The 72,089-nt window shown below is 41.0% G+C and overlaps 1 protein-coding gene and 1 pseudogene across 1 annotated transcript; one reads left to right on the top strand and one right to left on the bottom strand.

Moving 5' to 3' along the window:
- The first annotated feature begins 33,008 nt into the window (after window positions 1-33,008).
- On the top strand, window positions 33,009-51,740 carry Gabre (gamma-aminobutyric acid type A receptor subunit epsilon). The gene is made up of 10 exons (XM_051178243.1): window positions 33,009-33,222; window positions 36,780-37,493; window positions 37,536-38,314; window positions 38,687-38,754; window positions 43,168-43,388; window positions 44,085-44,167; window positions 45,424-45,561; window positions 49,257-49,409; window positions 49,555-49,754; window positions 50,009-51,740. Exons 1-10 carry the CDS (start codon window positions 33,167-33,169, stop codon window positions 50,402-50,404), a joined length of 2,808 nt encoding a protein of 935 aa, XP_051034200.1. The 5' UTR covers window positions 33,009-33,166; the 3' UTR covers window positions 50,405-51,740.
- An 18,521-nt stretch (window positions 51,741-70,261) lies between these two features.
- On the bottom strand, window positions 70,262-71,893 carry LOC127217374 (heat shock transcription factor, X-linked member 3-like; annotated as a pseudogene).
- Between the last annotated feature and the right edge of the window lie 196 nt (window positions 71,894-72,089).

Raw genomic sequence — 72,089 nt, 5'->3', positions numbered from 1 at the left:
GTTCATGTGAGGACCTAGGTCAAATCCCCAGCACTATACCCTTGGAAAGTGAAACTATGTCCTTAGAAAAGATTGTTTTCCCTGTCTCAGTAGCCATTAATTGCTGTGGCTCTTCGTCTATGGATGGAGCCTTCTGGGAGTCTCCTCACTCACATTGGCATTATTAAGGGCTTGTTTAGATATCCGTACTAATGATACCAAGTAGCCAACTCTAAATGCAGATACATTTGAGCAAAACTAAATGGATTAATCTCTGTGTGTGTGTGTTCTCGTGCATTTGTGGATGCATGTGTGTTTGTGTATAAAACAGTAATAAGGTAAAAACAAGAGGTCATAATCTGAGAGGGAGTGGAAGTGCACCGCAGAATTCCAGGGGGAAAGAACCCTAAAGCAATGTAAACACAGTACTTATGTATGAAACTCTGAAAAAATAAAAAGGTAAAACTGCATAGTGTATGAATTTTACTTGATGTTTATGAGCAAACAAAATTATAAATCTGGAGAAGCATCAGAGCATTATCGTAAGAATACATATAGCTTACTTAGGTTTGGCAGTTGTTAACACTCAAAGGATATATCTTTTGTATTTGTACAATTCATATTATGGATGTTTTAATTCCAAATAAATACTGAATTCTAGTTAATGAAATACCCAATGAAGTATTTATGACAGAAAAAAACCTGGCCTCTAAATTGCTTTGAAATACACAAAAAATAAAACACACTAATGGATTGGCAGAAGAATGGACAGATTTAAAATATTAAATGTAATAAAAGCAGTGGTAGAGTTCAGATAGTCATATACAAGTACTTGTTTTGTACTTTGTTTCAATATTTTCATACTATGTTGGAGAATAAAGTGTTATGGTACAAAGATACCATGAAGAAAATAAAGAGAGTCATGTATGGCATGGCAGTTTACACCTATAAACCCACTATGTGGCAGAGGAAGTCAGCAGGATCAAGAGTTGATGGTCATCCTTGGTTACATAGTGAGTTTAAGGTCTGCTTGGACCACAAAAAAAAAAAAAAAAAAAAAAACCTGCCCAAAATCCAAAAACAAAAGTAAGCAAAGAAGGAGTAAATGAAAATATTTTTATTATATAAATCTGATTAAGAACTTATGTTTACAATATACAATGAAAGTTTTCAGCTGTAAAAGTAATAAAAAGTACCACAAGTTTAGAAATGTACAAAAGCCTGAGTACATATTTCACAGAGTACATATTTCACAAAATATAATGTGTAGAGATAATGCCTAGAGATATAGCTTAGTGGTAGAAAACATGGCCAAACTATGTGAGGCTGGTGAGTTTGGTTCCTATTCACACACACACACACACACACACACACACACACACACACACACACACGCGCGCGCGCGCACACACGTACACACATGCACTCGCACACACACGTGTGCACATGCACACATATGGATACTTATGAATGACCAATAAATTTTTTTCGTCATTAAATTTCAAACTGCAACTACAATGAAATACTAATATACATTATATGGATGACTAAAATTGATACTAAAAAGCTTGACTATACCAAGTCCTAGCAAACAGAGAGCAACTAAATTGCTCCTATACTACTGAGAGGGAGGTAAATTTATTCAAGCAGTTTGTAAAGCAGTTTATCAGTACTTTATAAATAAGATACCTGCACGTAATCAGGCCACTGTACTCCAAGGTATTCACAAAAGGTAAATAAAACTAAGTGTCTACATCATGATTTGTGCAACTGTAGTGAAATTAAACTGGGCCCATTTAATTGTATGTAAAATTAATTCAAAGAAGTAGATTAAAAAAAACACACACACACTTCACTAGGTCATGATACTGCCTGTGAGAAAAATGGCTTCCTGTTTCCTCTCATAAAAAGTTAAAATCCTTCCAATGACCTAAATATTCCTGATGATCAATCTTTTGTCTTTTTGTGCAGTAACACTCCTGACCTTGATTTTTGATACTCTTGACCTACCTCACTCCACTATGGTCACATTTTTTCTTAGCTTTTCCTGAAACACTCTAAGCAAGCAGTTATTTTAGGGATTTGACACCAACGTTCCCCTTAGTTGGGAATGCTAGTTTTCACATAGTTACTACATAGCTCATGTTTTTATTTTTGGTGTATAAAAATGTTAGTTTCTAAATGAGACCCTGGTAAAAGTTGTGTATGTGAACACACACACACACACACACACACACACACACACACACACACACACCAGCTCTTCCATTCACAGTAAATGTCTTTTTGATTTGATGTTCTTCCCTTTGTGTACAGTGAATTTTTATTTTAATAATTGATTTATTTATCTTATATCCAGGCTGCAATTTCCCCTCCCCCATCTCCTCCCATTCTCTACCCTCCACTTTTCCTCTGTCCTCCCCCATCCAGTCCTCCTCCTTTTCTATACAGAAAAGGGCAGGCCTCCCATGGATATCAACAAAACATGATATCAAGTTACAGTAAGAAAAGGCAACTCAATATGAGGAATATACTCTCAAAAGTTTGTAAGGATCAGAGATAATCCCTGCTTGCACTCTTATGTGTCCCATAAGAGGACCAAGCTACACAACTGTGACATATATTCAGAGTGCCTAGCTCAGTTCCATGAAGGCTTCCTGGTTGCTGGTTCTGTTTATGAGCCCCTATGAGCCCAGGTTAGTTGATTCTGTGAGTTTTTCTATAGTGTCCTTGACCCTTCTGGCAAGAAACTAGATACCAACAAACAAAACAATACAATTAAAAATGGAATATAGATCTAAAGAGAGAATTCTCAACAGAAGAATCTCAAATGGTAGAGAAACACTTAAAGAATGGTTCAACATCCTTCGCCATCAGGGAAATTCAAATCAAAACTACTTTGAGATTCCTTCTTAGCACCTATAAGAATGGATAAGATCAAAAACACAAGTGACAGCTCTTGCTGGAGAGGATGTAGAGAAAGAGGAACACACACTCCTCCATTGCTGGTGAGAGCACAAACTTTTACAGCCACTTTAGAAATCATGGCAGTTCCTCAGAAAATTGGAGATTGATCTACCTCAAGACCCAGCTGTATTGCTCTTGAGCATATACCCAAAAGACACTCCATCCTACCACAAGGACACTTGCTCAACTATGTTAATAGAGGCTTTATTCATAATAGCCAGAAACTGGAAACAACCTAGATGTCCCCCAAATGAAGACTGGATAAAGAAAATGTAATACTTTAACACAATGGAATATTACTAAGCAATCAAGAAATGACATCATGAAATTTGAAGGCAAATGGTTATAACTAGAAAAAGAATCATCCTGATTGAGATCACACAGACTGAGAAAGACAAACACAGCATGTGCTCACTCATACATAGATATTGGCTATAAAAGGAAGAATAAAAATGCTACAATCCACAGATGCAGAGAGACTAGGTAACAAACAGAGTTCATGAAGGAATGACAGAATCTCTCTGGGAAGGGAAAATAGATTTCATGAGTTGTTTGAGGACGGTTGGGGATGGGAATATGAGAGATCAGGTTGCAGAGGATCATAGGGAGAGAGTACTGGAAGAAACTACTGGAAAGAGGATGGGAGCATTTTGGGGTCACACACACACACACACACACACATACACACACACACACACACACACACACACACACACACACACAAAATCTGGTGCAAGGGAATCTCCCAGGAATCAACAAGGATAGCCCCAGCTAATATGCCTAGCAATAATGGATAAGTAGCCTGAACTGGCCATCCCCTGTGACCAGATTTGTGCCTAGCCCAATTGTCATCAGAGAGGCTTCATCCAGCATCTGATTAAAACAGATGCAGAGATCCACAGCCAAACATTAGACAAAGGGGAGAAGAAGGATTATAGTGCATTCTTCATGTAGCATCTATATGCCAGTCATTTGTGTTATTCCTTTGAGAATGCCATACTCATAATGTCATTCATTTTTGTGTTTGCTTCGGTGTTATGTTTGTAAAGCTCACTAAAGTGATTGGATTTCAGTTGTGCCAAGAATGTTGTTGGAGTAACCAACCACTTTCTGATTGGAATTAAGGCTCACACCACAAGAAGAAACTTGTACCAGACACCATAATTGGGACAAGAACCTATGGTTAAACAAGTCATAGACTATAGGACAGGACCTACTACTACTGTTTTACTAAATAGACATGCCATTAAATCAACACCTAATGACTAGTCATTATACCCACAGATTAGCTTGTCTCTTAACCCTCATTAGAAAAGCTTCAATTTGTAGTAGATTGTGATTAACACCTAAATGTGACATCTATATCTCATCCTTTCTTCTCAAGGCTTAGGGATCGTTGTGGAAGAGGGAATAGAAAGTGTGTAATAGCCAGAGGCAGTGTATAACTACAAGGAAACAATGTCCCCTGGATACAGCAGGGGACCTACACAAATAAAGTGACAATGGTGGTGACAGCACGAACAAGACATGTGCTAGCTGAATCCAGAGCAAATCTCAGCATGGGGAGGGGAATTAGGCATGAAATTCCACCTTTAACCAAGGAGCCACAGGCAATTGTTAGGTGATTTTAGGGGAAGGGGCAGGTTTTTTTTTTTTTTTTTTTTTTTTCTAAGAAGCATAGTCCTTGATAAGCCATCCATAGTCCAGTGGAAGGTCATGCATTCAAGAATATTTGGGAAGAAAAATTGGTCTTGATGGTGGAATAAAGAAGGAAGGATACAACATTGGATGGGAAGTGGAGTCAGAATAGGGCAAATTAAGGGAAAGAGAGCAAATGTTATCAAAATGTACAAAATTTTTTGAAGAAACTAAAAAATTTACAAAAGAAATAACACTCAGGTTGAGAAGAGCATCCTTTTCAATGGGTGATATGTTAAAGGTGACAACTAATAAACTGTTCTCACTGATCTGTTATGTGTGACAATGCTTGGGCTTCTTTAAAAAGTGTTATCCAAGCAAACTCCAAAGCTTGTCACCATATGCAAACTGAACATTGTTCATGAGTTTGGATAGGAGAGCCTTTCATGTCCTGAAGATAGAAGAAGGGACTTGGAGGACTGGCTGCAACTGTGTATATATGCTCAAGAACAGTACTTGAAAACAGAGTTGCATACAAATTCAGAATAGTTGTCATTCACTATTTCCGAGTCTAGGAGACAGGGTAAAAGCCTTCCCAAAGAACAAGTATGGACTTAAAACAAACCTCATCATTTATTTGTTCAGGGAAGGCAATTCAGGCTTATAAAGAAAGATGACAGAGCACAGAATTGAGTCCTGGGTAATGGAAGAGGAACTCAAAGACTATTGGCAAAGGACTACTCTCCTGAAAATTGGCATTGACTCAGAACATATCAAAACTATAACTTTTCATTGATCCTCGAATACATATGGAACTTGAATACATGGTGAAGCACCACAAATACCTTAAGTAGATAAATACAACAAGACGACATCGTATATACTTACTCATATATATGGATTTTAGACGTAGGGCAAAGGATCAGCAGCCTCTAGTTCAGACCACCAGAGAAACTAGGATACAAGGAGAAACCTAAGAGATTCATACAAGGTCCCTCACAGAAGGGGAAAGGAACAAGATCTCCTGAGAATATTGGGAGTGGGTGGGGGGCAGTGGGTGGAGAAGGAATTAGGAGAAAGAGAAGGGGAAGAGAGAATATGTGGGACCAGGAAGATTGAACAGGGGACAAATAGAAGAGAGTGAAAAAAAAAGAGATACCCTAATAGAGGGAGCCATTATAGGTTTGAGGAAAAAACTGACACTAGAGAAATGTCCAGAGACCTACAAGGATGACCACAACTAACAATCTAAACAATAGTGGAAAAGATACCTTAAATGCCCTTCCCTGATAATGAGATTGATCCTAGCTAGATCCCTCATCCAGTGGCTGATGGAAGCAGAAGCAGACACCCACAACTAAACACTGAGACGAATTCCTGGAATCCAGTTGCAGAGAGGAAGGAGTGATAAGAAAATGGGTCAAGACCAGGCTACAGAAACCCACAGAGACAGCTGACCTGAACAAGGAGGAGCTAATGGGCCCCCAGACTGATAGCTGGGAAACCAGCATTGGACTGACTCAGACTCCCTGAACATGGGTCTCAGTTAGAAGGCCTGGGACCTCTGACAGTGGAACCAGGATGTATCCCTGGTGCACAAAAGGACTTTGGGAGCACATTCCCCATGGAGCCTTACTCCCTCAGCCTAGAGGCAGGGGGAAGGGCACGTTCTGCATAGATGGATTCTTGTGGAAAGGCTCTCCCTCCCTGGGGAGTGGATGCGGAGTAGGACTCAGGGGTGTGTGAGTAGGAGGGCATTGGAGGATGGGAGAGGGAACTGGGATCGATATGTAAAATAGATGAAAAATAAATTTAAAACAATTAATAATAAAAAACCTCAAGTTCCATGTCTCTGAGTTGAGTGACCAGGATATTCTGTGACTAGAATTGAGCAATTAGGCTTGGAAATGTAACATTGTATCCCTGGCTTCAAAACTTAGATAAATTGCTTTCCTTTCCTGAGGTTAAACTCCCTCCTCCGTAAAATGGAATGTTTGAGTAAGCTAGCCATCCATGAGCAAAAGTAGTTTCTGTCCATACCTACTCTATCAAATGCCTATGGCAGGGCCCAAGAATCTGCATGTTTAACAAGTCTCTCATATTGCTCTGATGACTATAAGAATTTAAAGACTGCTTCAGCTGCTTGTGAACTTGTGGAATTTCCTTTGCTTGTGGTTCTTTACCATCTACTTCTTCAGTCATGCAGTACTTTACTTCCTTCACTAAAGATAATACTCCAAATGATTTGACAGATTTAGATGACCCCTCCTGGATGGCAGGGTGGGAGGGAAGGGGTCAGGGGGCATGTAAGGGTGGGAGGGAGGGAGGGAGAGGGAACTGGGATCGATAAGTAAAATAAAAATAAAAACTAAATAAAAATAGATAATGTGCACTTGTGTAAGATGTTGAGGATCATCATGATGTACTATTAATCATAGACTGATTGCAGCTGAACGTAGAAGTATTTACAACTGCTTATCATCATTGCTGAGTCACATGCATGATCTTTGTCATATATCTTGAAAAATTCCCAGGGGGTGAGAATGTCCAGCTTTTCCAATTTGCTAAATTCCTATTTGGGGTGATCAGAGACAAACAAAGAGATGCTCTCTGACTTTCAAACATTGTGCCAGCTCACACATCCCACATGAACAATTTCAATGCTTATGGGACTGAGGGAATAGGAGGGGGAAGGTGACAGGTTCTAATATTTTCTCATACTTATTCTGATGGAAGGCAGTCAGTTTCAGTTCATAGGATTAGTGGAATGATGCCAAATCCCTTCTGGCTCAGGTTCTATGGCTATAACAAAAGTGGTATACAAACAGGTTTTAGTTGGCTGGAAAGGAAAAGCACTCATCCTCTATCTTAGAGCAATGGCCCAGATAAGAAGTTACATGTTTGCTTACAATTTTATTACAATGAAATTATAGGAATTTTGTAGAAAATTAACAATCTCAATATAACTTATTTTCCTGCCCATCTTAGTATTTGAGTGTACACTTCCATGCACACAAAATGTGTAATCTCTACCAGAAAAACTACATACAGGTTTATTGAATTACTGTGTACACCTGATGAATAAATGAATCTGCTGTTGGCTTTTTACCTGACTCTCAGTGTTTGTGCTGTTGATACTTCACTTTCTCACCCTCTCTCCTGAGCGAGCTGTTAGGATTCAGCAACATCTGGCTCCTGAACAGGTTCTAGTCATCTCCTTCTCCTCACTTGTGGTGCTCATAAGTACCCACGAGATGGTGTGTTTAGGTGAGAACGTTCTTCAATGTTGTGTATTTTTGTTCCCTTCAGTAGGTAAGCATTGGGACCTCCTTTCTTTCCTTCTTCGTTGTTGTCTGTCATGTTTGTCTGCCTGTCCAATTAGAAAGGCACAATTTTTCTTTTGTGGTTCGCCTGGTTGATGCCCCGAGAGTTGGAACCAAGGCTTGGATTCTAAACACTGTCTCTTGTCAGGAGACACTGTTTGGACATACGGCCATGGCCTAAAATACCACGGAAGTTCCCCAGTAAGCCTAAAACATGAAGCCATCTTCTCTGTGACAGTTGCTTCTAATGTCTTCGTCTATAAAATAGGTCACATCTCCTTCACCCACACCCATTCCATCTGTGACACATCTACAGCATCTGATGATGAAGAGACAGACAGTTCAAGCCCAGTGGAACCTGCTTAGGAGAGCATGGCTATAGTTAAGACCACATGTGCCAGTGCCACTTCCCTATCAACTCCACTGCCACCACTGGAGTCTATACCTCTGCCTTGGTACTCTTGGAGTGAAGTGCCTCAATGTTCACCTGTCCTTGAAGGCAGAAACTCCCTTGTTCTGCAGTAAGACTCAAAGCTGCAGTAACCACCCCCACCACCCCCACCCACCCCCACCATGTCAGCCCTCAAAGCCTGGTTTGGAAGCCTTTCTGGTTAACCTGGGACAAAATGCCATTCAAAGCTATACTGGAGCCAGCCACCTTTCTTAGCTGAAAAGCGGCTTACGATGATTAAGCAGAAGGTCAAGCACAAATGAAACTCTTAATTAATGTTCCAGTGACCCTTGACATGCTCACCTTTGTCCATTCTGTCTATCAGGCACAGATTGGCCATCAAGCCTACTACCAAAAGCTTTCTGACCTGGCCTTCAAGGCTCTAAAGGCATGCACCCTGGAGGACCTTTGAACTTACTTCTGCAATCTTATTCAACAGCCAGAGGAACTTTTTACTGATTTTGTTGTTCATGTCAATGAGGCAGTTGAGAGAAGAGTATACTCAGGCCCCACTAGGGAAATATTAATCAATTTGTTTGGAAAGGGCTTAATGCCCCAACCCAAAATGTGGTCACTGTGGTCCACAATGAGGACATTCATAAGTGGGCACTGCCCACAAGACATCTTGACCCCAGTGGCAGTCCCATTGCTGCCCTCACCACTTCCCTGGATGCCCTTCTTGCAGACAGGTAGTGTGCAAATGACTTTCTGGGGTCCTGGAAGATTTCTTATACCACTGGCATTCCCCAGAATTCCCAATGGCAAGCTACTATGGACAGGACTAGAACACGACAAGCTAAGAGATATTCTCATCTGGCCTTAACAAATGTCCTTTTCCATATGACTTTTCCAGTTTTGATGACAACAGCCTCAGCCTAGACTATAAGCTCTAGGCATCTCAGTCAAGGAAGACACCTCTGCCCCTGGTGAGATGTAGAGTTCCCATCTCCCTCCAATGGTAGCCCCATTGGTAACCCATGGGAGAGGATATACTTGTGTTTTTCCTCAGACTGTCACAATGTCATTATTGGTCCCAGTAAGATATGTGTGCCCAGCCGGGGATCAGCATCCTTCCACCAAGGTGGGAATAACCCAGGATCCATAATATATATATATATATATATATATATATATATATATATATATATTATTCCCTTTCTTGCTGTCATTGTCCTCCACCAAACAAATTGAATTATTATTAGTGGAAGAAATTGCCACTTTAAATACCTTGATGAAACTCACTTGTGACCCTCACTTTTCCTCGTTTTGCATGATGCATTTTGAGATGAGGAATATTAGATTAGCACACTGGGAGCTGGCTAAATATATTAAGGGCCCATGATCAATTAAGTTTCTATATTATACATTACTGCTAACACATGAACTTTTTTTTTTCCAATTAGATCAGATAAGGTCAGAGGTTAAGGTTTTTTTACTTCACTTTTTTAAAGGTTTGGCATATAATATAAATTGGCTATTTAATACCTACCTGGATGCTCACATATGTATTAATTGGCGGGGTGGTATTGTTAATGCTTATTGTCCTTAAATATCTCCTTCAGCGTGTTCGACAACAGATCAGCAACTGAGACAACTCTTCAGGTGTTAATGGCTCTTAGCCATACCTGTAGCAGTCCTGTGAAGGAGGTTATGCATGCCTCATTATCTGAAATTCAAAAGGCTTCCACCTAGTTCCCCCATCCTGGAAGCTTTCCAGGAAGAGATGCTCTTCCAGGGCTGGTAGCTTGTTTGACAGGTCAACCTAAGACAGGCACAGTCCAGTTCCTGAGCTTTCCTAAGGCACGGTCAACAAGGCCTGAGCAAAGAACTCTGGCTCCCACTGAGCACCCATCTAATAAATAAAAAGGGTATATATGTAGGGAGATAAGACCTATAGGATTGAGACATGAGACAACATGGGTCTGCCTGAGGGCCTAGCAATAAGCACTGCCAGTGGTCCTGATCATGCCTAGCCAATAAGAGGCAACCATGCAATGTCAAGGATAAGACTACAGCCTAGGGCTAGGATGAGAGTATATAAGGTTTTCCCTATTGCTGAATATAAATGAGTCTGCTGTTTGCCTTTTACCTGACTCCCAGTGTCTGTGCTATTGTTGGCCATGCCTTCTCACACACTCCCACAAAGGGAACCTTTAGAACATAACAGCATACACTCATTCTCAAAAATTTCAGTTGACACAATATTGGAGAATGTACCACTTTTAAGTTCTTATTCTGTTTGTAAACTGGGTAGAGCAGGATTATGATTTACATGTGGAACAGATTTAGTAAGATATATTCTCTATACTTGTCACTCAGCAACTTAAACTTCATAATCCAAAAATTTCACATGTTCCAAGTAGTAAAACCACTTTTATAAGCTTAAAACATTTTTTAACCTCAAAGAAATTTATATCATTTAAATATCATCCACCTCTACTCCTGCTTTATGCAGTCACTATCCCAGTCCCCAGTCCTTACCATCCTCCCACAACCTCCAACAACCCCCACATCCCATCTCCCACTCATTCCCCAGGGAGGGTAAGGTCTTCAAGAAGGGATCATCAAAATCTGTTAAGTTATTTGGGGTAGGGCCTAGACCCTCCCTCATGTCTCTAGGCTAAGGGACTAGCCCCCCATGGAGAATGTGCTCCCAAAGTCCTTTTGTGCACCTGGGATACTGTCTGAGGTCCCTTAGCCTGTCCAGGCCTTCTAGCTGAGACCCATATTCAGGGGTTCTGAGTCAGTCCCATGCTGGATTCCCATCTATCAGTCTGGTGGCCTGTTAGCTCCTCCTTGTTCAAGTTAGCTGTCTCTGTGTTTCTGCATCCTGGTCTTGACCCCTTTGCTCATCATTACTCCCTCTCTGCAACTGGATTCCAGGAGTTCAGCTCAGTGTTTAGCTGTGGGTGTCTGCTTCTGCTTCCATCAGCAACTAGATGAGGGCTCTATGACGGTGGATAAGTTAGATATCTAGGATTGCATATAACACAGTCATCAATCTCATTGTAGGGGAAGGGCATTAAAGGTAGCCTCTCCACTATTGCTCAGATTGTTAGTTGGGGTCATCCTTGTAGATATCTTGACATTTCCCTAGTGCCAGATTTCGCTTTAAACCTATAAAGGCTCCCTCTATTGATGTGTCTCTTTTCTTGTTTGCCTCTATTCCTCCCCGACTCAATCTTCCTACTGCCTCATGTTCTCCTCTCCCCTCCTCTTCTCCTCTTCTCTTTATCTTAACTCCCTCTCCAATCACTGTGCCACCCTGCTCCCAATTTGCTCAGGAGAGCTTGACCCTTTTCCCTTCACTGGGGGACAATGTGTTTCATTCTTGGAGTCTACCTTGTATTCTAGTTTCTCTGAGAGTGTGAATTGTAGGCTTGGTGATTCTTTGTTCTATGTCTAAAATCCATATATGAGTGAGTACATACCATGTCCCTCTTTTTGTGACTGTGTTACCTCACTCAGGATGGTTAATTCTAGGTCCATCCATTTGCCTGTGAATTTCAAGTGGAGAAAAATCCATTGTGTAAATGTATCACGTTTTCTGTATCCATTCTTCAGTTGAGGGGCATCTAGGTTGCTTCCAGGTTCTCACTATTACAAATAGTGCTGCTATGAACATAGTTGAAGAGATGTCTTTTTTCAGGGATGTGGATCCTTTGGGTATAAGACTAAGAGTGGAATTGCCGGGTCCAGTGGTAGACTGATTCCCATTTTCCCATGGAACCGCCATACTGATTTCCAACGTGGCTGTACAAGTTTGCACTCCCACCAGCAGCATAGGAATGTTACCCTTTCTCTACATCCTCTTCAGCATAAGCTGTCATTGCTGTTTCTAAATTTAGCCATTCTGGCAGGAGTAAGATGGTATCTCAGAGCTGTTTTTTATTTGCATTTCTCTGATGGCTAGGGATGTTGAGCCCTTTCTGAAGTGTCTTTCAGCAATTTTGGATTCCTCTATTTAAAATTCTCTATTTAGTACTGCACCCCACTGTTAAGAGCAGTTTTCCTACCACTCGGGTCCCAGTGCCAGGTTAGCCCCAAATAACACACAGATACACTGTATTAGATATAAAGATGTTGGTCTATTAGTAGAGTTTCTTATTGGCACCTATGTCTTAAATATTAACCCATTTCTATTAATCTAAGTATTTCCATGTGGTCTCCTCTTACAAAAGAGAGGGCCTGGACCTTCTTCCCTTAAGTCTCCACATCTTGAATCTCTACTCCATCTCCCAGAATCCTCCTTGTCTATCTTGCTTTCCTATTGGGCAACAGTGCTTTATCCATTAACCAATTAAGAGAAGCATATTTACAGAATGACATCTCCCATCATCTCCTCTTTTCTATCCAAATAAAAAGGTTTTTAGCCTTAACATAGAAAAATATATAACAAAACAGTTATCAAATAAGAACCACAATTAACAATATTTAGTCCATTAACATTTAGCAAGATTTAAAGAAAATATTCCATCATCTATCCTCTCTTTGTGAGTCTAAAGTCCTATATGTAACTTATCTTTAATCCTAACTAAGGAAAAATATAATGATAACTATCTGTCTTCAACTCCTTCAAAGACCACAGAAGGATAATATATAAACTCTAGAAATGACAGAGATAACTCAACTGGTCACTCACCCGAAGTTATTCTGTAATGTTCCATCTTCAGTGTATAGGCCACAGTATGTCTGGCAGACTCCTCAGCAAAGTAGGAAACTTTAAACTGTCCACCTGTATTGACAGTTTGTCAGTCACTTTTCTCTTTTTCTCTGTGTCCTGCAGACTGTGTGGCAGACCCTTCCATGAAGCAGGAACTCTGTAGCAATGCCCATCTTGTATCAGCAGTCACTTTTCTGTGGGTCCTGCATGTCCAGTTTATACAGCATAAAGTCAAACAATCCAGACAAGAGCAGTATCTTTCCCAAATGGCTAGTCTTGCACTATTGAAAGCAAACTCCATAACACATTTCTTCAATGTCCAACTTCATCTTCCTTTCTGACGCAGGTGGTGTTGCCAGGAGTGGTTGTGTCTCACTGTTAAGAAAAACCCTAAACCATTCTGAATGCCATATTCTGTAGGTCTTTGAAAGGTTTGAAGAATGCCTATTCATCTCAAATACATCTCTATATATCTAGAAATACTAGCTAACTTAACTCTACGTTTTGATTATCATAGTTAACTATCTATAATTTGTACTAAATCATACATTACATTTTCAAATGTGTTATATAAACATGATACTTAAACAAGAGGAGAAATATACATATCACAAAATTGACCTTAAGTTTGTATCAATAAATGAAAATCCATTCCAAAAAAGTATTCATATCTGTAACATAATCCCCTTTTTAACTTTACAGAGATTAGTTGTGGTCATTAACCATTTATAACCAACTCCATTTAAATAAAAACAAACATTTATAGACAATATTTGGGAATTTTGACATTGTTGTTTCCAAGCTGCTTCCTACTGGTAGAAGGGGTGCTCTCTCAGGGATCCTAAGAAGACACAGAAATGCTGGCTGTAGTGGTCTGCAAGGCTGCCTTGTCCCATCTGTTCTGAATGTTGGATCACCTGAGACTCTTTCAGGGGGTCTGGCTTGATCAAACCATATTAGTCTAGAAGGAATCCACAAAATTTCATTTTCTGAGGAAACAAAAATAAGAATCCTTTTCCCCAGTAACTTGTCCTTGAACTTAAATTTCTTCTATATTTTATCTAGTAAACTTTCCCTTATACTATTTTAAACAGAAATCTTGATATTTTTGTGTCCATTTCTAGTTGAAAATTCTAGTTATAGACAATGCTCTTAAGCTGATTCTAACCTTTGAAAAAAACTATTTAGACAAGAACAGAAAGAGAGAGAGAGAGAGAGAGAGAGAGAGAGAGAGAGAGAGAGAGAGACCATAATAGAGGAAGCCATTATAGGTATGAAGAGAAAACTGACTCTAGAGAAATGTTCAGAGACCTACAAGGATGACCCCAACTAATAATCTGAGCAGTAGTGGAAAGGCCCTTCCTTGATAATGAGATTGATGACTAACTTATATACCATCATAGAGCCTCATGTACCTGATGGAAACAGAAGAAAACACCCACAACTAAACACTGAGCCGAACTGGAATCAGAGAGGGAGGACAAGACCAGGCTAGAGAAACCCACAGAGACAGCTGACCTGAACAAGGAGGAGCTCATGGACTCCCAGACTGATAGCTGGGAAACCAGCATTGGACTGACTCAGACCCCCTGAACATGGGTCTCAGTTAGAAGGCCTGGGCAGTCTAAGGGACAGTGAAATCAGGATGTATTCCTTGTACAAGAAAGGACTTTGGGAGCACATTCCCCATGGAGCCTTACTCCCTCAGCCTAGAGGCAGGGGGAAGGGCCTAGAGTCTGTTTCAAATGACTTGACAGATTTTGATGATCCCTCCTAGAAGACATCACCTTCCCTGTGGAGTGGAGGGTGGATGGGATGGGAAGGGGGGTCGGGGAGCATGGGAGGGATGGAGGGAGAGGGAACTGGGATCAATATGTAAAATAAGAAAAAAATTATATATATATATATATGAGAAACCACTTAATTGACTAATTATACTATAATAACTTTGAGAACACCAAAGCTGTAATCTTTAAGTTGTCATATTACTAGTCATTAGACAATTCCATCTTCATTTGAGTGACAGTGCTTTGCTGTGGCATGAAAATAATTACCAGTTTTCAAGTTTATAATGGTAATATCTTTGTTACAGCCACATAGTAGTTAATAATTTCCTACAATAGCACATTCACTGCTTTTAAGTTAGAATTCCATTTTAGTTAGGGTAAAAACCAATCTGTTATAAAAGATATCCACCAGTAGCCTGGCTGAAATAACAAGTTGTTTCGTTTCTTTCACACCCAGTAGACTTGATCTGAGAAGCATTCTTGAAAAGTGCTTCTGCATTGTTGCAGTCATTTAGGAATCCACATTACTTCCAAGTTGTTACTTGAATATTCATTATGACACTTAAATTGTGTAGTTCAGTGTGAGTGTCCACCACAAAATAATTCCCACTGGTAGGAAGGGAGATTATAAAAAAAATGCATTGTGACCTTACTATTCAGTTTTTGCAATGACACACATCATTTTTCCTTATACTCCATTAATGGTAATGTATATATCAGCATAAAATATTCCTGGACTTGTGGGTTAGGTGGGCAGTCACTTGCTCAGTCATGATTTTAACAGCATTAAAGGAAAGGAAATAAGATTTAAGTGCACAGTTTGCATTTTGGGCCACATAATTCCACCTTTCTTCTGCCACACACATGAAGCTAGTCTGAAATTTTTGCTATCATTTATAAATAAAGATATTGCTACAGCTTACCTTAGCAAACATGTCTTTGGTCCTTATCACACTTAATCCCCCAACATTACTGTGAGGTGCAAATTTGGAGCTTTAGTGGAAATAGAAATGAAGCTGAACGTAAACTAAATATGTGGCAAACTTGAGTTTAGCAACTAAATCTTTTCATTTCAAACATCTGATTTTTTCATCATCCTAAATTCTGTATGTTCTTCCTTCTAAAAATCAATTGCTGTATATTTCTTAGCTTCCCTCTCTTTGTTTGTTTGCTATTGTCCATATGATTCCTATGTTATACCAAAACCCCACATGAATTAGATTTTTCTTTATCTTTAAAGTGTGATGTGCTTCTGAGGAGGTGTAGGTATAGGCAAGCCAAACTCCTAGGTAGGTGTAGGCAACCAAACTGTATTCTACTTTGAATCACGGCATTCCTGGCATATGTTCCTTCTGTTCTTTACTAGCAATGTTCTGGGTCTAGCCCATACTTTTATATAGAATTCATGCTGCTCCCTCAAATTCATATCCACAGGGTATATAAACTATCTGCTACCCAAGTAGTTCTTTTTAAAATGTCATCAAGAGGGCAAGTTTTAAAGTTAAACCTAATTATGTCATTTGTATTGGTTCGCTAGGGCTGCCTTAACCAAATATCACAAACTATGTGACTTGGCTAGTACATGGTCATGTTTTCCCTGAATGTTCATGTGGCCATTTCCTTCTGTGCTGATCTGTGTCTTAATCCCATCTTTTCAAAAAGACACTAGTCATATGGGATTACATGACTTCAAAGGTGCCAAATGACTTTCCAAGTATAACTATATATTTAAAAAAACTCTTTTTTAAAATTAATCAAATTCTATGTCTTTGGGTAAGGAGTTTGACATAGTAACTTGGGAGCACACAATCCAGTTCATAATAATACTGTACCTCTCAAACCTATTCAATGTTTTCCTCCATTCATAATGTAAACTAATATCCTCCTCCTACCTCTGAAAGCACTTTATGATCTTGTCCCTTTTACTCTCCTTTTTGCCCATTCTACTTAGGCACAGTGACAACCTCTTGAGGTCATCCATGCTTCCTAGAGTGTTTCCCCTCGTGTGTGTGTGTGTGTGTGTGTGTGTGTGTGTGTGTGTGTGTGTGTGTAAGATTCCTTTTATCTAGTTCTCTTTTTAACAACATCCTGAGCAAACTGGGGAAATATCTCCATCACCAAAGTGCTTATTCTCCAGATCCCCAGAACCTCTGCTTAAAAGAAAAAATGAAAAAATAGAGCTGGTGTAGCAGTGCACACACTTGGGGTTCCAGCACTATGAAGATACAGACAAGTTTATCCCTGTGGCTCATTGGTCATCATAAGCTAGTTTATTTGGTAACCCCCAGGAAAAATTAGAGGCCCTGTCTTACTCAAGGAACAACTCTAAATGGACTCAAAATTGTGTGTGTGCGGGGGTTGGCTGTGGGTGGCTGTGGGTGTGTGGGTGTGTGCGCGAAAATATTTGTGTATGTAGTAGCAATAACTAAAAAAGACTTCATGAAATTGAGAGGGAATGGAGGCGATACAGGATGAATTGAAGGGCAGAGACTGTGGGTGGAAATGATGTAAATAAATGGAAGAATCAAAAAAATACAAAAACTAATTATTTATAAAAACCAAACAGGACTGTGACTGAGGAATGTCACATGGAGGTTGAATTCTGGCCTCCATACATACAGGTGTCCACACACACACACACATACAATCATAGCATCTGATTGATAACACTGAGGTGCACTGTGAACACTCTATCATACTTCTGAGCTTCATTTGTGTTTGTACCACATTCAATAATTTCATACTTCCTATCTCCCTGTATAAAGTCTAAGCTTCTTGAGGCCAAGGACTGTGGTACTTTCTTCTATGCCCTTGGAAGATCCCCATGGATATGCTGAGGGAAATGGAGACAGAGAGAGAGGTCTTCATGAATTGGGATCATAAACCCCAAGTTCCTTCAAGTGTCATCCACTTGCCTGTGAATTTCAAGATTCCATTATTTTTTTCTGCAGAGTAGTATTCCATTGTGTAGATGTGCCACATCTTCTTTATCCATTCTTCAGTTGAGGGGCATCTAGGTTTCTTCCAGGTTCTTGCTATTACAAATAATGCTTCTATGAACATAGTTGAGCACATGTCTTTGTTGCATGGATGTGGATCATTTGGGTACATGCCTAAGAGGGGGATTGCCAGGTCCTGTGGTAGACTGATTCCCATTTTCCTGAGGAACCACCATACTGATCTCCAATATGGCTGTACGAGTTTGCACTCCCACCAGCAGTGGAGGAGTGTTCCCCTGTCTCCACATCCTCTCCAGGATAAGTTATCATTGGTGTTTCTAATTTTAGCCATTCTGGCAGGAGTGAGATGGTATCTCAGAGTTGTTTTGATTTGCATTTCTCTGGTGGCTAGGGATGTTGAGCACTTTCTTAAGTGTCTTTCAGCCTTTTTGATTTCCTCAGTTGAGAATTCTCTCTTCAGTTCTGTACCCCATTTTTAAATAGGTTTATTTGGTGTCTTGTTGACTAGTTTCTTGATTTCTTTGTATAATTTGGAGATCAGCCCTTTGTCAGATGTAGGATTGGTGAAAAATCTTTTCCCATTCTGTGGAACTTCAAGAAACCATCCTTAATGAGGTAACACAGTCACAAAAAGAGGAACATGGTATTTACTCGCTCATATATGGATTTTAGACCTAGAGCAAAGGATCACCAGCCTATAATTCACACCACCAGAGGAACTAGGATACAAGGTATATTCTAAGAGATTCATATAAAGTCCCTCACAGTAGGGGGAAGGAACAAGTCCCCCAGAGCACAGGGGAAGTGGTGGGGCAGTGAATGGAGAGAGAAGTAGGAGAAAGAGAAGGGGAGGAGAGGAAAGCATGTGCGATTAGGAATATTGAGTCAGGATAGGAATAGGAGAGAGAGACAGACAGACAGAGAGAGAGAGAGAGAGAGAGAGAGAGAGAGAGAGAGAGAGAGGGAGAGAAAGAGAGAGAGAGAAAGTTAACATAAAAGAGGGAGTCATTATTGGTTTGAAGAGAAAACTGAACCTAAAGAAAGGTCTAGAAACCTACAAGACTGCCACCAACTAACAATTTGAGCAACCATGGAAAGGCTCCCATAAATGCCCTTCCTGGATAGTGAGATCAACAACTAACTTATCCACCATCATGGAGCCCTCATCTAGTAGCTGATGGAAACAGGAGCAAACACCCATAAATAAACACTGAGTTGAACTAGAACCCAGATGCAGATGGAGAGGACAAGACCACAATGCAGAAACAAATAGAGACAGCTTACTTGAACAAGAAGGAGCTAACGGGCCACCAGGCTGATAGCTGGGAAGCCAGCATGGGACTGACTCAGGCCCCCCGAATATGGGTCACACAGCCAAAGGCCTGTGCAGTCTAAGGGACCTCAGACAGTGGAACCAGGATGTATCCCTGGTGCACAAAAGGACCTTGCAAACACATTTCCATGGAGGGATACTCCCTTAACCTAGAGACAGGAGAGAAGTCCTAGTCCCTACTTCAAATGACTTGACAGATTTACATGACACCACCTGGATAGCATTGCCATACACGTGGAATTGGGGTGGGGGGATGGGATGGGAGGGTGGTCAGGGTGCATGTGATGGTAGAGAGAGAGTAAGAGGGAGGGAGGGAGGAAGATAGGGAGAGGGAACTGGGATCGACATGTAAAATAAAAATAAAAATAAAAGAATAAAGTGCCTGTATATTCCCAAAATGAAAAAATAAATAAATAAATAAATAAACCGCAAGTTCTCTGTTCCATGCTTTTTGTTAGGTGGGAAGAGGGAATCCAGAGGAGAGTTCACATACAACTGAAAAGTCTTAGTTTACATAATATTTTATAAAAACCTATGCATTTAGTTAGGGCTGGCTTTGGTGTTATATATCTGTAAATCTTGTACTTGTGAGGTGGAGGCAGGAAGATTGCAACAACTTCAAGCTCAGTTTGTAGTAAGACAGTTCAACAAACACAGAAAAGAAAAATATATGCACCTACATTTTACTCTTAAAATGGCCCTACCCAACTGTGGACCCCAGTAACTACAATAATGATCTACTGATGAAATGAGGACAGATATGTTGTCAAAGTCTCTAAATATATATCTCTATATATTAGTGCTTCTTGTAACCTTGGTCAGAGAAGCTTCTTCTTTCAATAGGTAGTATTACTGCTTAGATTTCTAACTGGTCAAAGTGCAAAGAGTATGAGACTTTGGGATATTTGGCCTTAAATAGGCACCTGTATCACTCCCCCAAGGTACAGACAGCATTTCTGGAGATGGGACAGAAAAGTACAGTAGCAAGTGTTTCTGGAGGTATGGTACTGAAAAGTCATAACAATAATGAACTTACTGAAAACATGGTTACTAGCAAAAGCCCTTAGTAACACTGGACCAGCTACTATTTTGTCAATAATAAGGGAGGGGCTCATAAGGACCCACCTCTTGCTAAGGGACAATGAGTAGTTAATAGGTACTGGGGAAGATATCATTTATCTCAGTAGTATAGGTACTTTATGTTTCAGTAAATAACCTTCTACTGAGCTTATTCAAACAACCCTAATTAAACTCAGTGGGTTAAAAGAACAAAAGACATCAAGGTTGGTGAGCTATCTCAGCTCTGCCCAGCCTGAAAATTGGCCTTTATCCCCTGAACATACATAGTAGAAGGAGAGGACTGACTCTAACAAATTTTCCTCTGAAGTACCCCTCCCCCCTCTCTCACACACACACACACACACATTAAATAGATAAATAAATGTAAAAATTGTGTTTAAGAAGACATCAAGTGTTTCACTTATCAGCATGAAAACTCATTACATAGATGTATAAAATTGTCAAAGAATCTTAAAAAGAAAAAAATAGCCTTAAAAAGTAGACTCAAGTACAATTTATGAGGTTCACAAGTTTAGGCAGGAGTATGAATTTGAGGAAAACCCTACACAGTTTGTTCTAAGATACCTGAGCTACAGTGTGAAATCTTGTCTCAAAAAAGAAGCCTTTAAGCCTATGGATTTGTGCATGAAACAGGCCCACTGACCATCATGAGAAATGCCAGTTGATGGATTAATGGCAAATCTGGAGAAGAAACTCTGCTAACACAGACAGATACAAAAACTCACAAGCAGAACATTCTAGGGGCATTCTCTATAAGAGTAAAGTGAGTATATCTAAGTAGTAACAGAAAAACAGCCCTGCCCAGGCAAAGGACAAGAAACAAATTTCCTGAAAGCCAGAAGTCAATGGGAATGGCTTAAATATGGCTGGTGCATTTGGTCTCAATAACGTAGAAAATTGGAGGATTATGTTTTCCTCGTGATATAGTTTAATTATATCCCTTCAAAGCTGTTGATGCTGAAAAAGGTGGGTATCTTTTAGATGGCCCAATATATCCTGCAAAGCTGTCCTGTTGAGGGATATTTTAAGGGGTCTTACATTTCTTCCTATTGCTTTTGGTTACAATGAAAATACATGTTTCATTTGTTTGATTAAATAAAATTAATCTGTATTCCTGAGCCTAAATTAACAACTAACTGACAGGAAGTGGTAGGAAGGAACCAGGTGTACCAAGTGTTGTTAATTGGGGGCAGAGCAGAAGGTCTGGGATTTTGGGGGGGAGAGAGACAAGAAAGGAGTAAGAGAACAAGGAGAGGAGGATGTCACAGGCCAGCCACCCACCCACCCAGCCAGCCAGGCACAGAGTAAGAATAAAAGTAAGATTTACAAAAGGAAGAGAAAGATAAAGACCTAGAGGCAAAGATCGATGAGATAATTTAAGAAAAGCTGACTAGAAAAAAGCCAAGCTAAAGACTGGCATTTATACATAATAATAAGCAACCATGGAGTGATTTATGTCGTACCTGGGCCCCTCCAAAAGAAAAAAGAGCAAAGAGGGAGGGTCCAGACCTTCTTCTCAATAAAGTCGCTACATTTTGAATCTCCCCCTACCTCTCCCCGAATCCTCCTTGTCTCCTAGTCCTGCCTATCTTGCTTTTCTATTGGCCAACAGGGCTTTATCCATTAACCAGTATGAGAAACATATTTACAGAATGACATCTCCCATCAGGAACTCTGTGATAAAGTCAGACTTATTAGAAGATGCCTAACATTAAAGTATGCTCACAATACAGAATGAAGCTGCTGCCACTGTAGATCCAGATGATACTTCTTTGCTGTTTCTGCTACCACTACTGGTTCCAAAAGGGATTCCAAAAGCAGCCAGCTTACCTACATCTGAGAGGGCTTCTTTCACTCTGTCTTCACCTTTTATTTTGGTATTTGAATCAAATACCCCAGATAACTCCATTCCCATTGGGCCAAGCTGCCCAAATACAATTGGTGGTCAATTCAAATTCCCACAATACTCTTCTTTCACTCTATCACATCTCATGAATGTTCACTGTGTTTTGTTTCCTAAGCAGGCAAATTCCAGCTACACCTCTATGACGCACTAGGCAAAGAAAGCAGACCCGAGAAGGAATAAAGAAATGGAGCAGAATTAAATACATGTAATGCTTTATAGGCACTAGCCCTTAGAACTTGAAGCCCTACAATTTATACCATTGGAACAAACCAAGATCCAAATAGAGAGAACCCAGGATGGGGCAGGCAGGTCAACAGAAATCAGAAGTGTTGAACATTTTACAGACTCAGAGTCCCAAATGCCAGACAGAACCAAGTGACTTCAGTGGAAGCCCAGGGAGGAACAGATTAATGTGGGGAGAACTTGGAGAGTTGCAGTTACAGCAGTACCAAGGATTGATAGCCTAGTACAAGTCCAAAAGCAAATGGACGCAGATCTCAGCAATGATCCTAACACTGCAGATAGTGTATATCTAGTTACATAAAAGCTCTCTCCCCAACTGTTCTCTGGCTCTCCACAGAGACCATGACAGGTGCTAGAACTTCTAGCTACTACTTCTGTTCAGCTGATTTGATGTCTGAAGAACAGTGGAAGATTTGTTACAATTAGCACTGGAGGACTAACATTTTGTGGTTCCAATCTTGGAAATTAAAGATCTCCAGGCACTGAACTCTCCCTCACTACTCACATCCATCCAATGATCAGTTAACAGGTTGATATTAATACATAATGAACTTTCAGGCTTTTCTCTCCCTTCCCCCTGCAAAGATCTTGGTAAGACTCTCAATGTTCTTGTCCTGAAACTTTGCAACAGAGATCTATGCTAACTAACTCAATGACCTCTGGTTTCACTCTCAATTCTTCAAAACTGTATTTGACATCAGAGTCCCATCAACAATTAAAAACCACAAATTTGACCATGTCAAAGTTTTCTCCTTAAATCTTTGCCACTTCTTATTTTGTAATGCAATGAACCTTAGAATGGAATTACATTTTTCTTGGATTGGAGGATTTTCACCACATATTTAACAGCAGAGTTCCCTGAGAGAGTTTGTTTTCACTTTTCATGATGTTCCTCCAACACAAATTCCCACAGAACCCTCTTGCTGACTTTGAAACCGTGGTGGTAATCCTAAGGGAGCAAAGATAACATATAGAAGTGTGAGTTAATAATCAGATGGTACTGGATTCACTTAACGTTTTTCAAGTTCTGTCTCTGAAGAAAACTACCTAGAGTATAATGTCTGTGATCTGACTGCCAGTCACATTGTTCAGCTGCTGAATTGTGTAACCCTGGAGCAGCTTGCATATGCCTTTGCTTCCTGTTATAAATGTTTTGTAGTCTGTTTGGGTAAGGGTTTTCATTATTTGTAGCTAAAACACTGCAAATGATCCAACACTATAGCTGACTTGAGCAGAGACATAACCCAAGTTTGCAAAGGAACTAGCATCTTTCTCATTAAACAAACAAACAAACAAACACAAAAAAAACTGGCACCCAGAACAGGAGACAGTTTCCTTTCTAAGAACACTCTCGAAATCCTATGGCTTATTGTACTGGTTGTATTCTGTGTAGTTTGGGTTATTGGATGGAATATGCCCTGATACCTATGTTTTGATTTTGCTGTTTTGTTTTTGTGAGTTGGGAATCCATATTTTTCATAGGATAGCTACAACTGTGTGTACACTAGGTATAAATGTAATCAGTGGGTTTCCAAGAACTTGCCTTTGAAGAAATGGGAGAATCTAATCTTTCTTTCATATTTAAGAAGTGTTACAAATGTTAGGATGTGCCAACTTCTTATTTTTCTTATGAGGATGAATAGTGACTATCATTTTTTTTTTGCATGAGTGCATATGAGAGAGGGGTGAGGGGTGAGGGAGGAGAGAGGGAGGGGAGGAAATAAACCATGTTTGTACTAGGGTAAGAGGGACAGGAACAGAGTTGCTAATGTCAATCATGGTTCAATGTTTTGTCCTAGAAATTTTAGAATAAAAAAAAGATCAAGGGAGGACTTGTTCTGTGACTATTTTTGAAGAGACATGAACAAGTAGCTTCTCACCCCAGACATGGCATCACATCAATTGATAACATGCAAAAGAGATGATTCTACCCGAGTTTATCTGGGTGAACCAATGCATTTATTAGTACTGCACACAGACACATGAACAAAGGATTACTTAAAGTGGGCTCTGTATTGTTGGTTCCAACCAAGTTTGACTGGCTACTTGTGACAGACTATGGAAGGAACTTTTATATTAGTAGGAGGCTAGAGCTGATTTCATCAAACCCTTTCTGCACTATTATAGCCTATCATATTAGGCTCTTTGGGAGGGAATATTTCACTGTTGTGGTCCAGTAGTGTATAGATAGAGGACACATACAACTGTCTTCGGCCTTCCCCTGAACACTTTCAGTTTCATAGTGTGCATTAGCCCTATTAATTTGGAACTGAAGTCCAACTGTTGATATGTCTTGGCGATGCATCAGAAAAGAGAAATCACTTGTTAATTATAAGGACGTATCTACATATTTGCCGTTTGAGCACACACCAGTGTTTTCTGGCACAATTTCCTTTTGTAGAGCTGGGTTTGTCAGCAGAGCATATATCTGAGTAGCCTCTTGCAGCACCTCGCCGCACTTGATCACAATCAACCCTCTCAGTTCTTACTACTGATCAGCAGCTGGGCCCACAGGCATTATGAACTTTGCAATTGAGTTTCCACAGCTCTGGGAGGAAAAACACTTTTCATTAAGTGAGCTATATTTGACCAGGGCACCAGACGAAAGTGATCTTTCTGGCAATGTAGGCAAGAAATTCCCATCTTTGCCCCTTCACCTTCAAAATAAGGAAGCATGATTTGAGAGGGCAAGGAAAATACACTCTTCAGTGGGGCCACTTTGGTTCATCTTTACCTGGAAACCTCTCTGCTTGAAGACATGCTTGACACATCTTTTTCTTCATATAAGACCTTTTGCAAGAGTCTTTCTTGTGATTGGCTAAATAACTGCAGCTTCACTGAGTTAATCAACCTCAGAAGTTATATCCCCTGAACTCCAGGCTGAGGAAAATAGGCAAGCCAGTAAACCATCTAGAATATTTGGTGCAAAGTCCTGCAGCTCTGAAGGATGAGTCATCTGCTTTTACCACCACTTGAAATAAACGATAATGGCTTGGCAGCCTCTTGTATATTAATAGCCTTGTCATTTTACCTTCCTCCTGCTCTCTTTATTCTACATTGGAATTATAGATGGCAAAAGTGATTTTGTATCTGATTGCCTTACCTTTTTTTAGGTGCCCAGAAATTCCAACAGGACTCCAAAATGTCCTCTGCACCCTTGCCAGGATTGACTTTCCCCAGTTGTCTCCTATTGTAGTCCTTGTCTACATTACCTATTTTAAATTCTCTGTAGCATTTAGTGCTAGAAACTATCAGAACTATTTTCTTGTCTGTGCATTACCTGTGTCCTGTTTTACAATTGTGAAAATCTTGAAGAAAAAAAAAACTTGTTCAACTTTTATTATATGCCAGAAAAGCACCTACGAGAGAGTGAGGCAGCAGCTGGGATACACACAAAAGGGGGAAAGTATTGAAACATCAGAAGTGCTTTAAGAAAATGACAATCTTGCTATATACTGGAACTTTGAAATGTGGAGACCCTTTCCTCCCAAACCCTGCTTCAAGCTAAAGGGGCTCTGTTCTATTTCTGGGCCATCTCAGACTTAATTATTAGGTATATAGGTAAAAAGTAGACCTGGAGAGATGGCTTAGCAAATAATATCACTAGTTGCTGTTATAAGAAGGCCCAGGTTTGATTGCCATCATCCACAACTATCCACTTAAATTCCAGAGGATCTGATGCCTTGTTTTGGCCTCCACAGGTACCAAGCAGGTAAGTGGTAAACACACAGACATACATGTAGGCAAAACCCTCAGACATATAAAATGAAAAAAAGAGAAATAAAATCTTGGAGGTTTGATATGAAAAGTTCCTTCCTTGATGTAGTGTGTCCACTCTGCTTACTTGGGTCATTTCCAGGTCCTCTGAGACATGGAGAAATATGACTAGCCATTTGTGTCCACATGTCTGCTCTTGAATATGAGACAGGGGGAGTGACTAGGCAGTGTTTATGGAAACTCATTTGACTTTAACTTTAACTCTTCATAGTCTTTATTTGGGGGATGTCTTAGGGTTTCTATTGCTGCAAAGAGACACCATGAGCATGGCTATTCTTATAAATTAAAATATTTAATTGTAGTGGCTTGCTTATGGTTTCAGAGGTTCAGTCCATTATCATCATGGTGAGACATGGTGGCATGCAGGCAGATATTGTGCTAGAGAAGTAGCTGAGAGTACTACATCTTGCAGACAACAGGAAATCGACTGAGACACTGGGAAGTATCCTGACCATTAGAAACCTCCACGCCTACCCCCACACTGACACTTCCTCCAACAGGGCCACACCCACTCCAACAAAGCCACACTGCCTGATAGTGTCACTCTTTATGAAATTTTTGGGGCCAATTACATTCAAGCTACCACATTCCACTCCTTGCCCCCATAATCATGTAACAATGGCTTAATTCAAAATGCATTTAGACAATCTTCGAAAGTCCCCATAGTCTATTGCAGCCTCAACAATGTTTTAGATTTATGCAATCTCTTAACTGCAATCACCTATAAAAATAAAAATAAAAAATCAGATCACATACTTCTAACATTTCATGGTACAGAATATACATTACCAGTCCAAAACATAGAGAAGGGAGCACAACAAAGAAATACTAGACCAAAAACCAGCTGGGTAAACTCCAAACTCTGTCTCTCTCTCTGATGTTTCAGAACATCAATTCTGATCAGCTTTGTTGACCACAGCACGTTTCTTTCCCTTGTGCTTGCCTATGTGGGTCCTTGCCCTGAGATAAGCACTCCCTTTACTCCATTTCTTACTCTGTTATATTTGTGAACACAGGATTTACATTTATTCCTCTTTCTGGTGTTCATTTTCTCCTCAAATATTTTCCCTTGCTCAGCTTGCTCCGTTTCATTATAAACTGCCATCAGAGTCAATGCTAATTCCCACACACCAGGCTATACTAGGCTGTTCTGAGATTTCTTCTGCCAATGGAATTAATCCAAAACCCTACACTTTAGCCTTAGTCAGACTCTTTGGACAATGGCAAAAAACAGCCACTTTCTTCACCAAATTATAACAAGAATAATCTCTATACCACATACTAACCTTCTTCTCCTTTGAAACATGTTGATCACCATAGTTTATCAAATAACATTCAGCACACTGTCTTCAATGCTCCTACTAGTGTAGCCCAAGCACTGCTTCAATAATTCCACTGCTTTCCTAACCCAAAGTTCCAAAGCCTAGTCTAAATTCCTCCAAACAAAAACATGGTCAGGCCTATCACAAAAATACCCCAGTATCTGGCATCAACTTCTGTCTGAGTTAGGGTTTCTATTACTGTGAAGAGACAATATGACCATGGCAACTCTTATAAGGAAAACATTTAATAGGGGTGGCTCACTTTATAATTTCAGAGTTTCAGTACATTATCATCATGTCAGGCATCATAGAAACGTTCAGGCAAACATGGGGTCAAAAAGTAGCTTGAGAGTCCTACATCTTGCTGGCAACAGGAAGTGAACAGAGACACTGGGCGGTATCCTATGCATTGGAAATCACAAAGCCCACCCCCACAGTGACACACTTCCTTTAACAAGGCCACACCTCTATTGCAACAAAACCATACCTCATAATAGTGTCACGCCTTATGAGATTATGGAGGCCAATTACATTCAAACTACCACAGGGTGTATTGGAATTTTCTATTCTGTTTGGCACAGACTTCATTTTCTTTTAAATTATACTGAATGGTAGGAGAGAAGATAGGGTTGCAGTCAATTATGTCCCTGAAACTACAAAATTCAACAACTACACTGCCTGTCTTCCCCTGTGCTCAGTATCACTGATCTTGCTTCTGCAACTTCTCTGGCACTTCTAGTAGTCCTGGGACTCTCCACAACATCTAAAGATCCCAACAGTGCCAGTACCTTCCTGTGTGAAACAAGTGCCTCCATTCTTGCATCTCAATTCAGAATACAGCTCCTCTGCCTCTTTGTCCAAATGTAGCATTAGCTCCTCTGTGCCTTGCTGGCCTCCAGACCCAGCACTCATTCATTAGTTCCATTGGTACTTTGTATCAACTCAGTAACACTTAAATGGGCATATTTTCCTGCATACCATGTCTTTCAAATCTGAATCCACTTTTGTCTTTATTCTCCACCCTTGTGAATACACAGACACACACACACACACACACACACACACACACACACACACACACACACACACACACGGTAGAGACTGTGTGCATATCATAGTTCTTGCATGGACACCCAAGGTGTACATGTCATTAGCTCTAGTGGTCAATTTTTAGTGCTTGTACTGCATCTCTCTTGTACTGCATCTTCCATGTTCTCATCAGGTCTCTTTGAATCCACATCTGCCCTACTGCTTCACTGCAATTTTCCATGCGAACTTCACTAATAGCTTTCTTGTTGATCCAGCCAATGGTCACTGTTACCCTTTGTCCTGCTGACACATGGATAAAGCTATCAATAGGTTAGAAATACCCTCTACCACCATTTCCTGGTGACCATCATTCTCCATCACAGACGTGTCTCTCCTCTGTTGTAAGATAGGTTCACTATAAGGAGTAAGGTTTTCTGCCTGCCGCTGGTCTTATCCTGCCGCCACACCAGCCCCAATTAACACACCAAGACTCTGTATTTGATATAAAGCTGTTGGCCAGGTACTAGTTTATCGGCTAGCTCTGTCTTAAGTATTAACCCATTTCTATTAATCTAAGTACTTCCACATGGTCTTATCTTACCTGAGAGAGAGGCCACCGGTGTTCTGCTCTCTCCCTCTTCCATTTTGACTCCTCCTTTCTACTTCCTCTTTCCTCCTTGTCTCCTAGTTCCTCCTCTCTTGCTTTCTTATTGACCAACAGTGCTTTACTCATTAACCAGTATGAGAAACATATTTACAAAATGACATCTCCCATCAGTCTACCTAGAGTATTTGTTCAGTCATTCAAATGCTCCAAAATATAGAGTCAAATACATGCCATTTCCACTTTCTGGGGACATGGCCTTGCTTGCAGTCATGGATCTGGAGTTTTATTTCTTGAACAGACACATCCTGAGAATTAGCAAAAGTACTTGTTCTACTACTTACCAGTTGTTTCCTAATGCTATTAATGATAATGGCAGATAAGTTCTGTTGCATACTGACCATATGTGAGACCGTCCCCAGTGTTTCGTGAGGCTATGAGAAGTTGGTAGTCTTCTAAATTTAATTTTTACATATATATGGATCAGAGATACTAAACTAATTTATTTGTGAATATTTATTTAGCATCTATTTTGGGATCTAGAATTCAACCCCTGCCTTCCCTATCTGCAGAAGAGCACAGAAGATTGAGCTCTGCCTGTTGCTGCCTCTACTTCCACTGTCAGTATGTGTTCTGAACTCAACTGTCTTTGGCTTGTCCCTTCAACAACCTCAGAACCTAGTACAGTCATATATATTGCACTGTCTCTAGCTCAACCCTCACAACTGTCTCCATCTCCAGCAGCTTGGTCTTATGAAATCCTAGGTGACTAGCAAGCTAAGGGCCTTTCATGATCTGTATGAACTAGTGGTTTTTTCTGTTAGCTTAAGAGGGAAAGCATGCTATGTGTGCTAAAGTTATATCCAAGCTAGGACAGGGACATCCAGGCTTTATGATTAGCACCTCTGATTTCATCTTTAAACCACACACAACTGTTTGATGTTTGTTATTAAATTTGATAATTCACAACTGACAAGAGGTGCTTGCTGCTATTATGATCAATAGCTAGTTTGGTTCACTTATGAAAACACAGCTGCTATGTTAACATTTTGTTTAGATGCAACTGGAATAATAAGTTGCATTACAAATAACCAGGGAGAGAAAAATGCACCTCCACACACATGCATGCACACGTACACACGAACACACACATGTACACACACATCTAAACAATAAATGTAAATTTATATTTTTAATGGAGCAGCAGTAACTAAAAGCTCTTCTTCTGTCTCTCATGTCCTTATTTCTGTGTTGTCACCTGGGTCATCTGGGAAGAGCCTTCTCCCCTTTGTCTACTCCTACACTCAGTCTAATGAGCTATTCATCTTACCTATTAGAAATCCCTGAAGTTGCTCATTCATGTGGTTCTTTCAGCTTTTTCTACCTGAAATTCTTCTTGAAGTTCAGTTCTGATATGCTGTGTCCCCACTGGATACCCTTATGAAATGTCCCTATTGCCCACAGGATATCATGCAGTCTTTTGGCAAGAGTCAGTGTTAGCATTAGGTTAGCCAACCTCCCAATCCACCTTAATTTCCCACAGTTACTCTTCACACAAATGCTTCTGGCAAACTCCTCCTGTTTCTTTGTCAATCATCACACATTTCTATTTTGAATTCCCTGGGATTGCCCATGTCTGCACCTTGTGAGCTTGGAAGCACCTCTTCTTGTTGTGATAGGCACAAGCCTATGAAAAAGAGTCTTCCTTAGAGTACTAGAGTTCTGCTGACACTTGGTCTTATATTTCAAATACCCAATTTCCTTCTCCTAGCCTATGCTTTATATATAAGGTCAGGGTGGTAAATGAGTTTTTTTTTCTGTGTGTTCTGTTATCACGCATGCTAGGACCTGGTAAAGATGTCTACATTCATGACAAACATTTGTAGGTTGAGGAAACAATAATAACACTGAGTAGTCTGCACAAGTCCTTGTAGGTTTGCTACAGATGTACTTACTAGAAAGTTGGCAAAATGGTTAAACTTAACCTGTAAAACGGAATCTGGGATTCTCCTATGGGTGACCTAAAGACTTACCTATTTTGGATACCCAGAATTCAGTCTCTCTTTCAGTAATGCCTAATGGTCATTGGAGAGTATTCTAGGCCCAGGGGAACACAGACAAAATCTCCTTAGGACAGACAATACCAGATACATCAATTGAAAAGGTCAAGGAAAATGAAACGCACAGGGCCACTTGTTTCGACAGTCCTAAAATATTGAAGAGGGTGACAGCAGTGTTTGTATTAGGGAGAAGTCCTCTGACATTACATGTTGACAAAGGTGGTTCTTCCAATGAGCTATGAAGCAGGAGGGGCCTAAACATGCTCTTTTGTTATCTCTCTTGTGCTGCATCAGAGTCTGAAGCAGTGGTTTTCAACCCTCCTAATGCTCTGACCCTTTAATACCATTCCCCATGTTGTTGTGACCCCAACCATAAAATTATGTTCCTTGTTAATTCATAACTATAATTTTGCTACTGTTGTGATTCATAATGTAAATATCTGTGTTTGCTGATAGTCTTAGGTGATCCCTGTAAAAGAGATATCCAGCCTCAGATGGGTCATGACCCACAGGTTGAGAACCATTTGTCTGAAGAGAGGCCCCTTAATGGTGGGCTCGGGGGTACTAGGGCACATAAAGCTTTATGCAGACCAGTAAGAATTTTTTGTCCATTGACTTCTGTGTACTCAATGTCTTCTAACACTGAGGGATGCATTTAAGAAGCTGAGAGATATACGGTATACGGTGTGTGTGTGTGTGTGTGTGTGTGTGTGTGTGTGTGTGTGTATGAGAGAAAGAGAGAGAGAGAGAGAGAGAGAGAGAGAGAGAGAGAGCTAGCTTCGGTGATGACAACCCAGTATAAACAAATTCAGAAAGAAATGCCCGTAAAAATAAACAGGTAGTGAGCAGAACATGACAAAGCAGAGTAATGTAATAGGGAGGATGGTGCAGAGGGTTTATTAAATTAGTGTGCTCCAGCAAAACCTTTCCACAGAGCCTGCAGGCCCACAGTGCTTTCTAAAGCAACAGGTAAAGGGGATGCTGCTAGTGTCCCACAAAAGCTTGTCATGAAAATGTCTGAAGTTAATTCAGAGGACCTATGCAAAAAGAAATACTCCAAGCATGCTGGAGACTTTTGGTGTGCCACCCCACCTTTATGCCTTGTCATTTCTTCTTTTGATATTCTACTGGCTCAGAGACGTAAGGGGGGAAAAAAACTGCCGGCCTTATTGTAGAGAGGCAGTTTCCAAAGCCTCTTCTGATACTCAGGCCCCAAGACTGAACTAAAAACAGCATTGAGTTGGTATCCCTATGGGACTCAGTCTTCCAGTGAATGCCTTTGCCTGATCCTTTGCTGATGGCTATTCCCCTGCCTCCTGGGTACCCATGGATTTGACCTATAGAGTAATTTAGATCAGAGGTTACTATGGAGAACCGCTAAGCATCTCTTTTTCCCTGCACCAAGGTTGGTACTGAATTGTCTAGCTTCCTTCTGAAGCCAGCAGATATGTTCCGAAGAGGTGGAGGGTGTGGAGCTAGACCAGGAAAAATCAAGGAGGCTAGGTGAAGGTGTGGAAGAACGATGGGGCTCAACAGGTAGTAACACAGAACACAAGGACCTCAGAGCTTGTCATGGGTCTGGAAGGGGTCTCAGCAAAGTGTTCCCTGCCTATCTGCCCGCCCACACGCGCCTACTCTGGCCCAGCCAGTGGAGGCTCCCCAAGCCATAACCGCTGGCGCATTTTCCCCAAGCCCTGGGCCTCACGCTGCAGGCTCGCCTCCTCCTCACTCCTCCCGCCCCCCGCCCTGGCTGTCTGGCAGCGCCGCAGTGCTGGCGGCTGGGGGCCTTGGCGACAAGGCTCCCTCCTCTCCACACCCCGCCTTCCCGCCCCAGCCTCGCTCCCCGCTGCCGCTGCCGCAGTGATCACGTCGTCGGAGATTTCCATCGGGGCTCAGGGGGCGGGCCCACAGTGCTGAGCGCGGGCTGGGGCGGGGCGAGTGGGAGGAGTGAAAGTTGAAGCCCAGCAAAACCCTCCACCTCTCCCTGAGCGGCCAGACCTGCGCTGCGACCTCAACACAGGTGGTCGTGCCAGGACCCGCTGAGATGTTGCCCAAAGTTCTCCTGATGCTCCTCAACATATTCCTGGCCCTCCAGTGGAGGTGAGTCTCCATCCCAGCACCCCGAGAGCCCTCTGTGCCCAGCAGGCTTCCGGGACCCCCGGGGTTCCTTGATCCCAGCTCCTGCTTTGCCAAGGGGTGTCCTGATGGCCAGGCTACCCTGGACCCTTGTCCCCTCGACGCGCGCTACCCTCCAGTGTGCCCCCTTGTAGGAGGGCGTCACGGGCTGACGACGGGGAGCACAGGGAAAGCAGGTGGGACCATCTTCTGTTGGCGTCGTGGACTCGGTTTGGCCCTCAAAGCCCTGGAACGGGCGGCCAGGCAGCAAGAACACCTGGTTCCCTCTCGGAGTCTGAGGCAGGAGAGGGCAAACTGCTAGAGCTAGCACATACAATTCAGGGTTGTGCTAGGGACTTTGGGAAGGTGGCTCCTCAGCTGGGGGACCTGAAGTGCCTCGAAATGTTTGCCTGTTTCCTAGTCTGTTCACTCTTGCTCACATTTTTCCCCTGGAGCGCCTGCTTAGTACCAGGCACGATGCCAGGCAACTCTGACTTTACTTGTTTCTCCATCCCGTCGCGTTTTCCTTCCAGTCCCAGTCAGGATCCTGAACCTTGGTTATCTCAGGGTTCCCACCCCATTTGCCTTCCTTTTCCCTTCTCACCCCAAGGCAAGGCACCTTGCTTGGTCTTAGGGGCAGACCTGAGCCAGAGAGCAGAATGCTTTTCTTTCCTGAGCTCAGGTCTGTGGTTTGTGGCCTGGATTTCTAGCCCTCTCCCTTTTTCTGTTTTCCATTGAGCAGCCATCCTCCCTACCACAATCCCCTGACCCTGGGCATTGGTGAGAAGGGTGTCCCTGAGATTTCTAGCGTTTTATGATGGAACATGACTGCTTCGTGTGTTTTTTTTAATTCTTTCTTCCTTTCTTTCTGAGACTGTTGTTTTGTGGGTTGTGAACTGTCAGAAGTTCTTAAGTGTCCTGATTTGTCGAGGTTTCTAGAAGTCTCCATGGCATTGGGCTTCTGTCTTTTCATTTGTTTGTTTAGAGGAGGGGCAATGTCTCTTCTCTCCCACCTCAGGGAGGCATATGTGGCTCTCTACTGGCTCCCTGGTGCCCTAAGGTGAAGCTGGCCTCAGCAGGGGCTTGGTAAATGTTTCTAAATGCGTACTAGCAATTTCTTGTTATCCATATCTCTTTAGATGGGATTTTTTTTCTGGGACAAAAGATGGCTGAGGATGAGGGAGGGGGCTGAAGAAGATGGGAGGGAGATGAGAGGGAAAAACAGCCCTTCCAGTGGGGGTGGGGGAACAGACACTGACGTGTGCATACACTGTCAGCATGGCAACCTGTGATGTCAAGAAAGGGGAGGTGGCAGTGGGGTGTATTGGGCCAAACTTGGATTTGGTCTAGGCTCAGCTTCAAATCAGGTGTGTGATTTTGAGCATAGCCCTCTCCCCATATGGCTTATACATCAATAAATTTAAAAGACCAGCATATTTGAGAAAGAAATCCAGGGCCTTCCTCAATGCTCCTTAGCTCCCCTCTTCAGCCAGATTTAGAAAGTGGTAGTGCAGAGCTTCAGTCTCATCCAGTATTATTACATCTAGAGGGCTATGGATGTCTGAAAGGTTTCTTTGGAAAATCCCACTAGGCCAATGTGGTTTTGTAGGCTTTATTCTTTCTAGCCTTGAAAAAAAGAGTTTGGTGGCTTTTTGGAGATGGATATGTATACACAGGAGATTCTTAACCCCACAGATCTCAAGTGTGGCTATTTGTTTGTTTACAGTGGTAAAATCAAATTGAAGGATCAAAGCAACCTCCACCCCCCAAACACACTTTCCTTGCAGGCCTAGTAGAGAGACACTGCTTGACAGGGTTGGCCCTTATCTCTTCAGAGACTTTTAGGATTAGCATCCAGATACCTAGGAGACTTGAAAAGCCTTAGGAATAAGACATCATCTAGATATGACATTTGAAAATGGAAATGCTTTTCCCATACCCAGTCTTTTCTTACCCTACTATGGGAATTAGCCATCTCAGAAATGAGAAACGGTACCAGCTTAGCACATCTGTATGCCAATTAAACTATTCTAAAAGCTCTGAAGACTGCAGGAAAAAATATGCACTTTGATTCCCAATTGCCAGTCTCCTCGTCTGCAGCACAGGGACCTGCTCACCCTAGTCTCTTGTTCTAATTTTAGGGGTGAAATTTGCCTGGTGGCTTTAAAATACCATTTTGGAAGTTTAATACACAAATATGAAAACACAGCAATCATAAGTGAATTTTCATAAAGTAAGCATGATCAGGTAACCAACGCCTAGATGACAAGGAAACAATTGCCCATCAAATCCCCAAGCCTCACCAAATGTACAATCTTCCTAAAGGAAAATGCTCTCTTGCCTTTCAACATCAAATGTTAATTAGTGCTTATATCTTTTTCAAATGCTTTTAATTATATATATTTCAAGGATATATAGTAAAGAGAATTTCCATATACCCACCATTAGCCTTAACATTAATGAAAACATTAATGGACACTTATTTTCTCTGCCCCCTACCTGCATACCACCCATTTTAACTTAGCCTCAAGCCATTTTTTCAGGAATAGATCTCAGGCATCATATCATTTTGTATGTTAATACTGAGGTCATTAAGGGCTTCCCCACTAAAAATATCATTATTACACCAAATATTTAACAATGATTTGTTCATGCTTCAGTTATTCAGTCAGTATTAAATCTCTACTATATGGTTTTTGCAGTTTTGGTTTTAAAGTATCAGAACTCAAGTGTGTTATATATGTTAGCAAGTGGAATTTTCTTTTGAGACAGGGTTGGACTTTTTATTGTTAAAATGCCTTTTTACTGAATTAGAACTCATATACAGAATGTAGTTCAAATAATAAGCATACAGTGGGGCCCTTTCATCACTACAGTCTGACCTCTGACACTGTGGGGGGCTTCCATAATTAGAAGATGGATTTCTAAAGTGTTGTTATTATTGTAGTTATTATCATTATTATTTTTATTGCCATTATTGGCCCTGGTATCCAAGATGGTCTCCTATTGGTCATCCATTTCTTGGGTGCAGCCACAAATTGCTGCTCTATAGCTTGCCTTCCTCCACCTCAGAACCCCCATATGGGTATTATGAAACCATCCCAGAAATTTTCAGTGCTATCTGCTTGCAAGCATTCCTTAGCAGCCCTAGCCTTTGGCCTGCTCTGTCCTGTCATTGGCTGAGGCTCAGGCAGATGTGAGGCCAGTGTTAGTAACTGCAGCACAGCCGCTGATTGACCAGGGTTACGGAAAGGATGACCACCTATTTGATTTCATATGAGATGGTCTTTGCAAATTTAGTCTAATATTTGTTGTTGACTAGTTTAAAGTAAAGAGTTAAGAAAGAAGAAACTCAATACACAATCTCCAAGGAGCAATAAAATTTAAAAGGAATTATCAAGTTTAATTTGTTAGTGCCTCCTCAGTTACTATCACTACTCACTAATTAAGCTTTGTGTTGTAAATATTTTGGTTTCCTCCTGTCCCAAAAGGCATTAGCCTGATTAGAAGGAAGAACTTAAATTTTTGATTGTATATTCTAGGGTTGGACCTCACATTAAACTGGAGAATAAACCCCCTGCCCAAGACAATGTAGTCTTCGGCCCTCAGCCTAGGCCTGTGCCTCAACCTTTGCTTCAGCCTGAATCCTCTGCCGATGATGATGTAGTCTTCGGCCCTCAGCCACAGCCTCAGCCCAAATCTCCTGGCCGTGATGATGAAGTCTTTAGCTCCCAGCCTCATCCTCTGCCTCAACCTCAGCCTCTGCCCCAGCCTGAGCCCCAGCCTGAGCCCCAGCCTGAGCCCCAGCCAGAGCCCCAGCCTCAACCCCAACCCCAGCCACAGCCTCTGGCTGGGCGCCAGCCTCTGCCCCGGCCCCTGCCTTGGCCCCTGCCTCCACCTCAGCCTACACCTGAGCCCCAGCCTGAGCCCCAGCCTGAGCCTCAGCCTGAGCCTCAGCCTGAACCTCTGGCTGGGCGCCAGCCTCTGCCCTATCCCCTGCCTTGGCCCCTACCCGTACCCCTGCCTGAGCCTGTACCAGAGCCAGAGCCGGAGCCTCAGCCAGAACCCCAGCCGGAGCCTCAGCCAGAACCCCAGCCGGAGCCTCAGCCAGAACCCCAGCCGGAGCCTCAGCCAGAACCCCAGCCAGAACCCCAGCCAGAACCCCAGCCGGAGCCTCAGCCAGAACCCCAGCCGGAGCCCCAGCCAGAACCCCAGCCAGAACCCCAGCCTGATCCAGAGCCCCAGCCTGATCCTGAGTCCCAGACCCCAGGCCAGCTCCAAGCTGGACGTCAGCCCAGGCCCAGGCCCCAGCCTGAACCACAGCCGGAGCCCCAGCCGGAGCCCCAGCCCCAGCCGGAGCCCCAGCCAGAGCCTCAGCCGGAGCCTGAGCCCCAGCCAGAGCCTGAGCCCCAGCCAGAGCCTGAGCCGGAGCCCGAGCCCCAGCCAGAGCCTCAGCCAGAGCCTCAGCCGGAGCCCGAGCCCCAGCCAGAGCCTCAGCCAGAGCCCCAGCCGGAGCCGGAGCCCGAGCCTCAGCCAGAGCCTGAGCCTGAGCAGGAGTCTGAATCTGAGCCTGATCCTGACCCCGAGCCTGAGCCGGAACCCCAGCCTGAGCCTGAGCCTGAGCCGGAACCCCAGCCCGAGCCTGAGCCTGAGCCTGAGCAGGAGTCTGAGTCTGAGTATGAGCCTGATCCTGACCACGAGCCTGAGCCGGAACCCCAGCCTGAGCCTGATCCTGATCCTGAGCCCGAGCCTGAGCAGAAGTCTGAGTCTGAGCCTGATCCTGACCACGAGCCTGAGCCGGAACCCCAGCCTGAGCCTGAGCCAGAACCCCAGCCGGAACCTGAGCCTGAGCCTGAGCCTGAGCTGGAGACCCAGCCTGATCCAGAACCCCAGCCAGAGCCGGAACCCCAGGCCCAGCAGGAACCTCAGCCTAGTGGAAAGAAGCTTCTAGCGAAAAAACCAGAACTCACTGTTGATTGCATGACTGAGCTCTCTGGAGAGAACCTGACAAGAGCTTCTCAGATCCTTAGCACCATCCTGCGTGACTACGATCATAAACTGCGCCCTGGCATTGGAGGTGAGTTAACAGAAGAAAGCCCTCTCCTCTCTTGAAGGAAAAAAAAAAACATGCTTCATATACAGTTGTGGCCAATGAACATGGGTTATAGACGAAGGTGCCACACACAGAACTGAAGCTGATCCAGCAGGTTAAGACACAATGGCTCCTCTAGGTCAACACTTTCCCCTTCTTTTGGCCTCAGTTTTTCCAATTCTAGAATAAGATGAGTGATCTGAAGGTGTATGCCAAACCCTCATAGTCCATGAGCTAGGGCTTTCCTTGGAAGAACAAATGAAGTAGGATAGATTCTCTTCCCTTCCTTTTGATGACTCCCTTCTTGGTGCCATGCCTCTATGTGACATTCACCCTGTATTACTTCTTGCCTTACAGAGAAGCCCACTGAGGTCACTGTTGAAGTCTTGGTCAACAGCCTCGGGCCTATTTCCACCCTGGACATGGTGAGTACTGAGCTTTGATGACAGTTTTTCCTTGCTTGGGCACTAAGATAAGGGGTCTGCTTTCTGCTCTTTGTGATATTACTAGAAGAGGTGGGCTTTTCTTGTTTTGGGGCTCAGATGGGGATTTGTAACCATAATTAAGCTAAGAACATGATGGAAAAGGTAAGTTCTTTGCTACCTGAAGAGGATCTTTGGAATTGTGACTCTAATCTTCAGTTTTTCATTTAAAATAAAAACAATAAAACAACTGTAAATACCACAATGGGATGCCTCTCTTTTGTCTGATTATTTATATTAACTAAAAACTAGTTACCATTTCTTGCTGTACAACTGTCCTTAAAATTTTGTCTTAATTCTTTTGCCTCCTTTCATTTCCACTGTTATCAATAGGATCCTCAGTTAACCTTCATCATCTTCTAGGTGAAATATGCAAATGTTTCCCTGTCCAGCTCTACTGAGAAAGCTTCCTCGGTGATGTGCCTCTAAAACTTATAGTTGAACCCCAAAGTCTAGCAAGCATGCCCTCTCCTATGACTTTGTTCTTTTTCACCCCATTAATGTCCATAAACTATGACCACATTATAATATGCAAATTCCTTGTACCTCAGAGGTGGGTCTTCGTTCAAGTTCGCTCATTCGGGGTCCAGCTCACATAACATCATGTTCGTGATAACTACTCTGACTCACATAGCAATTAACTGATCCCTACATACAGCAAGCCTCTCTCTGGACATTCGCATTTTCTGACTTACAAGTAGCTTATCTTCCTTAGTTTATTTCATGGTAATTAACTGTTTTACGTTGGTCTTGCTCTCTCTTGTTATGAAATACTTGATGCTAAGAACATAGTATATGGTAGCTGGCAAATGAATTACAAAGGATTTTGCAAATTCAAATGTGAAGTATCTAAACAAGAAAGGTTGTGGTAACCAGCTTCATAATAGCCATGGATTTGGTTTGTCCAAAGATAGAGCCAGTTTTAACATATACTTACACTGTATGATCTGCATGAGTTCAGAGGCTTGACGTTGAGATGGTTGGTCCTGATAGACTCAGAGGTAAGTAACCTTAATGGAAATCAAGCTGTTTACATAGAGTGAAAGAGTGGCTTACAATGGTTTCTTCCTCTTTATTATGATCTCCCTCTTTATTGTGCCATTCTAAATTCTAGCAATTTGGCTTATTTCTTTACTAGTAAGCTTCCCACCTTCACCTAGTTAGTGTTAGCTAAATTTCATAGGCTAATGAATATGCGAGACCACACACATTGTTAAATACAACTAATGTTCCTAATGAGTGTGCTATAAAAACAAAAAGCAGTAGAAAAATTCTCAGACAATTTGTGTAGGTTATAATTTGGGGGAACTAGTTTCTGTCCTCTGCAAGAGTCCTTGTGGCAGCAGACCACTAGCCCTACTCATGTTCATCATCTGTTAATCCCTCTAGCTCTGGTCTCACCTGAGCTTCTATTTATGCTGTCTAATCACTTAGAAGTCACTCAACTTGATATCATGCACAAGCTGTTTCAGCATGAGACCAACAGCCTGATTTATTTAACTGATAAAATGTTTATTAACCTTCCAAAGCCTTATATGACACATAATCTCCCTCAAAGTTTCAGCTTCTACATAGTTACATGTAATTCAATAAAATAAATAGGGTCCCTGTTCTTGTTCAGCCTGCTTCCTTCTAATTCACTTGCTGAGGAGTACATAGCTGTCAATCTCACTGCCACAGATCATGCCAATGCTTGAGCATGGGTTATCTCTATTGTTCTTTGTGGCAGCCAACTATCCTTTTTCTCTATTGTTCTTTGTGGCAGCCAACTATCCTTTTTCTGACCTCAACATTTGAAACAGTTGATTGTCTCAAAATTTGTTGAGTAGCTGGTTAAGTGTATATTTGTCAGTTGCTTGGGCAGGTAGAATATTAGAGAGAAACATAAAACCATTGCGTTGTAATCACATATTTCGACTCCCCTCCTTGTTTAACTCTGAAAGCACCCAGTCTGACCTTAACAGCAGTAGCTATTCTGGGGAAACCTGCCTGGTCACAGCACTCCGGGTTGCTAATGCCTGCTCTTGCTATGGTAATTATTGCAGGTGATTCTAATTAAGCCAGTTCTGAAACACAGCATTTCTATTTCAGCTGAACTAAAAGACATCAATTTCTAGTTACCTATGAAACTGGGAGAAAAATTAATTGCAAGCCATTAGTTATAAGTTGATGTATGAAGAATTTATAATTGGTATCTTCTTAAACATCAGTGAGTGAAATGCTTCTTTTTCGTATTGTATAGCAGACTTCCAGCATGGTTGAAGGAGATGCATGTTTCCCACTAGCCACCATACAGTTCATGTGTTAGGATGCAGATGAGACTTTGCCAGGTACTGGGAAGGTACAAATTCTTTGAAGGCTGTTTTTGAGGGTAGATGGAGTAGGACAGGTCAGAACATGACAGGCCAGGGCTGGACAGGATCAGGAGTTCTGCCATTATCTGCCTGATTTTCTAGTTTATTGTGGTAAGTACTTTACACTTTACTTTCTTTTCTGACTACCAGCAGTCTGGTGGCTGCATCTAACACTCACTGCCCCAGTGCAGTGAAGGCCAGCAAGGGTTTTGTCCCCTCTTTTCTGACGGGGCTGATACTCTTTAGCCTCTGGTCACAGTGTCTCCCTCATGACAGACAAATACTCTACCACGGAGGTACATCATTGACCTCTTTTTGTATTTTTTTCCACTTTTGAGACAAGGTCTTACCCATTTGCCCAGGCTGGCCTTGATTTAGTCTAGTCCAGACATGAGTTTAATTTTTCATCCTCCTGCATCAACCTCCCAAGTATCTAACATTACAGGCCTGTGTCATCAGGCCCATCTGATCCTTGTTCTTTGGTACAGGATTATCCAGGAAAGGCCTGGGGAATATGGCCCTTGGGGGATTTTTTTTTTCTTTTTGGTGCAAGTTAAAGCAATGGCAGGGTAAAGTTATAATAATGGTGCTCTGAGTGACAGAGCTAGTGTGCCATCACTTGCTGTGTGACTTTGGACATCTTATCTCTGTGAGTCTCAGTTTACCTACATCTAAAATAAATTAGACAAACAGCCTTTCATTGTGCTGTGCCATTACTCTGGTGTTTGCTTCAAACTGATTATATTGCCATCTGCACATTGCCCTACAAGCCACGTGAACTTCCTGCTTCTTGTGCTTCATATTAAACAGATTCCTTGGTGTTTAACAGACAACTTATGGGATCCATAAAATCTAAAGACCACATAATCATGGAACTATCTATTCATGTGCATGCACTCTTCAGAGATTATATGGACATTTATTAGAAAGGAAAAATAAAACAAAGCACAAACATAATTCTCCTTGTTAAAAAAGACAATAGATAGACATCAAATCATTTCATTTTTAAATATAATTCTGTGGAATGAATGGCTGGGTCTGATTAATAGCTATGAACTGTGAATAAAAGATGAACCTTTCCTGTGTACTTGTGTGTGCTTATACACTTCTGAGCACATTTGAGCTGGGATTTTTTTATTCACCGTGTAGGGACTGAAAGAGTGTTGACCTAATAAGAGTAGCAATATGGTCCTGCATAACTGCAATGGCATACTGATTTCAGCTGTATAATGATCCACTATAGCTCAGGGATTTATTGATGGATGAAATGTGTTATCTATTTTGGAATATTACTCTCTTTTTAAAACATATAACAGTGGAAAATTCCTGCACCTAAACATACGTTGCTTTATTCTTTGTAGTCCTAGGTGGATGTAAGCCTAAGGGTCTGTGAATGGCACAAGGCCTTTCCCTACTGGTAAAGAGAGGAGAGGTGATAATGCCAGCTACAGAAAGAAGCAGAACTGTTTGAGGCAACTTCCCACAAAGATGAGGCAGAATACTTACACATTCGAGATTATCCCAGGCTTTGTAATAAGATCCCATATCAAACAACAAAACCAAAACGATGAAACATCACTTCCAGAGACTGATTCTCCAGAGTAGGATTTAAACTTGTTTTATATTCTCCTACAAGGCACAAAGGACTTTTGTATGGGGATGTAGAAAGTAGGTAGCTCATTTGCTGTTTTGAGCTGTGAAAGAATGGTATTAATCACTATATAGTGGGGACTTAGCTCCCTTAGTCGTGGCATTTGAGCAGGATATGCCTGACTTCTTGACTGTATTAATGTCTGAGTCCCTTTCAGTCTTGACACTGAAGGAACTGGGTAAAAACAAAAAAGAATTCCATTCCTCTTCAACTTCTTGGGCCAGTGTTTCATATATTCTACTATGCTGTATTCAGGGTTCCATGTTAAGTAGTGACAAACACCACATTTGTGTGCAACTATTCCTTATCTACTTAGCCCCAAGTATATGGTTTTCTGTCCCTTCCCACCAGGAATATTCCATTGACATCATCTTCTACCAGACCTGGTATGATGAGCGTCTTCGTTACAATGGCACCTTTGAGACGCTTGTTCTACATGGCAACATGGTGAGCCAGTTGTGGATCCCGGATACGTTTTTTAGGAATTCTAAGAGGACTCATGAATATGATATCACCATACCCAACCAGATGGCTCTCATCCACAAGGATGGAAAGGTGTTGCATTCAGTTAGGTATGTCAAACCTTTAGTGTTTCATCTCTTAGGACTGTCTCACTCTTTAGGAAAATTTTAGCTAATGACTCCTAAGTAGATATATCATCCTGAATAATATTCCTAAAAGCCTGTGCAGACTTTTTAGACCAGGAATTCAACCTCTTCCTATGCAGGTATAGACACTGAGACCTTAAATTAAAAGATACTACTTAAAGACACATTCTAAGTTTGTTGCAAACTTGGGAGCTGTTGTTTACCCCACGTCTAGAAGGTATTGACATGACTTCATTGCCTGGACAATTCCATCCCAAGTGAGAACTGTATATAAAGACACAGCCATGGTGGTGGAACTGTCCAGGCAGAGTAGAATACATTGGTTGGAAAGGTATCCAAGACCTTTCTACATAACTTAAATGCCTGGAAGGAGATTCTTGTGTCAGCAGTGTGGCATATGGAGATGGTAAAGATTAGAAGAATGTAGGACTGAGTTGAACGAAAAAGAAAAGTCAATCTAGGTGGTTCCATGTACTTCTCTGATGATGCAACTCAGTACTCAGATATCAGAAGCTCTTCTTCCTCTCTTTATATCACCCCTTTGAGCTTTTTGTCTTAAATTCTACAGATGCCATTCATTGAAGGTAATCCCCTGGTCTATAATGAGTGAATACCTGAGTGCTCAGAGCCAGCCTAATGAGGCTCCTTTCTCCCTTTCAGGATGACCATTGATGCGAGATGCTCACTCCACATGCTCAAATTTCCAATGGATTCTCACTCTTGCCCTCTGTCTTTCTCTAGCTGTGAGTACCTTCTTAGGTTTCTGGGGATCCAGAGATATGCTGGGCCCTCTTTTTCTCATCTTTACCTTTTACATTTTCTGCTTCTGCTTTTTTTCCCTGTGATTGTGCCAAAGTTGCTACAAGCCTCCATCTTCCATCCTCACCGCCTTTCTTGCCAACAATGCTGTGTTTGCATTACCTTGGCTATATGTTGGATTCTTCCTTCACCCTTGCTCTACCTTAAGCTAGTCACCTGCTTCTGAAGTGTACCTAAAGTATGTCTGCTCCTCCCCATCTCTGCCTTGATGCTGGGCTTTATCATCTTCTGCTTGAACTTCTGCAACATCTTCCCTTTGAAACAGAACATGCCCTAAGCTAAATTCATTGTCTCTTCCAAACTCCTGCCTCCAAAGAAAATGTGTTGCTTCTATGTTGCCATTGACCTCATTGAAGGGTGCCATCACCCAACCAGTTGTCCAAGCCAAGAACTCTGATGTTTGCCTCCCATTAACCTCCTACATCTACTCAGTCCACACATGCTATTGGTGTTCCCTCCAAATCTGTATTGATCCCACCTGAGCTTTCACTCCTGCCTTCATTTTATTGTGTTTAGATTATTGCTCTGGAATCCCATAACTGGCACCTTGCCAATATGCTACCAGCTGAAGCACCATATAAACCAGGTCACTTCCTCGTTTAAAATCTTTTCTTAGCTGTCATAGATCTATTGCAAATTCCTTAAAGTGAACCTCAGAGCCTTTCATGACCTGACACCTGCTACTTCCTGTTGCACAACCCATCTGTGAAGTAGTCACCCTAATATTTTGCTGTTTCCATGTTCACCTTTCTGTGCTTCCCTTTCACAATCTTTAGCTTTATCTATATGGAGAACGTTTACTTTCAAAATTTACAGTAAATGCTCCATGCTCTATGAACTCTTTTCTGAGTGTGTTCCCAAGTGATCTTTCCCTACTTTGCCCATTGTTACATGGGCAGAGCGTTTTCAGAGCAACTCCAAAAATCACAGCTCTGTGGCCTTACTCAATGAAATGTGAATGCTGGAGGGTAAATTCATGACTTACTCATCTTTGCATTCAAATCCCAGGGCATATGTGATTATTGAATGGACTTCAACAACCAGGCCAGAGGCAAAGTCTCAAATCTGGTGAATTCAGGGTCAAAACTCTAAAACATGGCTCAAGCTAACACCATGCTTATGGGGCACTCAACTGGGCTTCCCAGTCTCATTCACTCCTCTTTTCTATATTGATTTCCAGTTTCCTATGGCGAGAATGAAATAATCTACAAATGGGAGAATTTCAAGCTTGAAATCAATGAGAAGAACACTTGGAAGCTGTTCGAGTTTGATTTTACAGGAGTGAACAACAAAACGGAAATCATCTCAACCCCACTTGGTAAGTGTGCAGTGGGAGATTGGGTTGGGTATAGTCTGAGAGAGTAGTACTGATAACTGGATGTGTCTATAAATGCTGCAAGGAACACATGGAAACACCATGTAGGACATTACTTCTGTCCTATACATGCTAAGCACTTACAACTGTTTGCAGAGGAAACTGAGACTTTATACCTATGTCTCAGTTTCATCTGCAAAGAAGTAAGTGCTTTGCCAAGCCCCTTGAAAGATGAGGTAAGTAGATACATTTTTGTAGCTTTTTGGAATGTTCTACCTTTGCTTTTTAGACCATTTGGGCTCAATGTCTTTCTTATGTCACTGACTTACTTAAACAACATTAGAGAAGGGATACTTGAGCAATTTCTCCTCATCCAGAACCAATCCACGCTGGCTGAATAGGAAGCTAAGTCCACCCTAGCAGGAGGGGGGGAAGGGAAAGCTAGTATAATAATGGCACCTAGTGAGGATTGGGGAAGTCTGCAAGTAGTTACTTAGCTGCAGTGGCTGCTGCAGAAACATTATCTTAAAGATGCAACTGTGAAAAGCAAGATTGCCACCAAAGGCTTCATAGTGAAATAAACATATGCATGCTGCTAGTTTTACTTTTTAATCTTGTTCCTACAAAGGTGAAAGGGGGCAGATTCTGGGTCTCTTAACTTGTAACTCCCAAATAGATGTGAGCATCTTTGCTTGTATTCCTAGGTAATCTGAATGAGGAGCCAAGAAATCTTCCCAGGGTAGCTCTGAGAGCAACCCTGGACCCTCTTCACATGTACTGACAAGAATATGGATGGAGCAGGTTACCCAGCCAGCCTTTTGTCATGGGAGGCATTTTGCTTTGCTTCTGTGTTATGACACAAAATCTGCTTTTGTTACTACTGGTCACTGGTTGAGGGAAGCTTATGCTCACCTGGCTAAAGCTTTGCTTACACTATACTAGGCAGGGGATGGATGCTGCTTTACAAATGCATTTTCTTTTTCCTCGGGGCCTCTGTAAAAGCCACTTTGCTTCCTTTGGCTTTGGGTTCCTTGCCCTTGTACTAGTTAACTACATTCCTGCCTCTTAGCTCTCTGCACCTCAGTTTCTCCAGATAGGTGGAGATCCATCATCAGAAATGACAGAAGAGACAAGGCACAGGGGCTTTCAAGTCACTAGTGGTTCCGTTTAGTAGATGATTTGCACATTGTTTCAAAATGGTGCCCTAGTGACTACAAAGCCCCAGAGCTGGCATCATCATTGAAGCAATGGCAGTAGGTAAGCAACAGCTCTCCCTGTGAAAGAAGGACCAGGTCTTTTTTCTCTTCTGCTAGAGACTACTTGTTCTTAACTCATGGTTTCTCCACTGCCAGAATACTCTTTGAAACAGGTCCAAACTCCCCCAGTTCTACCCTGGGGCAGTTCTTTCTACCTAGAGCACAACTTACTCATTTTTCAGGGTTTAGAATGCATCAGTGCCCTGAAACTTGGGCCAACTTGGACCTTAGAGCAGAGTCTCTGCTTCATGAGCTTCTCAGAGAAGAGACCAGGCCTGTACTAAGAGACCCATCCTTCATTGATGGTTGTTGCACTTCCAAGGAAATCTTTCCATGAATGAGAATTCACCATTTTGCACTTCTTCCTTCTCTAGACAGTTCTTCCCATCAGAAAATACTTCTTGTTCATCTGTAATGAGAGTCTCTGTGACATTTACCCATCAACCTAGTTCTTTCCCCTATAATTACCCAATTTACGCTAATTGAAGTCATTCTTCCATGAAGTCAAATTTAAAGAACTAGTGTTATTGTAAGAGCATTGGTTTGTATTCTATTGGGATTATGCTTCCGAAAAGTTCCCTTTCTTCTCTTTCTCTTCAATGTCTTCAGTTCATGAGTCATCTGGACAGTCTTTTAATTGTGTCTTTTTGACAGTGCTACTACCATCCATGATCTGGACAAAGCAGGTAAGAGCAAAAATTATCTTAAATACATTTTGTTTTATCTCAGCTTACCATCCTAATTATCTTTCTTCCATTGGTATTGCTTCTTCAATAAAGGAAATGCATGTTAGGATCCCTCTCTTGGCAAGTTTCTAGCTTTTGATAAATGAGGAAGTTTATTCTTTAGTCAGAATAAATAAAATTTAAAGAACAAGAAATTCAACATCATAATAAATCTTGTGACAACCATATAAACTCATATGTGATGTGGATATACCCAATTAAGGGAATTTTAACTTACAGTCAAAACTCCAGGCAGAAGTAATAATTTGATCATTCTGGCTAGTTGCGTAGGGTGGTCCCAGGTATAGTGATGGAGAAATTCTAGCATTCTATTTAGGAAACACGTTTCCTACTAACTCTAGATCATTTTTTGCCACTTTTCTGAAGAATCTAAGAAACTTTGTTCATCCAAATTCAGTGCTTCTAACACCTGGAGAAAAGTCTGTCTTTTTGGCACTGGCCCATCCAGACTTGCCAAGCAGCTGGTCTATTTCTTGTAGCGTAGCGTGTACAGTGTAGACAAATAGTATTTGAGTCTGCTTTCCAAGGCTATGCTCCAGGGCTATAAAGCATCACTGAATATCATTGCCTTCCATGTTGTTTCAGGCTTGGTCGGTTAGGGGCTAAGCTGAAGGCTTTACATGAGCCCTTCCTGGAAGGGACTTAAAGGTTCACTTAATTGAAAGTTACACAAGTCTATGGTATCACAGAGGTGGAAATTCGGGGCTTAGCTTCACAGAAAAGCCATAGTTGGAGCAATTTAATGTTTTGTGTCATGTGGAGAATAAAAATGATGCTCTGGGCAACCCAAGTATGAAGTCATAATACCATGAAGAGTGTTAGGAACAGCATGCTTAATAGAGCATGCCAGCTGGAAATAGAGGTTTGATCAGTTTCTGAAAGATCCATTCAATCTAGAGAAAGAACAAGAGCAGATCATCATGCCTAAGGGAATGTGAAAGCCTAAGCTACCTTGGGACTAGATAGTCTGCAGACCTAACATTTAGCAAGTGACTGACGTTTTCGTTTTCAACTAATTCTGCTATTTTCCTACAACTTTGAATTTAAGTTAGGAATAGTATATTAAGAACAGGGAGTCCAGGATTTACTAACCAGGACAAAAATGTAGGTTATATAAACTTGGAAGCAGCTTCAATTAGTTTTGGGTAAGGCATGCATTTTGTGTGTATGTATGCATATGTTAGTTAGATCAAGAAATTAGGCCTTAAAACCAGAATATAGAGTCTAGACTATATTGAGCAGCTCATATATATAAGAATATGTCATATTTGGCTAACCCAAGAGGGCATGCTCTGAGGGCTTGTAGTGCAGATGTAATGCTGTGATATCTCCAACTATGCATGGCATTTCTCTGGGTAGGCAAGTCTCAGCTAACTATCAGCTATGAGGTATTGATCTTAAGAAGGTCACTTTTCTCTCAATGCTGCTACTCTGGAAAAACAGACTTGGGGCAAGTGAATCAATTAACTGAGAGAGAACTTATTAATATTCTTGTGCTGAATTATCCCTCAACTGGCTAGGGGTCTTGGAGTAAGTATCCCCTTTGGCTTCTACTGGACTGCATTGAAATAGTGTGCCCTTATTCTAGAACTCTGGTCTGATGTCCCATGAGCTGGGCAGTGAAATCCATGATATATATGTGGTATTAAACATCAGGCCAGTACTGCAATGCAGTGGTGTGTTTTATGTCTTCCAGGTGACTTTATGGTCATGACCTTCTTCTTCAATGTGAGCAGGCGGTTTGGCTTCCTTGTCTTTCAAAACTATGTCCCTTCTTCTGTGACCACAATGCTCTCCTGGGTCTCCTTCTGGATCAAGATAGAGGCAGCTGCAGCCAGGGCCTCTGTAGGTAAGAAAGTACAGTGTTCATAAATATGGGTATATGTCAGGGAGTTATCTTGACGAAGAGAAATATTTGCCTCCTCCTGTTATCCTGTAAGCAGTATACTGCATGGGTCAGGAGCTTAGCCCACCTTCACTCCTTGCTCTTATAGGAGTCAGTTCTGTAATCACCATGGCCACGCTGGGCACCCTTTCCCGTAAGAATTTCCCTCGTGTCTCCCATCTCACAGCTTTGGACTTCTATATAGCCATTTGTTTCGTCTTGTGCTTCTGTGCTCTACTAGAGTTTGCTGTGCTCAACTTCCTGACCTACAACGAGACGAAACGACAGGCTTCTCCAAAGCTCTACCAGGTAAGTACTAGTTGTTGGTATGGGAGGCAAAGCTTTAGAATGAGGGTACTAGGGTTATAGCCCATGGTTGGCTAGCTTCCCAAGTGTTAGGAAGATTACTGGGGTCATGGGGGAAATAAACGCCCTGGTGTGATGGTGGAAATCCCAGAAGGTGCAGAACTGATGTGGGAAGTGTAGTTTCTAGGAAATTGTGGGTAACCTTTACTCTTGATTCACAATCCCTTGACTGTTTCCTTCTTTTTTCTCTATTTCAGCTTCCAACCAGTAGCCATGCTAATACGCGTACTCGTGCTCGTGCCCGTACCCGCGCTCGTGCCCGTGCCCGTGCCCGCCAGCAGCAGGAAGTGTTTGTGTGTGAGATCGTCACCTATAACGGGAATGCTGAAGAGGACTATGAGTATTGCCCAGCCCAGTGGTCTTCAAGCTCAAGAAGACCCCAGTGTCCCCGGAGGCGATGTGGCAGAAGCTATGTGTGTTTCAAGGTTCTCAGGAAATATTTCTGCATGGCTCCTGGTTGTGAGGGCAGCACCTGGCAGCGGGGCCGCCTCTGCATCCACGTTTACCGACTGGACAACTACTCGCGGGTGCTTTTTCCCATTACATTCTTCTTCTTCAATGTGCTCTACTGGCTCATTTGCCTTAACCTGTAAGCTCAGCTGGTAGCTCAGGGGGCAGCCTCCTCAGTTCCCCAAGAGTGCCAAGCCCCTTTGCCAAGGGAGTTGGGTTACAACAGCAAAAGCAGCAGGAGTGCCTAGAGAGAGCTTTTCAGTCCCTGGTTCCAAGAACAAGCCTGTGCAGAGTGTGTCTCTGATGACTTCCTTCCCATTAGCCTAATCTTCTCAACACCCCTTCTTAACAGCCCACCTCTCTATTCTTGAAAGAGCATTCGTGATGCTCATTTGAGCAGATAAGATTTCTCTCCTTGGTGTTTATACTTACTCTCCCCCCCCCCCAGAAGCCCATGTTTCCCTTTGTGGTGCTAAGGGGCCCAGCTCAGGCTCAGCCCCAGAATGCACAGTGACAGGATGGTCTTAAAGCGAAACCATTAGATTCTTGGTTTTTTTCTCCTGACTTCCCTTTCGCTGAACACACACACGCACGCACGCACGCACACGCACACAAGCATGCACACACACATCTCTGTAGGAGGTGAGGAGCCAGCAAGTGGCTCAGTTCGGGAAGGTAACCCTTTGCTGCTGTGCCAAGCTCCCTCCCCCCCCCCACCCGCTTCCATCTGCACCACCAGTTCGGTTCCTTACATTCAATGGGTATCTATTCTTGTGTGCAATGTTTGTGATTTCCCCTGCTTTGTATGCCTCCCTCTTCCTCCTCCTGGACCCTTGTGATTTGTTTTGTAAATTCCCTAGTGACTTTCCCAGCCCTGATCCAGGTGCTAGGCTTTGGTGACTCCCTGGGGCCAAGAAAATGAGAACACTGTTTTGCAGCGGCCATTAGCTGCCACTGACTGGTGCTCGCCTCAGGCCCCTGGACACACAAGCCAGGCCACTGCCATCCCTGGGGCACTCACACAATCACAATCAATTGAACTCCCTTAAATTTATATTGAATTTTCCATTTGGCAAAACACTTTTGATAAATAATTTCTTTGGGCACAGTTTGTTCTCCATTATGCAGATGGAAACATTGAGGTACAGATATCTATGGAAAAGTAGGTCTTGCTGGACGCTAATCTGGAGCCCCCTTGTCACCTGCTAAAGCACATGTCAGTGCTAGGCAGCTCTGATCACCACGACTTCATTCTGTTTCCCCTGATGACACCCCAGTGGCAGGACATATAGTAGTGATGGCCTCCCCAAACATGGGCCTGTCCCTAACTAGGGCCTGAGGTGCTCAGACTGCTCCGCAGGTTGAACTCCTGTCTCTAGTAACCCACCAAGACAAATTTGTACATGCCCCAATGCTTGTATATGCTGAACAGAATCTGTGTCTGTACTTTATGGGGGTGGGTGGGATTGGGAAATCCATCTGCTTTTATTCACCATCATCTGTAAAGGGGAAATATATGAATAAAACTATCAGCAAAGCATTCAAGATGTTGCTGTTTCTTTCCCTTACAGCCAAGCTTATTTTCAATTAAATCTATTGTTTAATATGAGAGTAGCAAATAATAGATAATCCCACATATATATGTAATGCAATGTGATCACCATCACTCCCTGTACCCTCTCTTATCTCCTTTCGCCTCCTTCCAAGACCAGTTCTCCCTCCCACTTTCATGTGTATTTTCTGGTTGGTTGATTCATTTTTGGACCCCTTGAGTAACAAGGGCTGCTATTGTTTGGAGTGTGGAGGACACACCAGTAAGTACACAGCTAAAAAGCATGAATCCCTTATTCCTTATCAGCATCACTCAACAGCCAGTAGTTGCCTGTGGAGGGACAGGATCCCATGAGCCTGTCCCTTATCCATGAAGAATGTTGACAGGCCCAGCCTTGTGCAGGCCCTGTATATGTGTCCTCAGCTGTTGGGAGTTCATGAGTGGAAAGCTAATGCCACAGGCAAAAAAAGAGCATTATACAAAAAAAATCATTTTGCTCTTACAACCTGCTCAGGTTTTAAATCTTAAAAACCAATTGCCTAAACCATTGTAACCATCTCATATCCACCTACCAGACCTGTTCAAAGTACCCTTGCCTCATTCATGGTAATGAAAATGATGAAATCTCCAACCAGTATGTATGACTGCCTTCATAATTGTTTGGCCTGCCTTCACCCCCTCTATGCTCATTTTGTATTGCTTTTCACTCTTGCCCCTACCTCATTAGAGCTACAAAGTCCCAAGATGCCACCGGGTTCAGTCCATTTCATACATATACCCTGAGGTAGACTCCTGTGAGGATGGAGATGCCTTGGCACAAAGAAAGAAGATGTTCTCTTCTTGTCATACAATCTCCCAGTAGTGGGGTGAAGTCATATTCCAGAAATCTTAATACCTTTGTCCCAAATAGAAATTATTTGTCGAGCTGGAGATCTAAGTTGTTTATCTCTCAAAATAAATTTCTGAACATATATTGAGACATGTTAGCCCTAGTATCCTATGACACTTCTATATCAAGCAATAACAGGAGCCTAGAGTAGATAACGTGTCTGTGAATAGTTGACACTTTTGTAATAACATCCTTTCTGTGATGTTCAACCACGTTTCCTTACAAGAAACCTATATCCTAGGGTTGGAGATGTGGCTGAGTTGTAGATTGTGAAATCCCTAGACTTAGTGCCCAGTGCTACCCCCATTCCTACTGAATATTTTCTGATGTCCTAACCCACTGCAAATAGAATGCTACACTTTGAACAAGGGAGATGTTTCCCTATTTCCCTTCTTAAATTAAGAGACACAGAGAAAAATGATCATTTGGTTCCAAAGTAATATAGGCATGTAAATTGTGAGTATATGCATTTAAAGTGCATTGAAGCATAGAAATAGCACAAATAAGATTCTGTACTTGTTCCACAAAAAAGTTTATAATACCTAATATGTCTACTATTTGGAGTCTTAAAAATCATGTAAATCAGGTATTTAAAAATGAGGGAATTGAAATAGTAATTGACCATACACCTGAAAAATTAATGAGGAAAATATTACATTAATAAAACCCATGGGGTGCAGCCAATAGAAAATTTACATAAGGAAATCATAATTTAGGCACTTTACTTACTAAATACAGTGGAAGACTAAGGGATTCAGCATCAAAAATCTAGAGACTAAAAAGGATAAAAACACTACATTACAGAAATTTGTGGTAAGGAATAATTTTTAATATTGTCCCTTTCCTTTTATATCCAAATTAAAGGTGTTTGTTTCAAGGAGAAAGTGAAGGAGAGAGAAAGGGGAATAGGAAGTGAAGATGACTAAAATTTATTTTATCATGTTTTAAAAGATGAAATCCCTCTAGGAATAATATTGATGAGTATATTTACATACTCAAGATAGGAAAGACCTTTATAAACATGACATAAAATACCAGAAACTGCAAAGGAAATTTCTTAAAATATGCCATAAAAACAATAACAAAACCCAAAAAGTATATAGGATGAAACAAATATGCAGTCCCAGGTCAGTTTTCAGCAGAAATAGTGTCTGAACTCAATATAGATTTAAAAATGTATTTGTATTTTGTATGTGGGGGTGGGATTGGAGAGAATAGGTACTAAAACTAGATGGAGAGTTCAGGTCATGAAGCAAGAATGGGAAATAGACAACTTGATTCAGGAAGGACAAAAGAATGTGTGTGTGCGTTCTTGCGTGTGTGTGTGTGTGTGTGTGTGTGTGTGTGTGTGTGTAATATGAAACAGAAACTGAGAAAAGGAAGGGAGCTAGCTAGAATGAAGAAGAGCTAAAGGATGAATTCTTGCAAAGTATAAAGGTATGCGTGTTTGTTTTGTATGAAAATACTATAATGAAAACCATTAGTTCTTATGCTATATTTTAGGGCATTTATTTACTTACTGTGTATGTGCACAAACATGTTTGGGTATGCTATTGTTGGATTGTGGAAATGTGAGTCAGAGAATAACTTGCAGGAGTCAGCCCTCTCCTTCTACCATGTGGGTTATGGGAATTGAACTAAGCATATGAGGTTTGACATCTTTACCCAATGAACAGATACTCTCTAGTAAAGGAAAGCAAACTGAAGGAGGAAGTAAAAATGAATCCTAGATAGTTTTGAAGAATCTTAGTGTAGCCAAAGTGCTTCCAAGTGGCTGACTGAATTCCTTAAAGACTTATGACATCCAACTATTACTGGATAAACAGGCCTTAGTGAGAATGTAGCCAAGCTGTGGGAATCACTTCAAACTTCCAGTCCTGCAAATCAAATCACTGTCCAGTTACATTGAATTTCAGATACATTTCAGCATGAATATGTTCCTTTGGAAGCCTTATTTTCCTTTAAAAAGATGTTGCTATCCCAAGACTGAGCACAGCAGCACTTAAGCACCTCTGTCAGAGACAATGACACTTCAGTAAATGTTCTCTCCTATTTCCCTCCTCCTTTATTGTTCAGAGATATCCCACCAAGTACAGCTTTTACTGTTCTCATCCCTTTCTTGGCATGTGTTTCCCAGATTACCTAAACTGAATTCATTGATACCAGGAATGATTCCAAAAAGCACGCTGTAAGAAGAGATTCTGCAACTAGTTGTTATATCATGGTAAGAAACTACCCTTCCTTGAATGGTGCATGGGTCACAGACAGTACCTTGCACTCTGTGACTTAGCACAAATCTTGAAGATTTCATGGTGGCTACCCTGTGAAAAGAATCCAATGGGGGAGAATTTTATTTTCTGAGCCATACATTTGAAGGCTACAATAGAAAAGGCATAGTAAAGTATACAGAGAGTGGGGTTGCCCATTTCTTACTAGTTAGTACAATTAGCCCACAAAAGGTTCAGAAAAATCCAGTCATTCACAACAGTTAACAGATAAGCAAGAGTCAGGGGGCCTCTTCAGAAACTTAAGAGGATTTTCTTTTCTACAGCCTCAGAAGTGCAGTAAACCCAGAACATAAGAGTTAGACTTGAAAATCTACAGAGATGAACTAAAGTTTCGGCCAAATCATGTTAATTAGATTAAAGTGAGGACCCTGTTAGGGGAATCTCATTATTCTAAAACATTGACTATGTCACACAGAGAATTAAAGCTTTCTAAGACTTCCCTGGGAACTCAAAGCCTTAAGACATCTGTCCTTCTCTATTAAGAGCTGATATTCAGATATGACTGAAAGATCAATTAAAGACCTTTATCCTGCCAAGGCAATAATTGGAGTGAAATACAATAAATAAATAAATAACAAGTTCTATGTATGATAAAAGGGAAAAGAGACAATCCTCCAGATAAGGTATGAAGCTTACCAACTGTGTAGAAGAAGTCAATAACAGACATTTGAGGATGCCTTATCAAGAAGGCTAGAACACAAAAGTAAATAGCTAGAAATCCATTTACATAAGGATGGTTGCTGAAGACATATTATTTGAGCCTAGTAAGAAATCCAAGAGATGTGGCACAATCGTTGTTGTAGTGGCACTGGGAAGCTTAGGAAAACTGAGTTAAGTTAGAAAGCCTGAGTTTCCTTGGCAGACAATAATGGAAAGGATGCAACGGCTTGGAAAAAGGATGCTCCAAAGGACAGATTATGTTCTTTATTAAATGAGCTCAGAAGACTCCTACTCTTCTCAGAGAGGACTATGTTCCATGAGATGACTTACAATATGAATAGTTTACCAAAGTAGTAGGAATGTATTTTTAAGGAAGCATCAACATCACCACAAAGCTCAATTATTGTTCTCTTCTGCACAAACATTAAATTGGATGGTCGATTTACAAACTCCATAGCAAAAGACCACAGTCTTGGTCACTTACAGACAAGTAGATTTATTTATTATTTATTTATTTAGTTAGTTAGTTATTGAAATAGAGAAGATTTTAAAAGTAAAGATGCTGGCAGATATTATATCTAGTGGGGACCTGCTCCGTGGTTCATAGATGGCAGCCCTCTCATTGTAGCTATAAGACAGGAAGGCCTCTCTTGGTTCTTATGTGGGTACTAATGCAATTCACGAGGGCGTTGCCATAATGATTTGATCATTTCTCAAAGGCATCATTTCCTACTATTATGGAACTGTGAGTTAGGATTTAAGCCCAGGGATCTGTAAACAGAAACATTCATTCTATATCATATAGCTAGTAACAATACAGATGATGGTGCCTCTGAACAACTAAAATCAGGCTTCATTGTTTAATTGTCAAAAACGAAGGTCTCAGATCATTTTAAGTCATTAAGTCGGAGGAGTAGCTTAGGAAGCTTGGTCAACAGGTAGAAAAATGTGGTGATGGTGGTGGTGATTTAAAGAACAGGCAAAATGATGACCAGCCAACAATGGTGCTGATTAAAATATAAAATTATATATAGTGCAGGAACAGAAAACTGGGGGTGATTTCCTAAATAAAAAGTCATAATGCTTTGCTCAGTTCTTGTATCTGAGCCATATTTTATAACTGTTAACTATATACAGAGTAAGTGTTGCGGTATCAAGGGAGAAGTATCATACTGTGATTATATCCCAACTCCTTCCACAAAGGATTTTCAGATAGTCACTCAGATGATAGCATGCCTTAAAGACATGAGTATACACAGACATTTCAGAAGTTTTTAAATATGAATTAATGCTGAAGAGTAGACCAAAGTATAGAGAGCAAATAATAAATATTTTTCTTGTTTCTATGATAAAATACTTGGTGATATTTTGATCAACAGTTTGCAATACAGACAACAGAAGCATGATGCAAGTGGTGACATTGTGTCCCCAGTAAGAAAGTAGAAAGAGGAATGTTGCTGCTCAGCTCATTTTCTCCATTTTATTTGGCTTAGGACACCAGTTCATGTGTGGGTCCTTCCATCTCAATTAATCTAATCTAAAGATTCTATAACATACATGCTCAGAGATTTGTCTACAGGGTGGTTCTGCATGCTATCAAATTAACAATCAAAAACAACCATCACACAAATCTCATCTAAAGCATAGCCCTCTATAGGTTTTGTCAGACTCACAGCCAATCATTATCTTTGCAGACTTGCATACATAACTATATTTGATATACCTGAAATTTAGTGTGACTCCCACACCATCTGTGATCTCTGTTATAAGAGCTAGTATAGTGCTAAAGTTAAAGAGAGTAAATTGAAGGAATGCTCAAGTGAGAGATAAACAATTAATTTCACTTTTTATGTTCTTAAAGACATTATCATTGCATTTCATTCCATGAAAGTATGTATCAAATGAGTGGATATGATAAGAATATTTACAGTTTTCTTCAAAGACTATGTTGAATCTAACACTCCATTCATAATGTAATCCTAAAAGATCTAGGGTACCAGAGCAGCAATAAGAAGTATCACTCCTGCTTATTACTATCAATTAGAAATGGTAATTGTGAAAGCCTGCATAATAGAGGCCATGGCAGGATACACAATCTCACTTTAGAAAGTATGTGCTAAATCCTAGCAGCACTGGGGTCTACTTTCCATCTCGGTGATGCTTTTAGGGGTGTGCTTGTCAGAAACATACCCAGATGGTTCAATTAATGTGTAAGAGAAATTATTGTATCTTGTTAAAGTCTCAAATACACTTATATGGGCCGAAAAACATAATTACTAAGTCAAAGATAAATCAAATAACAATGTACCCAGTTTAGTATTTTATCATTGAAATAAGCCATTTGTATACATGTATCTTTATTATTTTGGGTTTTGTTTTGTTGCTTAGCTTTTTGCATGTGAATGTGTGTGGTATATGTCAGTATATAATTATGCATACATATACATATATATGTATGTATGTATGTATGTATATGCACATGCTTGTAAATGCCTGAAGTTGATACTGTATGTTTTCCTTAATTGTTCTGCACTGTATTTATTGAGGCAAGATTTCATGCTGAATCCAGAGTGTATTTAACCTTGCTAGTCTCATTTAGGTAGTTTGTTCCAAGTCCTAGGATGAGAGACTGACTGCCCTAATGCTCACATGAAACAAGTGTTTTATCTAATCAGCCATCTATTTAGTCATTGTATTTTTTATTATTTGTAATCATATGTACTTTTTGTTTTCAACAAGAAGCACATATTTTCTTCAGAGAAAGAAATAAACTAGCATTGTCATTATTACAACCGTAAAACAAATGGCACCATGAGAAGGAAATAGGAGATGCTCATAAGATGATTTGAGTCACAAAGAAAAGGTATCTAATACTGTCTGCTAAAGAAAATTAACTATTTACTCAGTTACAACAGAAGCAAGTTTGTTTCCCCTCTAATAACCTTTTGTATACACAGAGAAAACTAGAAATATCAGTGAGGAATCAATCACATCTTAAATGGAACATTGACACTCTTGATTTTTTTTTTCATGTGCATGGCAGCATGAAACATTTAAATCCATAAACAAATGTATCTTTCTCTGATAATCAGGAAATGACTTTATAGCTAATTGTGTAACATCTGTACTGTGTAAGAGGACAGGGACTATAAGAAGAGCCAGTCCACTTACTTCAGATAGTTCAAAGCACAGAATTCCAAGGAGAGGCAGGATTTATCTCTCTCTCTCCCTTATTTGTTATAAAAACAATCTTTTATTTTACATACAAATCCCTGCTCCCCCTCCGTCCCCTCCTCCTGCTCTCCCACCTTCCCTCCACCTCACCCCCTCTACTACTCAGAGAGGATGAGTCCTCCCTTAATCAGTGGCCCTGTCATGAAGTGTTTCCCAGGCATTCTTTCTGATTTGTGGTTTGATGGTCTCATCTCCTCTATTATCCCTCTTAAAGACCAGAAAAACGGGGCCTCTAAAACCTAGCTGGGAGTGAGAAAAGTTGCATGGGCCTGAGCCAAGGAAGTCAAATGACTTCTGTACACCAATGCAGATTTTAACTAAGGTTACTGTAGATTCATGCCAGGTTTTATGGCTTCTGATATCACTATGTACAAAAGACATGATGAATATAAACAGCGAGGACTACTAATAAATCCCTATTTTGGTAGAGAAATATGCACAGGAGTGTTTTGAAATATCATAAGTATGTGTGACAGGGTGTTTTTTACATTTTGTAATTGTTGGAGACCATCACCATCCTCACTACCTCAGGCCTCTGAGATAGAAGATTACGGCCTCTTAAGAAGTGAGCAGAATGTTTAGCAGAGCATTCCTACATACAGGCTTGCAGTTTTACAACCAGTTAAAGAATAGCTTAGGATAGTCTTCTTGTTGTAGCATTATAGCCTGTTAAAGAATAGCTCAGGATATTCCTCCTGCTGCAGTTAGTTAAAGAGTTCAGGGCATTCCTTGTACTGACCCTGTCACCCTGCCCACTTGCAAACCCCCATTCACATCCTGCCTATGGTCCTATATAAGCCTCCCCTGAGAAAATGAAGTTTGACAGCTTGGTCAGAAGATGGACTTTCTGTTGTTCTTCTCATCCCATACCCCTTGATTACCCTGGGTGTCTCCCAGTTCGTCGTTGAATGCCCCGCGGGTCGGGGCACATAATGTTTTGTAAAATCAGGTGAGACCTGTTTTTGTATATACAGAAAAAGATAACTGACAATACATTAATGCTCTCAGGAAATCATCTCTATAATTTACAGTGGATTTCAATACAAAGTACTGTGGTCTAGGAACCAAAAAAAAAAAAAAAAAAAAAAAAAAAAAATACAGCTTTACAGTTATTACTTCAGAAGTGTCCTAATCTCTTCTCATTTTGTCTTTCTCCTTTCTTTCTCTCTCTCTTTCTTCCTTCCTTCCTTCCTTCCTGTATTTCTGTCTTGCTTACTCGCTTTCTTTATTTCTTCTTTCCTTCCTTCCTCCCTCTCCCCCCCCCATTCAGTACTGGAGATGCAACTCAGCAATTTGTGAATTCTTCAAAATTGTTCTGTCACAAAATTACATTCCCACTGTAACTTGATTATCTTTCTCCAAGGATAGTCATATTCTGTAGTTCTTGTGGCTATAACTTCAGTATTTGAATTTTGCAACATATATGGTCTATTTGTGAACCTCCTATTACTTGTTTGAACACATGTATTATATGAACTTGCCTGTGGGCCTCAGGTTTGGGATGTGTAAGACAACAAAGACATGCAGGAAAATGTTTACCTTTCTGTTCATTCAGATCTGCCATTCATTGTCTGAGTGTGCATTTGAACTATGAGCAGCTATTCATGTGGAGCCCTAAAATAAATCAGCTACAATATGTCTAATAATTTCATAGTATTGTGGAGAATACACAATGGTATATATGACAATATTACAGTTCTCAAATTTTTTCATTATGCTTTAGGTTTCCAAGTCTCAGAAAAGCATATTCAGGTCACCAGAACAAGGAAAATGCAATTACTTCCTGGACTTATTCTGGCCCTTAAACTGAGGATCAAAGATAATGTCATTGAAGAATAAAGAAGAATTAAGCAGCTTGAGGGGCAAAGATATCAAGAATGTTATTGAATAAGCAGTGTATCATCACAAGCTAGGTCCAGCCAAAGCTTTTTCTTAGACTAATTCTCAGATAAAGAGCTTTTACAAAGATTTTTGGGGTTTCACAACTGACATTATTTTCCATGCTCTCACAGGTATATTCACCCTCCAAGAAAAATAGTCACTCACAATCAAATGCTGCAAATGGAGAATAGCTGACCCTTTGTGTGAACTATAATGTGTTGAGGAATGGGAAAAAAAATAAAGGTGCTGAAGATGTAAGGATATTTGGGATTACCACACCATACTGCTTCAGCTATCTAAGAAGAGTCAAAAGGGACATGCCTGTTCATCTTTGTATGCCTCACCTTAAAATGTTAGAGGCAAAGTAACATATCTGGAGTTTTTAAGTCTGACTAAATTTCTAATTGCATTTTGATAATAGACTTCTGTATTATAAATAATATTGTGTTTCAAAGAAAATGAGCTCCCTTGTCATTTCACCATGATCTTTCTGTGGGGTCATCTGGAGAGAAACAGTAAAACTAACAGCAGACTGATGGTCCCTACAGGAAGGCTTCATGCTCTTAAGTGTATGAAATGCAGAAGGCTAGCTGGTATCGTGAAATCATTGCCACAGATTTGCCTCATTTCTTATGTTTTTATTTTTCAACAGAATTTTATTTTTGTTATTTAAAAGATACACACTGAGATGCTACTAGGTGTCAGAACCTATGTATAAATGGGAAAACAAAATGATTAGAGTAAGGAGCTGGGTAATTTCTGATAGCAGAAAAGAAATGCATTTCCTCAAGGAGAAATATAAAGAATTCAATAGTCTTCTGGGACCTCTGTGGATTGCATACTGCTTATCTATATTGGAGTTTAGTTAGTATATAAATACAAATATTAATCTTCTTCAGAAACACCTCAGCATATTAGTTACTTTTCTGACAAATTAATAGAAAAAGGAACTTATTTTACCTTATGGTTTCAGAGGAACAATGCATTATGATGGGGGAGGCATAAAGAAAGTTCCAGTAGAAGGACAGCGACTGGTCACATTTCATCAACACAGGAAGTAGGGTGAGACTATAAACTGTCAATGCTCATCTCCAGTGATATACCTATTCTACTACTAAAGGTTCAATAGTCTTCCTAAATAGTACCAGAAACTGGGGAATAAGTGTTCAAATAAATGAAACTATTAGGAACATTTATCATTTAAAACACCACAATCAGAAATAATGATTTATCAGCTATCTAGTTATGCACTGTCCAATCAAGTTGAAACAGCCATCATATTCTGCTATCAATTTATAAGGAATTTTGCTGCTCTTTTAATGGTCAATTAGGACACTAATGCAGTCATTCAGATAAGAGTCCATAGTGGCTGGACTGAATATTAAATAGGCCAATAAGGGGACTATTGTTAACTTTGATCCAATAAGAATTGTGAATGAATTTAATAAGCTTCTGTGATACTTTTCTCTCTTGACAAATAGGTGTTGTAAATCAGAAGAAAACCCAAATAGTGCTGTATTTCTTGATATACCTTTTCTTTTTTGTAAATAATATCACTTTATTTTAGTTATCTCACAAAAAAACCATAGCACAGATTGTTTAAGGAAGCCATGCAAACACTTGCCTAGTCCCAAACTCTGCATCTCAGTGAACTTCCACAGAAATCATAGAACTTTGCTTAGTGTCTTTCACTTTCACTGTCAACTGTTTCTTTTTTCATATATCCACCAGAAAAAAGAAAGTATACCAACATGCACTGATTTATTTTTATGTATTGATTTGATCCCATTTCAAGAAAAAACATTAAGTGAGAGCTTAATTGAGGGAAGAGTTTTGATCAATAGTTCACAGGAATTGCTTTCATAAACATAAATTTTGGAGTAGGCTGGAAAAACCTTAGTAAACTCAAAAGAACAACAGTCTACAGAAATGGAAGATGAAGTGCAGAGGTCACCTTCCTGTGTGACAGTATGAAGAATTCTGATGACCTGCACTCCCCAGTGAAAGTGGTAAAAACTATGAAAATAATTATGTAAAGACCAGTTATAGCAATTACAACATAAATATCATTCCCAGCATCCACATTAGAGCTTACAACCGTAGCTCCAGAAGCTCTGGAACTATATTTTATATTTAAGATAAATATCTTTTAATATATATATATATATATATATATATATATATATAGTCAGACATCACATTGTGCAATTTAATGTACACATTTTCATAAACTAATGATATTCCTTAATATAAAGGATGGTGATACAATAATGAAACTTTTAGACAAACAAATATGAGATGATTCAACATTGTCCAAACCTAGAACATATATGCATTTGAAAACTGATAAAATCAGGGAGTAACGAAGAGAAAAAGAAATGCTAAATTTATGGTTTGTTGAAATAAATAAAGCTGGAAATATAATTCAGTTGATAGATTCCTTACTTGGCACACAAAAGCCCTGTGCCTGTGTTCCACTCCCAGAACTATAATTAGGCATGATAGCTTTATGCATGTAATCCCAGTTCCCAAAGGGTGGTGGCAGTTTAAGGTCTTCTTAGTTTTACTGCAAAATAAGTTCCAGTCTAAACTAAATGAGATCTTGTATGAAAAATAAATAATCACATAATAATTGTTTATGAATGTTTGAGTGTGTGTGTGTGTGTGTGTGTGTGTAAAATTAAAATAAAGCAAAACCAATATGGCTTGTTTAAACTCAGAACTTTCAAAAATATTAACTGTAAAATAACTGAGTAACTAATAAGAATTAAAACACAAATCTCTGTGTTAGCTTTCCTTAGTTGTAACCACATGTTAGAGAGAACAACTTAAATGGAATTTGCTTTGGCTCAGTGTCAAGGTTTTGAGTCTATGGTTGCTTGAATTTCTCCTACTGAGTATCTAGTGGGGAAGAGGTAGACAGAAAAGGAGGGAAGAGAGAAGAGTGAAGAGGAGGTAGAAGGAAGAAGATAGGAGAGGAAGATAGAAAATAGGGAGAGGAAATGGAGAAGGGAGAGAGAAAAGGGAGAGAAGGAGGGAGGGAGAAATAGCAAAGAGAGGAAACAAGACAGAGAATGAGAGAGATAGCACAAGCAAGGAAGCAGGGACTTGTTGACTGTGTCCTTTGCCTTACAGAAACTTATAAGTGTGAGGAGGTAACTGTCGATCTCAGTGTCTGTGCTGCTGGAGTTATGTTCAGGAAGCGGTCTCCTGTACCAATTTGTTCAAGGGTACCTCCCACTTGCTCTTCTAAGAGGTTCAGTGTGGCTGGATTGATGTTGAGGTCTTTGATCCATTTGGACTTGAGTTTTGTGCATGGCAATAGACATGGGTCTATCTGCAGTCTTCTACACACCATCATCCAGTTGTGCCAGCACTATTTGTTGAAGATGTTTTCTTTTATCTACTGTATAATTTTAGCTTCTTTGTAAAAAATCAGGTGTGTGGATTAATATCAGGATTTTCTACTCGATTCCATTGGTCTACCTGTGTATTTTTATGCCAATACCAAGCTGTTTTCAGTACTACAGCTCTGTACTAGAGCTTGAAATCAGGGATTGTGATGCTCCAGAAGAAATCAGTAGCCCTAATATATATAGAGGATAAAGGGGCTGAAAAAGAAATCAGAGAAACATTACCCTTTACAATAGCCCCAAACACAACACAAAATTTGCTAACCATGTGAAAGACCTATATAGCAAAAACTTTGCATCATTAAAGAAAGAAATTAAAGAAGATACCAGAAAATGGAAAGATCTCCCACGCTCTTGGATAGGTAGGATCAACATAGTAAAAATGGCAACCTTGCCAAAAGCAATCTACAGATTAAATGCAATCCCCATCAAAATCCCAGCACAATTCTTCACAGACCTTGAAAGAATAATGATGGGAGATGTCATTCTGTATATGTTTCTCATACTGGTTAATGAATAAAGCACTGTTGGCCAATAGGAAAGGAAGATAGGAGGGACTAGGAGACAATGAGGAAAGAGGAACTAGTAAGGAGAGTCAAGATGGAGAGTCTGGAGATAACAGAACCGCCATTCCTCCGCTCTCGGTAAGGCCACGTGGAAATACATAGAAATGGGTTAATAATTAAGATAGAGCTAGCCGATAAGAAACTAGTAACAGGCCAACAGGATTATATCAAATACAGAGTCTCTGTGTGTTAACTGGGGCTGGCACGGCGGCTAGACAAGACCAGCGGCAGCAGGTGGAAAAACTGTACTTCTTACAGAATAATACTCAACTTTATATGGAAAAGCAAAAGACCCAGGATAGCTAAAACAAGCCTGTACAATAAAAGGGATATATATTTTATGAAGAAAATTTTAATATGTTAATGAGAAATTTCATGAGGCACAAGAATAGCATGGAGCTAAATCAATATTAACATTTGAAGATAGTTGGTTTCAGAAAATGAATGAGATGACTACATGACATGGGTAGCACAAAAGAATGATGAAACGGATCAAAAAATTGTCGTTCTTTTATGATGTTAGCTTTGTGAAAGAGTACTATTTATCAAAATACCAGTGTATAATAATATATGAAGGAAATTACTGATTATTCTTAAGAAAATATGCAATTCAATGGAAATCAGATAATGTTTAAAAATACATTTTGGGGATTAGTTGAAATTAATGGAAATAATGACTGATTTGGATATATATTATTTATGATTTATTAAATTTTGCCTGAGGATTCAGAAAGCAAAGTCAGCCACAAGCCATAGAAGCCAGGCACTCACCTTTAATCCTAGCAGCCAGAAGCTAGTAGGTAGTGGTAAACACCTTTAATCCTAGAACTCAGGATTAAGAGGTAGAAAGATCTCTGTGAGTCCAAGACCAACCAGATGTACACAAGATTGATCTAGTCCTAAAGAGAAACACCTCACACTGAGATGATCTCAGCACCTGGGCTCACGTGCCTTTAATCCCAGCACTAGAGAAGTATAAAAGATAGGAGCAGGGTCTTTGGTAATCGGTATCAGGCATTCATTATTCATTCTCTAGCCACTTTGAGGGTCATTGAAGTCTCAGGATTCTCCAGTCACACTGAGGAGAGGCAGCAGTCTGAGGTTTGGTGGAGCCAGGATCACAATTCAGTCTGAGATACAGTAAGAGCTAGTGTCCAACTTCTTTGCATTTCTAAACTTCAGCTTGAAGCTTGAACCCCAATATCAGTCTCTGGGTGTTTTATTTTTCTTGTTATGATTTAGAAAGTCCCTTTGCCATGTCTCTTACAGCCCTATGTTCCAGTGATTTAAGATGAGGACATGTTTGGGAGGTAACCAAAAGGTTCAATTCCCTAATTCAAAATGTGGAGCTTTTCCAACACCTGGGTCTTTGGAGTTCCTGAAAAAATATTACAGTTCACTTAACCATTCTCAGTCTTCTTCATTGTTTCCAAGAAAATTGTCATTGACTCTATCATTCTGGGATGCTTCTTCTTCAAGGAAAATACTATTTTAGAGATGTAGATGCGATTAAAAGGATAGTACATGGTGCTTCCTTAACTATATACCATTTAACTATATCAGCTTTACAAGAAAACCCATGCCATCACTAGTGAGTTTCTTTCAACTGTGCAAACATCAGTATTTTGGGACAACCATGTCCTAGACAAGTACCTAAGAGCAATATAAGCCAGAAACTATAACCACAGGATGGTTATTTCCAGGTGTGCCAAGAAGTCAGTAAACATTCTTAGGCAGAGACACAAATGGAACCTATATTAAAAAGACACATTTTCATAGCAAAATTTGTATGAAAATGATAGAAATAAGCTCTAAACTAATAGATATCAGATTAACCATTGTGATCTTAGAGGGAGGGACTGAAATTTTAAAGTGAGAATTATATTTATTCTTAGGCTATTTTGCCACTAGAATAAAATCATACTTTTTGCAACTAAAATGTTTAAATAAGTATAACTGAAAAAAAGGTAAGTATATATCAGGTGTAGTAACTACTAACAGATGAATTCCTACTGGGATTTGAAGTCTCAACACAAGAAAATATTCTTTGAGCACATACATTTATGAGGCTGGCATGCTTTCTTCTACATTATGGAGGCTCCTAAGGATCTCCTCTCTCAAATGCACAGGGTGCCAGGTGACTTTCATCTTGTGGTTTGATCATGTGAATATGGGGCTTCCTCCCATACCTGCTGTTGAGAGGACAGTGAATGCATGGCAAGTCAAACTGATACCAAATGCCTGGGTATGACAAATGTATCATGATAAGGAAATGTCTTATGCTTCCCCATAACAATGGGGATTATGCTGTTACTTTGTTCTCAGATAAGAAAGATGAAAGTGTGCATAGAACTGAAACCCTCACAGAAACTGTTAACCTAATAAATATTCTTCAAAAAGCAACTGTTGCAGTTTGTGAGGCAACAACACTGTCTCCGGATACTGTTTGTTGATGGGAGATGCCATTCTGTAAATATGTTTCTCATACTGGTTGATGAATAAAGCACTGTTGGCCAATAGGAAAGGAAGATAGGAGGGACTAGGAGACAAGGAGGAAAGAGGAAGTAGGAAGGAGTCAAGATGGAGAGTCTGGAGAAAGCAAGACGCCAGCCGGCTCTCCGGTAAGACCATTTGGATATTTTAGATTAACAGAAATGGGTTAATAATTAAGACAGAGCTAGCCAATAAGAAACTAGTACCTGGCCAACAGCATTATATCAAATACAGAGTCTTGGTGTATTAATTGGTGCTGGTGCAGCGGCAGTACAAGACCGGCCAGGCTGGCAGAAAAACCTAACTCCTTACAGTTTCTAGCAAGACTTGCCTTGACATTTTATAAATTCTGTAGAGTATATTTTTTAAAATTTTTTTGTTTGTGTTTTGAAACAGGATCTCATACATCCAAGGCTATGTGGCTAACCTTGTACTTCTGATTCTTCTGCCTGTACTGGTTTTTGAAAAGTAATTAATTAAATACTTGGGACATTTTATTTGTATTTGACTCTAGCATATGAAAATATACTATAACGAAACTGTCTATTTGTTCCTAAGTAGCATGTCAAATTTTGTGAAAATTTAAATAATTGGTACCTATATAACACATAATATTATTTCCAACTGTGTTCAATTATCATCTGTTGTACTTCATACTTTTAAAATAAAATGCTCAACTATGTTTATAGCAGCATTATTTCTAATAGCAAGAACATGGAAGCAACCTAGATGCCCCTCAATTGAAGAATGGATGAAGAAGATGTGGCACATCTACACAATGGAATACTACTCTGCAGAAAAAAATAATGGTATCTTGAAATTCGCAGCAAGTTGATGGCACTTGAAGAAACCATCCTGAATGAGGTAACCCAATCACAAAAAGAGGAACACAGTATGTATTCACTCGTATATGGATTTTAGACCTAGATCAAAGGATCACCAGCCTATAATCCACACTGCCAGAGAAAATAAGATGCAGGAGGATTCTAAGAGATTCATACAAGGTCCCTTACAGAAGGGGAAAGGGACAAGATCTCCTGAGCACATGGGGAGTGGGGGAAAGTTAAGTAGAAAAAAGACATACATTATGAGTAGCACAATTCCATTTATCCTGTAACACAGAATATGTCAGTGAAAGGCAATTGGACTCATCATGATTGAATATTGTGAAGGTAGCAACTGCAAAATATTGTTTAACAATAGCTAAATGTCATTAATGTTTCTAGGAAAATGATTATTAGAGTTTTGTTTAAGTCTCAGATTTTTTTCTTTTATTCTTCTCTTGTACATTGCATCCTGACCACAGTTTGCCATCCCTCTTCCCTGTCCAATCCATTCCTCCTTAATTTCCCTTCGATAAAAGAGGATGGCTCTTGGGAATATCCACCAAAAATGGCCTAAAAAGTTATAGTAAGAGTAGACACAAACTCTCCTATCAAGGCTGGATGAGGCAGGAAAAGGGTTTCAAGTGAACAGCACCCACTCCCACGGTTAGAAGTCCCCCCAAAACACCAAAATATATGACCAAGGGCTGGAGTTGCAATCACATTCTACCGTGCCTGAATTTGAGCAGATATTTTAAGTCATACATTATCCACATCATTTGAAGGTATCATAGTGAAGCTAACAGAAAATGCCCACCTTTTTTAGTCAATGGCAGTTTTCTGTACCCCACTCTGCAATTTTAACCATCCTAGGGGATACTGAGAATTTTATTCTTCAGATGATTCTTCACCTGTAAGTCTCACTATGCTCCATATGACCTTTCTTACTTGAACACCTGAGTGGGAGCATTAGTCATACTGACAGGCAGTAATTTCCCATGGGGCAGTCTCTAGACAGGACACAATGAAAGCATGATGAAATACATTTTTTTTTCAATTTGGAGCTAACATGTCTACAAAGGAATCATTTCTTACCTCAAAAGAGGATAATGATAGGGTCTTTAGGAATTGAGGTTCATTAGACAGTTGCTGCACATCTCTCACTTGAGGGTGCATTAGGGCCTGATCATGTAAAAAGGCATGTCCGTCTCCTTATATACCCAGTTCCCAGTTGCTAATGTGACACTCAGTAAAACCTATTGCAACCATACAAATTCCCAATCAAAGTTTACTTCCGGATCACTGAGGTGCAGAATAGGTAGGCTTCTGGGTAGAGATGAACAGGTATGTAAAAAGCACAGCCTTGACCAGGTTTATAAAATTACATCTCAGGGTCCACATCTTTCTATAGATACAGATGAGTTGTGAAAGAGGCAATATTCAGAGTCCCTGGGTAGGCAGGGCATCCTTTCTAGTTTCCAGACGAGACAGCATGCAGGCACAGCAGCATGAACAAGGGATTCTCTATCCTTTAACAATGCCTTTACTCTGTGGAAAGTGTGCCTTGTACGCCACCCACTTTTTATCTTGAAAGTCCTAAATATTGCTGATAGCATGAAGTTGTTTGAGAAGAATTAAGCGGTGATGTTAACATTTTAGCATTGTTTGTGAGTACTTTTGAAAAATTTGTTGTGTCTGTTTTCCTTATGTGTCAGAATCTTTCTCACACTAAGTGCTAAGAGGAACAGCCTAGAACTCAGGGGCCAAGGTATAGTAGTGCTCATTCCTTAGCTAATAGGCAGCTAATTTAAGATGCGCTTATATAGTGCTAATGAATGATTGGCAGTGACCCTCAGCTCCTGCTCAGAAACGTCCTGGTGACCTCACTTGGGGGAGCAGCCCCAGGGGAATGGAATGTCCTGCTTCCAGACACCACAGTGGTGTGAGGTGACACCAGCAGGTCAGGTTCCCTACCCTTCTGCACTCAGTTTGCTGAGGGAATGAAGATGCTGCTGCTGTCCACGACGGGGCAGGGAGGACAGAATGGTGTGGAAGCCAGGGCCCTGGGAACAGAGCCCAGAGTGGTAGCACACAGACCCCAGGCTCCAATTTAACATGTTTATTTACCACCACGAGATCTGGTTTTATTCAGTAAGAACAAAAATTGGATCTTTTCAGAAAGAAGGTGAGTTTTCTATCTTTAGTGGCCTGCGAGTTTATGAAGTTGTTTGGTTTTGAACAGTGCACAGACATTACACGAGTTTTCTGAGTATTCCTCATCCTCTTCCTCCCCCTCCCTCTCTTCCTCCTCTTCCGGCTCCTGCTCCTATTCCTCCATGGTGGACTCACTTAGGGATATGGCTGAGAGGGCAGCTTTCAGGATGGAAGTGCAAGTGTTGTACACAGACATCACATACCCATGCCTGAGGTACCCTGAGGAGCTACTGGGCACATGCCCAGCCCCTCCCATTTTAGCAGTAGTTAAAGGAGGGACCGTATCATCAGAGGTGTCCTCTCCACGTGGGCCCCTTGTCTCCTGAGGTGGACAGTTGTCTGGGGTACTTACAGGGATGTTGCTCTGAATGTCAGTACTAGAAGGCACAGTGAGAAGAAGCATGGCTGCTGGTACTGCTGGTGTCTGGTTGTTGGTCCCCCTTCTGGGACTTCATGTCATCATCCTCCATCTTGTGGAACCTTGGGGAATGTATGGTAGGGAGAAGCTTCATCTTCTTTGGACTTGGCCCTTGTTCAGCTGCACTTGTGACTGGAGATTGTGCTTCGCTCACCAGAAACAGGTTTCAGAATTTGTTCCTCCTGATACTCTGTAGGAGCTCTGGTTTGTCTCTCTGAGGGTTGACGTTGTGGTAGATCTGAAACAAAATGGACTCGTTGGCCAATTGGTAATATAGCTACACCACCCCTCTGCATTATACTGGTCATCTTTTGTGATGGAGAAAATGACTGGGGCTGTAGGCAAGATGAGTTATGTGCTGGCCCAGGACCCCAGCCAGGAAAGAGAAATGAGTCACAGGTGAAGGTGTTGACTATGTATGTGACACTAACTGGCTTCTCAGGGCCTGCCTGCTGCCTGCCTGCCTGCCTGCTGCCTGTCTGCCTGCCTGCCTGCCTGCCTGCCTGCTGCCTGTCTGCCTGCCTGCCTGCCGACACCTAAGGGGTAGCCTAGAGTTTAATGTCAAAGTCTATTACTTTCACCTATCAGTAAACAACATCCCCTGCCAAATGAGGAGCTTAAAGCACTTCACTCCTGGGGTGTGCACACAAGAAGATGTGCTCATCAGCAATAGTGGCGGCAAAGAACAACTTTGTACTTTATCATCGTTTTCCTGTTCTCTCCAGACTGGAGCTCAGAATCCTTTTGGCGATCTTTCTGAACCCATACCGGTAGAGCTGGTGAAGGAAACTATTCAGGCTTTCTGCTTCAAAAACCTTTCCTGTGTCCCTGCGGTGAAGGACCTCTCTCTGAAACAGGTCTACCTCAGTCATGATGCTGTGTCCGTTGTCACTCCAGTTCACAGACTGGAAGGCCTCATTCTGCTCTATGGTCCAGATCTTCCTGGGGAAGCATAGACTGAGGAGGTTGGCGTCACCTTCCTCATTGGCTGTACAATGGCTTTGTTCTTCAGGTCTGAGGCTCTCTTGGATGCATTGATTTTGTGTCCCCACTTGGTCACCTTGACTCGCCAAACTCTCTCTTGTATACACCAGTGGCTCAGAAGAAGTGTCAGATGGGGTCTCTCTTCCTGGCTCTTGGCTAACAGGTAGGACCAGGTTGGTGGCATACATAGTTCATGGCCACACTCTGACTGGACATCAGGAGTATTCTGGACTGCAGACCAGGTACGTCCCTCAAAAGAGAGACTGAGTTTAAATTGGAGGTCTCTAAGGATGCCCAACAAATAGTGGCCATTATGTTCTAGTGTTTATTGGGTGACAACTGTTGTGGGATAATCTTTGGGTACACTATGACGTTGTGTCGCTCTGGTTGCTTTAATAAAATGATGAATGAC

Source organism: Phodopus roborovskii, unplaced genomic scaffold (assembly GCF_943737965.1).
Source record: "Phodopus roborovskii unplaced genomic scaffold, PHOROB, whole genome shotgun sequence".
Classification (NCBI taxonomy): Eukaryota; Metazoa; Chordata; class Mammalia; order Rodentia; family Cricetidae; genus Phodopus; species Phodopus roborovskii.
This window is presented reverse-complemented; position numbering and strand designations above follow the sequence as displayed.

Coding starts and splice junctions, on each gene's coding strand:
- Gabre (XM_051178243.1), top strand. CDS start 33,167: ATGTTGCCCAAAGTTCTCCTGATGCTCCTCAACATATTCCTGGCCCTC. Junction 38,315..38,686: donor ACTGCGCCCTGGCATTGGAG/GTGAGTTAACAG, acceptor CTTGCCTTACAG/AGAAGCCCACTGAGGTCACT. Junction 44,168..45,423: donor CCCTCTGTCTTTCTCTAGCT/GTGAGTACCTTC, acceptor ATTGATTTCCAG/TTTCCTATGGCGAGAATGAA.